Source organism: Phocoena sinus, chromosome 1, assembly GCF_008692025.1.
Source record: "Phocoena sinus isolate mPhoSin1 chromosome 1, mPhoSin1.pri, whole genome shotgun sequence".
In the NCBI taxonomy this organism is placed as follows: domain Eukaryota; kingdom Metazoa; phylum Chordata; class Mammalia; order Artiodactyla; family Phocoenidae; genus Phocoena; species Phocoena sinus.
In genome coordinates, this window is record NC_045763.1 from 97,994,312 (window position 1) to 98,064,043 (window position 69,732).

Sequence of the window (69,732 nt, forward strand, 5' to 3'; positions counted from 1 at the left end):
ATCACTGAATAAAAGAGAAAACTATGAGTCTATACTGATATGAATGAATGAATAGTTTAATGAAGAATGGGATATGTAAGTAATTTCAAAGTACCTCTCCATAAAATATTTTTTAAGTACAATGGGAAAAAGAGGAGTTTTAAAATGGAGAAGCCTGGCAGAGTTCACCTTAAGTGAACAAAATGGGAGATATCTGAGTCTTCCAACACTTGATAGGACGCATTGAGAAGAACACAGCATCCCTTCTGTGATATTTCTGCCAAGGATGCAAAACCTGAATGTAATCATGAGGAAGTATAAGGTAAATCCAAATTGAAAATTGTTATTTTACAAACTAACAGGCCTATAATCTTCAAAAGTGCCAAGGCTACCAAGGTCAAAGAACTGAAGACACATAAATTAACGAACTGAAGTGGATCATTTTGCTCTCAAGAACGTTATTAGAACAGTTGCGAAACGAGTCTGAGGACTATGTGGTAGTAACATCAGTGTTAATTTCCTGATGAAGTATTAGGGGGTGGTGGTTTATCAGGTCAGCGACTCTCAGATGGGTCAGGAGAAGATTATCTGTAATGTACTAACGTTTTTGTAAGTTTGATTATTGCAAAGATTAAAAAAAAAATTTTTAATGATAGTTCCAAAACAAAAAAATCAGACTTTGGCTTTATCGATTTAGAAAATTTTAAAAATCTGCTCCATTTAGGAACGTCTTAGACCAGATAGTAATAATAAAGGTCTTAAGCCTTCTGGGTTAGCAAAGGAAAAGAAAGCAACAGAAAAACAATATTTTACACGCCTGCACAAAACAAAGTATTTCATTTGACAAGCTCAGTGAAAGTAATACGTAGACCTGGATGGTTCAACAGGAAGGTGGGGATAAGGGGTGCGGCCTCACTCCAAAGGGCTCCCTGAACAGAATCTTACCTACCAAATAACTTCTGAATGTGGGAAATTCCAGAGAAGTCTGAATTTTAAAAGAATGTACAATAAGAATTGACATCACTGCTTAACTGGTTGTGAAACCCTGAGTTAGGGCAGGCATCAGCAAACTAGCCCTCCCATTGTTACCAAGTCCAAGCTCTACTCGCCACATGACAGGCCAGTAAATCAAGAGACAAGGTGTAAAGGCAAGGAATAGAGACTTTATTTGGAAATCCAGCAGACCGAGAAGATGGCGGACTAGGGTCCCCAAAAAACCATCTTATCGGGGTCTCAATGCCAGTTTCTTTTGTGAACAGAGGGGGAGGAGGTGAGGAAGTAAAGTAAAAAGACCATTTATCTTGTAAAATAGGAGGGGATGGGGACTTCCTGGTGGTCCAGTGGTAAAGAATCCGCCTTACAATGCAAGGGACTCAGGTTCGATCCCTGCTCAGGGAACTAAGATCCCACATGCTGCAGGGCAACTAAGCCTGTGCGCCACAACTACTGAGCTCACGTGCCTCAACTAGAGAGCCTGTGTGCCACAAACTAGAGCCCACACACTCTGGAGCCTGTGTGCCACAACTAGAGAGAAGCCCACATGCCACAACAAAGAGTCTGCATGCTGCAACTAAGACCTGAGACAACCAAAAATAAATAAATCTTTTTAAAAAATACGAGGGGATGTGTTAATTTCTTTTCTGCAGCCATTCACAGGTGGGCAGGGTCAATGTCTCTGTGAGCTGAACAAAAGCCTTTTAGTTTAACAGGCAGAGGGGCAGGGTTCCCTGTGGCAGGCCATTATGCATGCTTACAGCTATAGACTGTAATTTGATTACAATATCAAAAGCAACAAAAAGCAATGCTTAAAGTAAAAGAAACAGATCCAACATGGAGTCAGAATTGGCTCTTCCCTGTTACACCATGAGCCAAATCTGGCCCACTGCCTGTGTTTGCACATCTCACAAGCTAAGAATAGTTTTTACATTTTAAAATGGTTTTTAAAAATCATGACTAATATTTGTGACTTGTGAAAATTACATGAAATTTAAATTTCAGTGTCCATAAATGAAGTTTTGTACACAAGCCACCCTGATTCATTTATGTAATGTCTATGACTGCTTGCATTCCACAATGGCAGAGTTGAGTAGGTGCAACCAAATGGCCCACAAAGTCCAAACTGGCCCTTAACAGAAAAAGTTTGCTGACCCCGGGCATAAAGGTTGTTAGGTATAAAGGGAAAGGTGTCCAAAGGCATTTGATTTGCATTCTATTAGGTAAGAAAAGAAAGTCTCAGAGAAGAAAGTGAGAATGAAAGCATTGGAAAGTAAAAAATATCAAAGCGTATTCTAGTCTAAGTAGCACATGCTAAATCCACCTGCATCCTGGCTAGGAGTAGGAGTCACTCTGGGATTAGGAAACCTCAGCAAACTGATAAAGCAATTTTTAAATATTTTAAAATTTATGATTCCAATTTAGAGTCTATAATCAATTTAGACTTAGTAATCAATTTTAAGTTACAATCAGTTTTTTGTATATATACTGTATTGGAAGCTCTACGCTATTGGAAATTTTTATGGCATTTTGTTTATTTGTTTTATTCTGGTTTTGTTTGTTCTCCACTGCAACCACCAGATGGCGAGTTTTCTCACAATGGTTGTCACACAGGGTCTCTGGCCAACAAAGGATAATAAAATATAGGTTCACACTCCCTTCTCTGAAACCCCTGTGTTTTGAAATTGAGAATATTTCAGATTTTTAGGAAATACACAAATATACAATTTATTATGTTACACCTGTTCTGGGGCTATGGAGCAGCATTCCATAATCAAACATGTTGATATTTCTTAAGTTTATTAATACAGAATAAGGGATAAATACAGACTAACAATAGCCTCCTGTCAGTTAGATCAGGTTTTGCTGCCAAGTTAATTTGTGCCAAACTTTAGGGGAAGACTTTCTGATTTTTAGTATTCTTTTAATTTTGGAGTTGTAGATAAAGGTTTGTAGCTCTAGAATAACACAGTGTTTGCTGTGTAAGTGGCTTCATTTTAAATGCTTTACGCAATTAGCATACTTGAGATCACCTCACAATAACCCCATGGGATAGGTACGACCTTTATCACCATTTTATGGATAGGGAAATTGAGACAGTGAAGTGAAGTAACTTGCCCAAGAGTATACAACTCCTATATTGGTGGAGCTGAAATTAACCCAGGCAGTCTGGCTCCAGGGTTCATGCTTGACTCTAGGTACTACCAATTCTAGGAAACAGCCCCAAACCAGGATTCTAGTATCAGAGTCATATGCTGGGCTGGTTAAAAATAGAGATTCCTAGATTCTGTCTCAGACCTACTGAAACAAACTCTCAGGGCTATAAGGAAGTCAAATCTCTCTCCAGAGTCACAGCGCAATTGATAGGTAGAGCTAGGATTTGACCCTGGTCTTTCTGGCTTCCTGTGGCCCTTCTCTGGAGTCACCGTGGGACTCCCCAAGGGTACTTTCAGGCAGTAACCCCCTGGTACTCATATCTCAGCAGAAGAAACTTAACATGGGCATGAAGACCCAAACTGCAGGTGCCATGACTTCCCTAATACTTCCTGAATGCAAGCCCCGAACACCTAAGGAACCTGCTGCATCCTAGTGCACCAGCCTCTGCTTCTCGAAGCTAGAGCCAAATTGGGGCAGAGTTACCTACTCTTGGGCCCCAAAGATTCTCTGATGAGCAATTGGGCCCTTGTGCTCTGGTTGTTTTTAAATCACGAAAGTTACCACACATTTCATTACTGATTCCTCTATTTCAGCGCTTAAACACCAAACAAAATGCCCTCCCCTTCAATGATTCTCTTGCCTTTGTATTTCTATCTGGGCAAATTACTTCCCAAGGGCCATTTAGAAGTGTTTTTTAGTCCGTGGAAGTGTAATTCGGAGCTGAAGGTCAACTGAGCGAAGCCTTCTCTGAGGTGCACTAGCTCTCACTGCTTGCTTTTATGCAAATTTGTCAACAGAGGTGATTGGTTTGTGTAAACTTGTTTTCAAGGAAAGACTAATTTATCTCAAGTCCAATGGTAAGATATGAGAAGGAGAAACTCTCACACATACAATGGGGAGCAAACCAGCACTTGCGGCTTTTTCCTGTCTGTGCAATGGGTTTCCTAATGTCCAGCAAACAAGCTCTTTGCTCTTTTCTAATTTTCCTCTCAAAATCAGATGAAACAGGGACTTCCCTGCTGGTCCAGTAGCTAAGATTCCGTGCTCCCAATGCAGGACGTCTGGGTTTGATCCCTGGTCAGGGAACTAGATCCCACATGCCTCAAGTAAGAGTTCACATGCTGCAACTAAAGATTCCACATGCCACAACGAAAAGATCCCACATGCTGCAACTAAGACCTGGCACAGCCAAATAAATTTTAAAAATTAAAAATAATAAAAGCACCTTTAAAAATCAGATGAAAATGTTACTAAATAATATGAAAAGGAAGATGCTGCAACCCCTACCATTTCTTCCCAGAAATATTTATAATATTTATATTCAACTGGTTTTTTAATTGAAGTCTTCCTTTCTCATTGTGGAAAAATACACATAACAAAGTTTACCATCTTAACCATTTTTTTTTTTTTTTTTTTTTTTTTTTTTTTTTTTTTTTGCGGTACGTGGGCCTCTCACTACTGTGGCCTCTCCCGCTGCGGAGCAGAGGCTCCGGACGCGCAGGCCCAGCCGCCATGGCTCACGGGCCCAGCCGCTCCGCGGCACGCGGGATCTTCCCGGACCAGGGCACGAACCCACGTCCCCTGCATCAGCAGGCGGACTCCCAACCACTGCGCCACCAGGGAAGCCCCATCTTAACCATTTTTAAGTGCACAGTTCAGTGGTATATATATTCACATTGTTGTGGAACCATCACCACCATTCATACCCATGACTCTTCATCTTGTGAAACTGAAACTCTGTACCTATTAGACAATAACTCCCCATTCCCGCCTCTCCCCAGCCCCTGGAAACCACCATTATACTTCTGTCTCTAAGAATTCGACTTCTCTAAGTACCTCATATAAGTGTAATAATACGAATTTGCCCTTTTGTGATTGGCTTATTTCACTTATAATGTCTTCAAGGTTCATCCATGTAGTAACATGTATCAGAATTTCCTTCCTTTTTAAAAAATATTTATTTATTTATTTTTGGCTGCATTGGGTCTTCGCTGTTGCGCACGGGCTTTCTCTAGTTGCAGCGAGCAGGAGCTACTCTTCGTTGCAGTGCGCAGGCTTCTCACTGATGTGGCTTCTCTTGTTGCAGAACACAGGCTCTGGCGTGCGGGCTTCCGTAGTCGTGGCACACAGGCTCAGTAGTTGTGGCTCACGGACTCTAGAGCACAAGCTCAGTAGTTGTGGCGCACGGGCTTCTGTAGTTGTGGCACACAGGCTCAGTAGTTGTGGCTCACGGACTCTAGAGCACAAGCTCAGTAGTTGTGGCGCACGGGCTTAGTTGCTCCACGGCAACTAAGATGTGGGATCTTAGTTGTGATCCCACAACTAAGATGTGGGATCTTCCCGGACAAGGGTTCGAACCCATTTCCGCTGCATTGGCAGGTGGATTCTTAACCACTGCACCACCAGGGAAGCCCAGAATTTCCTTCCTTTTTAAGACTGAATACTCTCCCATTGTATGTATGTACCATATTTTGCTCATGCATACACCACAATTTACCTTCCAAGTTTTCCCCTGGAAGTTGTAAGCGTTCAACAGACTCCAGAGTTCCAAAATAATTACAACAGACTATTCTGTCAGTTGTTGCAAATGTTGTCTAGAGCCAGATTCCTGGGGCTTCCTACTCCACTGTATCTTCCCAGAATCCTCTCCTACAATCCCTACCATTTTACCACGTAAATATCATTTGAATATGTTCCACCATCTCCCCACTTCCCAAGTCAAGCCTCCAGAGAAGACCACAGCCTTGGCCAATAGCTTGACTGTAACTTCAGGAGAGGCCTTGACAAAGACTCTCCACTTAACCAAACTCTAGTCAGGCTCTCTGACCCTTCTTCTTGTCTAGTCCTTGGCCTTGGCCCCCATCCTTGCTGGGCCTGCATAGCCCAGTTGTAGCAAGAATCCCATTACCCTTGATATCTCAACATATTCCTCATCCCCTACCCATGATATCTGATCATCCTGGCCTGCCTTCAGCAAGAATCCCATTAAGTCAGCTTAGCAAGAATCCCCCTACCCTTGATGTTTCCTCTTAAGAAATTTTTCATCCACTGACCCCATCATTCCACTTGTTGGCTACAAATTTCCAGCTGTCTTTGTCATATTTGGAGTTGAGCCCAATCTCTCTCACCTTTTGCGATAGCATTGACACCTATCACAATTGTCCTGGATAAAGTCTTCCTTACCATTTTAACAAGTGTCAGAATAATTTTTTCTTTAACAACCTTGAGCTAGAGGCACCCAGCTAAGCCATCCCCAGATTCTTGACCCATAGAAACTATGAGATAATAAATGTTTGGGTTTTTTTTTAAAAAAAAAGTTCCAAGTGTTTTTATCTTTTTATTATTTATTGATTTATTTATTGGCTGCGTTGGGTCTTCATTGCTGCGTGTGGGCTTTCTCTAGTTGTAGAGAGCAGGGGCTATTCTTCATTGTGGTGCGTGGGCTTCTCAGAGCTCAGTCGCAGTAGTTGTGGCGCGTGGGCTTTGCTGCTCCACGACATGTGGGATCCTCCAGGACCAGGGCCCAAACCCGTGTCCCCTGCATTGGCAGGCAGGTTCTTAACCACTGTGCCACCAGGGAAGTCCTAATAAATGTTTGTTTTTTTAATCCTCTAAGTATTAGGGTAATTTGCTCCACAAACTAGAAACAAATGCATGATGTATCCTGGATACTATGATGCACTGCTCAAATTCCCCATCCAGGGCTGGGGCTCTCATTCTTCTACTGCCAGGAAAGCTGGATGCTGGTAGCTCGCAGCTAAGTCCTCCAGTTATTGCCCTTGGTAAAGAAAGCTACCATGTATAAAGATATGCATGCCCCTTCCCTAGGGACAGTTTACCATCCATGGTTCTGTCCGTGCAGATATATAAAGGCCTGGCCCCTTAGCCTCCAGTGCGGGACAACTCTGAGGGATCATCTCAGTTCTAGAGTGCCCTGAAGGACACACTGAGACCTCTGTTGCAGCTGTGTCACAGTTCAACTTCTCCCTCCGCCCAATCCTGTTTCTTTCACCTCCTGGTAGGTGTTATTACCAGGAGCACAGGGACGGTCTCCAAAACATCTCCGAACTGCATATCTCTGACTGAGAGCCTGCTTTCTGGGGACCCTGACCCAAGACACTATGTGACCTGGAGCAAATACTTTAACTCTATGTGCCTTGGTTTCTTCATCTCCAAATGGGAGAAATACCAGTGTCCATCCTATAGGGTTGTTGTAAGAATTCAATGAGTTTAAGTCCTTGGCATGGTTCCTGCCATACAGTAAGCACACATAAATATGTGTGCATGCTATCATTATTACTATCTGTACAAAGATATTCCAGGCTTCTCCTTCCCCTGCCCCTGCTGTCACCCTCAGAAAACCAGCAGGTGCAAAGGTTGTGAGGTAGTAGCAAGCTTGGCATGTTAGGGAGATAGGATGGAGGGCATGAGGCTAAAGGAGAAGAGTGGTAGGAGATGAGGTCAGAGAAGAAGGCCGATCCCTGTTGGCCCCATGTGGGCCTTGCATGTTAGGATAAAGAGTTAGGATTTAAATCTAAGTGAGGTGGGAAACCATGGCAGATTGAGAGCAAGTGAGTGACACGAGTTGGTCCGTGGCTCTAAAAGCTCTGGCTTCAGGGATAATCAGTTATAGGGCAGCAGGAGGGTAAGTGAGGAAGGCTAGCGTGACAATGATCATGAATAGGGAGCTCCAGGATATGTTTTGGTAGGAGAGTCATGAGTGGACTAGATGTGAGAGGTGAAGAAGAGAGGAATTAAGGAGGTCTCCTTGGGGACTTCCCTGGTGGTGCAGTGGATAAGAATCTGCCTGCCAATGCAGAGGACGCGGGTTCGATCCCTGGTTCGGGAAGATCCCACATGCAGCGGAGCAACTAAGCCCATGTGCCACAACTACTGAGCCTGTGTGCCACAACTACTGAGCCCGTGTGCCACAACTACTGAAGCCCACTTGCCTAGAGCCCATGCTCGGCAATAAAAGAAGTCACCGCCCACAACCACAACGTTGTGAGAAGCCCACACACTGCGACGAAGAGTAGCCCCTGCTGGCCGCAGCTAGAGAAAGCCTGCGTGCAACAACGAAGACCCAACGCAGCCAAAAATTTATTAATTAATTAAAAAAAAAAGATGTCTCCTTGGTTTTGGCTTGAGAAAAAAATGGGTGGTTGGTAATACCATTGATTTAGATAAGGAAAAGCAGGAGAACAGCAGGCTTGGGGGAAGAAAGGGAGAATCCAGAGTTCTGTTTGTAGCATGTTAAGTTTGAAATGCTAATGGATATCCAAGTGAGATGTCAAATCAGCCCTTTGATGTATGTTTGGATCCTCTTCTGACCAAGCCATACTGTATGTAGGAGGCTAGGAGATTATAAATTAATCTGACCTGAGACAGAGTTAGGCTAACTGATTCCTTTGGAAGACAGGATTAATGTTATTTGCCTTATTTATTAATTTACTAACTAACTAAAACATTATTAATCTTGTCCTCTTCTCATAGCCATTAATGAAGAGAACTCCACGTGGCACTGCAAACAGAGGTTAAGACCTGGCCCGTAGATGCTCCAGGGGTCATGACTTTAACATTGAGTACTTCAGTGACTAGCAATATCTTGGCCAGAGCTAAGATGGAGATTGCCAGAAATAGGCTCACTTTGCCTCCCATCATGCATTTAGGAGTGGATGGATGTGAAGTATCTTGCCCAGTACCTGACACCCTATAGACACACAGTATATGTCAGTTTCCTTCTACAGAGCCCAGTTGGAAAAACTACCATGTTTTTGTTTTGTTTTTTTCTCCCAACTTGTAACGCATTTATTTATGAATTAGATACATATAATTTTATGTACTCCATGTAACATAAATAAAATTAGGATCTGAAACAATAAGATTAAAAATAAACATTCTAAAATTTTATTTTTACATCTTCAATGGCTTTTCTTGCACAGCCCACTTGAATCCTGCTCTAAGGGAACCTAACAAAACAAGCAAAAAAATGATGAAAAGGGAATTAAAAAACACCACTGATGGGGAAATAAAAGTGGAAAGCGTTGAAAATGTTATTAAAACTACACCTCAAATGGAAATGAACTGAGGTCAACCACAAATAATTCTTAAAGTCACTTCTGGAAAGTTTTTCTCTGAAAATGAATTTTGAGTATTTTCACTGTGATGAAAGAAAAATGAAAATGTTGGTTCTACACATTTCAGGTAACCTATGTTTTTGCTTTTATCTTCAAATTGTCCTCTTTTATGTTAATATTATAAGCCATTAAAAATCTTCTTAAATGTTTGTAAGACATAAATTCTCTCTAAAATTTTAGAGATTTTAGAAAAGCCATGTAAAATGGGTCCTATTTTCCATTTTTCTTACTACAAAATTTGAGTTATTATCACAAAATTAAAGATGTTTGCAGGAGGGGGATAGGTTGCATGCCAAACGCTTTAATGGTGAGAGTACTTAGAAAGTACACTCAGAAGTTCTCAAGTCATTCATTTTCAGTATATTTTCCAAGCATAAAGTTTTTCCTCCAATTTCACATTTTTGGTTCTATTCTGGAAAAGTACTTATGTCACCTTCCTTTTACAATATATTTAAAATACAAAGAGATAATTAGCTATAATTTGTTATTGAAAATTAGTCCATACAACTTATTAAAATGAAAAAGATTTTTATCAAATTAGTATGCTGAAGACAAAAAGTTTGTGTGGAAGAATTAAAAATGCTGAAAACTTTTATTAACAAAAATTCACTCTGATGACTACATCATTAAAGAGATAAGACTTACTGGGATAACAGCTTAGCACTACAGGTAGAACATCATTTTATTAAAAGTAAGTCAAGAGACCTCCCTGGTGGCGCAGTGGTTAGGAATCCGCTTGCCAATGCAGGAGACAACAGGTTCGAGCCCTGGTCCAGGAAAATCCCACAGCCGCGAAGCAGCTAAGCCCGTGCACCACAACTACTGAGCCTGCGCTCTCAAGTCCGTGAGCCACAAATACTGAGCCTACGTGCCACAACTAGTGAAGCCCATGTGTGTAGAGCCCGTGCTCCACAACAAGAGAAGCCACCGCAGTGAGAAGCCCACGCACTGCAATGAAGAGTAGCCCCTGCTCATCACAACTAGAAAAAGCCTGCGCACAGCAAGGAAGACCCAACGCAGCCAAAAATAAATAAATAAAATAAATTAAAAAAAAATAAAATAAGTCAAAAAAGGGGAAGTTTGCCACAAATATGACAAAATTTTCATTATCAATATAAAAATTCAAAAACTGATTTAAAATATACTAAGTTGCCAATAGAAAAATAGGCAATGAATATAGACAAGTCATAGAAGATAGTTAGTAGGTGACTAATAAACATATATTCCAAGTTTAATATCAAGAAAAATCCAAGAAGTGGAAACCAAAAATATTGGCATGGTATGAAAAGGCACTCACGTGCTGCTCATGGAAATGTAAATTGGGGTCACCTTTCTGGAAAAAAACTTGGCAATATGCTTTGATCTAATAATTACATTAGGAAATTATTTCAAAATTCAGCGAAAGATTTGTGTAGGAAAATGACATGACATTATTTTCTTTCTGCACAGAAAAATACTGGATAAAAGTGTTCTTTATGTTAACAGCAGTTGTCTCTGGGTGGTAGATGTTTACTTTCTTCTTTATAACAAGCAAATTAACTTTAGTCCAAAAAAAACTAAAGTTACTTTTTAGAATTCCTTTAAACAAATATCACCCAGCTCTTTTTATAGAAACAAATAATAAGTGTTCGCTATTTCTAGTCCAAATGGACAGGGCTCCTATTTTAATTCTGGATTTTTACCTCCCACTCACCAAAAACCCCCCATAGGAGCAAAACCAGAAAAACCCTCTAGTCAGAGAGAGATCTAAGTTCAAATCCTAGAAACACCATTTATGGCTGTGTTACTTTGGGCAACTTTTCTAAATCTCAGTGCATTCTTAGATAAGACTACACAATTTTAGAGATTAAGATAGCTCCAATACCACAGAGGGCAGCTCAGAAAGTGTATAAAGATGAAGGTGCAATTTTGCAGGGAGGGAATAGGCTGTGACTATAAAATGAAATTATGAGAATACAGTTTGGGAATCATCCCAAAGAGAGTCATGGGGACATATGATCTGACATGACATGCATGAGACTAAAAGAGTAAGTTTTTCTTCATTCTTCTGTACTGAACACTTCCTGTGTGTTGTACACTAGGGACATAGCAGTGAACAGTATAAGCAGCAAACAGTATAAACAAGATCCCTGATTCCTGACCACACATTCTATGGTGTCAGGGATGGAGGGTAAGGTGGGGGTGGAAGCCAGGCAGAAATAGACAAATCCAATTAGTGGTATGTGCCATAAATTAAAAAAGGTAATAAGATAGATGGGGGAGGGGTCCTTTTTAAATCAGGTGGTCAGGGAAGGCTCCCTGCAAAAGGTGAGCTGAGACTTGAAGGAAGAGGAGCCATGGAAGATCTTGGGTCTGAGGGCAGAGCAAGTGCAAAGTCAAAGATGGGAACAAACCTGACAGTGTTCACAGACAGCAAGAAGACCACTGTACAAGGAGATGAGACTAGTTAGGAGGGATCAGATTTTATGGGGCTGTATGATGAAAAGGAGTTTGGATTTTATTTTCATTGTGATAAGAACCCATCGATATTTTCAGCAGAGTAGCATGATCTGCTCGCGTTTTAAAAATTACTTCGGGGAGGTTCCTGATCGTCTAGTGGTTAGGATTCAGTGCTTTCACTGCAGAGGCCCATGTTCAATCCCTGGGCAGAGAACTGAGATCCCGCAAGCTGTGCGGCACAGCCAAAATAAGAAAATAAACATAAAAATTACTTTGACTGGTCTGTGGTGAGAGAATTCTAGTAACACGTTGCTACATACCTTGAACTAGTTAGGGGTGATAGCACTAGAGGTGGCAGAATCAAGCAGAATTCCCACAGAGGTTGATTTCAGCTCTTTCTTTCAAACTAAGCATAAAGGTCTCTTGTAAAACCGTCCGTGGTTCTCCCAGCTCCACTCTGCCACCACTGAACTTCATACACAATCCTAACCAAGTACTGCAATCATGTATTTACATAGCTGTCCTTCCTGATGGACACATTCTAGGAATGGAGGCAGGAAGCATGTCTTATTTATCTTTGATATACCTAGCCAAGTGCCTGGCACATAAAGAGTACTCCTTTAACATCTGCTGATTGCAGTAGCGAACAAATACATTTAAAACATTTGAAGCCATTTGTATTAGTCTCCTAGGGCTGCTGTAACAAAGTACCACCAGCTGGGTGGCTTAAAACAACAGATATTTATTCTCTCTCAGTTCTGGAGACTAGAAGTCCAAAATCAAGGTGTCAGCAGGGCTGTGCTCCTTTGGCTGTATGCGAGCCTCTCACTGTTGCATCCTCTCCCATTGTGGAGCACAGGATCCGGACGCGCAGTCTCAGTGGCCATGGCCCACGGGCCCAGCCGCTCCACGGCATGTGGGATCTTCCCGGACCAGGGCACGAACCCATGTCCCCTGCATCGACAGGCAGACTCTCAACCACTGCGCCACCAGGGGAGCTCTGGCATTTACTTCTTGATAAGTTTGAACAAGTGAGAACAACTGGAAACAACCCACGTGTCTATCAACAGGTAACTGGATAAACAATGGAATACTATTCCTGTACTATTTTTTAAATAAACTTATTTATTTTATTTTTGGCTATGTTGGGTGATAGAACTTGTGGTAGTCAGTCTTAGAACTTGACCAAAGCTTCTAAGCTTTTGGTCAGCCTTAGAACTTCACCAAACTGTGGTCACTGAAACTAGATGTCAGATGTTGGGCTGCGTGGGGTTTGCTGGTATTATCTAAAAAGCCTCTCAGCATTGGTCCTTTTCCTGCAAATTCCTTAGTTTTTCCTATCAGCTTGACCCAGCCCAGCTTGGATGAAATGCTAATTTATAAAGTGTATTATTGGATTTGAGAAGGAACAGGGGCAAAAGATAGGAAGATAGGTAGGAGGAAGTGCCGGCAAAACAGCTTTGGGCTTATTCATTATTTTGCCGCAAAGACTTTTAAAGCACCTACTAGGTGGAACCTTGGCAGAAATCACGCAAAAGTTGCATCACAATGACTTTACAAGAATTGAGCAGGGGGTGTGGAGCAGCCAAAATGTAGTTCTGGAGAGACAAAGATGAATAAAATGCCTTTAAGGATTTCACAACATAGTGACAGGTAATTATTACACATCACCTCTAAGATGTCAAATGGGCATCTCAAACATGACATGTCCAAAACAGACATCTTGATCTTCCCCCTAAACCCATTTTTCTTTCTCCCAGACTTTTCTGTTTTAATAAGCAATGCAACCACCCACCCAGTGCTCAAGCCAAAAATCTAGGACTCATCCTTTATTCCTTTCTATCCTGCTGATAGCATTCCAGTCTTTCAGCAAATCCTGTTGAATCTACCTACACAATATAGAAATACCATATCAACCCAATGATCTGCCCCGGTGTAAACCACCATCATTTCCACCTATACAGTCTCTTAACCTGTCTACCCTCACCTATTCTTGCACCTACTCTCCCAATCCCTTCTCCAAAAGCAGCCAGGTTCGTCTTTTAAACATCAGACCATTACACCTGCCTGGTTAACAACTTTTGCTGGTTCTCCATTTCACTTAGAATAAAATCCAAACTCCGATCCATGCCTTTCAAGCCTCTATATTTAACTGGCCCCTGCATTTACATGGCCCTCATCTCCTACTATTCTTCCCCTGGCTCACTCAGTTTCTGCCACGGCACGTTGGAGCTCCTGCAGTTAGCTGCTCCTTCTGCCTGTGTTGCTTCCATGGATCTTGGTGTGGCCCTCCCTGACTTGAGAATTCATTGAAAATCGCACTCTCAGGCCTGCCTTCCCTGAGCAGCCTATCTAATATAGCCCTGCCGCACCTCCCCCACCCCCATCACTGTCACCTTCCAATCCCTTACACTTCTTTTCATTTCTTCTCAGCACTTGTCTAATTGTGACCGCATTGTCTGTCTCTCCCACTAGGCTCTATGTTATGTACCATTGGTGCAGGAACTTGATTTTGTCCCCTATTCTATCGCACTGCCTGGAGCCTAGGAGGCATTCATTAAATGTTTGTTGAATGAATGATTAATTAATGTTAAAACTGTAATTGTTTCATTGATTTACTCATTTGTTTCCCACATCGCCCCCCGTGAAGACTGGGATCGTGTCCATTTTGTTTACTACAATACCCCCAACCTTTGGACAGGGCTGTAAAAATGACAAGTGCAAAGCGATGTTAAAGGAAGGGGAGGGGCACTAAACTGACTGAAGGGGCTAAGGGAACCTTCACAGATAAAACGACCTCTAAACTGGAAAAGAAACAGGGTAGAAACTAAAAAGACGTAGAAAGACTAGATTGCAAACAGAAGAAATCTCGCGATGTGTTGGGCAGCCAAGATGGCTCTGCCACTTGCCGCCACACTTAATATGGCGACCAGGGAGCGTTCCAGAGGAAATCACGCGAGAGTTGCATCACCGCTACAGTCTGTGAATTGAGCCGGGGGTGTGGAGCAGCCAAGATGGAGCCGGCGGTCGGCAGTCCCGGCCTGCTGATCATGAACAACAAGCAGCCCCAGCCGCCGCCACCTCCGCCGCCCGCCACGGCGCAGCCTCCAACTGGGGCACCGCGGACCGCCGGGAGCCTCGTGCCCGGGGTCAAAGCCCGAGAGTTCAACCGCAACCAGCGCAAAGACTCGGAGGTCAGGAGCTTCGGGGGGCGAGGCTAACACCAGGCAGGCGGCGGCAAGGGTCCGGGCCCGGGGCCACTTTCGGGTCCAGGCTGGGTTTCCCGGAGGGTTCGGCGGGGGAGCTGTCATTTACAGCGAAAGGTGCAGGAAGCAAGGCTGGCACTCCCCGAGGCCGGAGGCGTGAAGGCGGGGTCCCCGCCCAGAGCTTCGCAGACCGGGAGAACCTCCCCGAGCCGGTGTCGGTTCGTTTGCTCCTCTGCGGCCGGGGCTGTGAGCGCGACCTCCGGGTCCCAGCCTCTGGGGAATCCACCCCCTGCCTCAGTTCGGGGTGAAGAGTCAGTGGTCTGCGTGCGCTCCAGAGGGCGGGGCGGCTGTACCCCTAGACCCCCTAGTCATCTCCGGCGTCTGGTCGCGTGGGTTCCGCGGCGGACGGCGTGTGTGGGCAGGGAAGGGACTGGCGAGGGTTGGGAAGGCACCTGGAAGACTGACGGAGCTAATTAGCACTAATAGTATACACTGTGCGCCTCGAGGTTGCGAGCGTAGGAGGGGGAGCAGTCCTGTTCACTCTGACCTTAACCACTGCAGGTTCAGGCCACGGTTTGACAGTGCCCGGTGGTTGGTGTGCCCAGTGCGCCCGATGCTGAACTGTTAAAGATTAGAAATATATATTTAAACATGGGTTAGGGCTCAGCATCCCTCTTCTCTTGCTAGTGGGCTGTTCCTCCCATTCCGGAGACACAGTAGTCTGGAGCTGACTAGTCACCTCACCCCGAGTTAAAGAATTACTCCCACTGCCTCCGTTGTAGAATTCATGAATGAAGACACGCACGTCGTAGCGCTTTAGGGCTTCTTAATCACCTTGTTCCCAGAGCACTTACTGTGAGGTTTTCTTCACCTGAGAGGACACCGAGGCTGAGTAGCGGTCAGGTGCTTATTGATGAGAGGGAATTCCTCATTGTCCCGACATAATGTACCAGGTCATACCAAAGAGTGATGATGCTGTCTTTAGACATGTGAAATCAGTTCCTCTCAAGCTTTTGGGTTTTGTTGGCAAGAGCAAACCTCTGATAAAACATCAAAATTTAGCAAGTTACAATCAGATACATTTTGAGCTTGAAGTGAATTACTTGAAAAAGCAATGAAACTGACGTTTTAGTAGCCCTTGCATGGTGGGCTTATTGCACATCAGTGACGACTTCTTAATAATTTTTCAAGTATGGAGGATTATGAAAGTGGTAGGGGTGAATCCACTTTCATCATGAGAGGAGTCCTAGTTTTAAAATAGTTAAAAAGTTTCCTAAGTGGCCATTAAATGCACTTGCTCTTTCTGCCCTTTAATTTCTATATAGACCCAACACGTGGAAGGTCAGTCAGAGAACACATTTAAGCTGAGAGACCTGCCTAAATCTGTTTTCTTACAGATACTGATGTGGCTCTTTTTTGAGTCATAGCTGAAATCAGTAGGCTGGGAGCATGAGGAATGCCTGCAGGCCAGGGAGGCAGATATTTGGTGAGAGTCCACCGTGTGCTACACAGTTTTGATTAGTCCTTAAAAACCTTCAAGATAGATTTGTGTCATCCTCATTCCATAAATGAAGAAACTGAAGCTCAGGAACTTATGAGAGTGTGCGCTCTGTTGCGTCGAATAAGGCGTAGAGTTCTCCACGTTATTCACTGTTTGTGGTCTTTGTCTTCCCAAGTAGATTGTAATTAAGTTCGAGGACTACCTTTCTCTTCACCTCTTCTCTTTTCCCAGAACAAGGCTTCCAAGATGGTGTGTTCTCAGTACTCACCTATCCCCAGCAGTAAAAAGATTCTCTTTGTCATAGTCTCTCCTGTGTGTGGGAGGGAACCCATTTCTGTTCAGCCGCTGCCTCCTCTGTCAGTTCTCACTGAAATTTGAGAGAAGGGCAGGAAGGCTGAGGGTGTCAATACTCATTTTTTTCTGAGCTATTGATAGCCCACTAGCCAGAAAGAAATGAGGCTTCCAAAATCTTAGCACCATGTGGAATGGTCATTTCACTGCACAGAAAACATGGAAGCTTTAGTGTTCATTCATTCATCCAACAAGTATTTATTTGAGTATAAGCTATTCATTCATTCAGTCAGTCAGTCAGTCATGCCAAGTAGTGTGCTGGGCATTGTGGAATCATTGGTGAGCAAAATGGACAAAACTCCCACTCGTGGGAAACTTGGCAGTCTCATGGAGAGGCAGACACTAAACAGATACACTTGCGCGTATATGATTATGAATTACGATAAGTGCTGTGAAGGAGCAGTGCAAGGTGCTCTGAGAGGGCTTATTAGGGAGACCTGAACTTCCCAGGAGACAAAATACTGTGATACAGCATCAGAAAAGTGGAGGCAAGGACGTCCTGTAACACAACAGTGTCTCTGGAAGCATATGTGTTTGTTCCTTTGGAAAACACAGTGATCTTTTGCATAACTCTCCGTTTCTCAACAGGGCTATTCCGAGTCTCCAGACCTGGAGTTCGAGTATGCTGACACAGACAAGTGGGCTGCAGAGCTCTCAGGTAAAGCACAGGCCTTCGTATTATATGGGGGTGCTTTTTTTCCTTATTGGTCTTTAATAAAATTAGGAGTGAGTGTTATTTTGGAGTTCATTTTTTCCCCCTAGATAGTCCTAGTAGTGATGTGTGTAGGTAAAACATATTAATTATTGGGTTCAAGCCCTTTGTATCTCATAACTTCGGCTTGTCCTTTACTTTTATGAAGCATCTCTGTGTGATCAGCTTACTCGGCTGTGGCCCAATCCCAGTGTGGACATTGATGTTCCTTGGCCATATGCAATCCCCCTGACAGTGGTCTCTCCTAGAACAGGGGTCCTGAGGATTGCCAGCAAGTGTGCCTGCATCTGTGCCCGTCTGTCGCTGCCACTGCTGCTCACGTGTAATATGAAGTCAGCCTGAGCTGATTCTCATGCCTCCATAGCACAGGCCCTATTCTCAAGCCACTTGAGAGACACGCTTTCACAGTGGCGGTCATCCTCTGGCATGGCATGGTGGGGTTGATGCACGTCGGACTGGAAATGCCTGGCTTTATGCCTAACTGGCATCTGGTTATTGGCTGCAAGGGAAGTCAGCATTCTCTCCTTTGTGCACATCAGAGCACTAAGACCCCGTTAGTAATTAGACAGCACAGTCCAGGAGTCACTGTGACTCAGGGACAGAGCTGGGCCTAGAAGCATACCTTTTCTGCTATATGTGACACCTGCTGTAGGACGTGGACATGGAGACGATGACACTTTGTTCTTGACAGAGCTTTACAGCTATACAGAAGGGCCAGAATTCCTGATGAATCGAAAATGCTTTGAGGAGGACTTCCGGATGCACGGTGAGATGATTCCCCCCACTTCGTGGCTCTTTCAGCTTACATCATGAGAGCTCTGCAGGGCTTCTCTTAGTCATCTGAATGACTTAAGTCATCCTGGAGTGGCCTAAGAAACCTGCTGAACCATGATTATTCAAGGCCATATGTGACATTTAGGGTGGGCTTGCAGGTACTCTGGTGGGGCCTTTTCAGAATGTGAGTATTGGGGGGAAAAACCTTTATGCGATTAAAATTGCACACAAAAAAGCAGTGTTTCAGGCTGGAGATTCAGATTCATAGGGCAGCAGTGTGACCTCATCCCTTATATAGAGAGTAATTTATCTTTCTGAGTGTTCTGGTTCTGTGGCAGTCCTGAATTTGATGGGTTAACATGGTGTCCGTCCCACTGTGAGGATTTTTCTGGGCTCCAGTGTAAGTGGTCTCTTGCCCGGCAGTGACAGATAAGAAGTGGACTGAGCTGGACACCAACCAGCACCGCACCCACGCTATGAGGCTCCTGGACGGCTTGGAGGTCACTGCCAGGGAGAAGAGGCTGAAGGTGGCTCGAGCGATCCTCTACATTGCCCAAGGTCTGAGTGGACACCCAGGGACCCCTGGCACCCACTTCAGTGATGCTGCCCAGTCAGATATGGACAGGGGCTCAGTGAGCTGTGCCCTGTGTTTGCAGGCACCTTCGGGGAGTGTAGCTCGGAGGCAGAGGTGCAGTCCTGGATGCGCTACAACATCTTCCTGCTCCTGGAGGTGGGCACGTTCAACGCTTTGGTGGAGCTTCTGAACATGGAAATAGAGTGAGTTCTTCTGAGGGGCTTAAGTAGGGAAAGGGCGGCGGAGGGACAGAGCTTGCAGGACTGGTTTTGAGAGGGTTATATGCGCCACGTGGGGTTCTGTTCTAACCAGCCAGTTTGAATAACGGGAGATGCTCACCCAAACGTTGAACACCAGTGAGGGGCCTCGCGGCCCGCTAACACCAGAGAGCTCGCCAGACACTGCAGCTCCTGCCCAGGCCCACAGTGCCCCTCAGAAAAATAAAAAGCCTTCTTATTTTGAACCTTCAGACTCCATTGTGTTTGCACCACAGGTTTCCCCGCAGCAGGAAGCCAGGCACAAGTCTGACACATGGGCTCAAACAAAGCCTGCTCTAGCCTGTGTCTCCACTAGTCCTTTGCTTGGTGGACAGGTCAGCTGCTGCTCATCTGAGGAAAACACCATCAATAATAAAAGCACTCATTGCGTGTTTATATGTCTCAGGCATTGTTCTAAGGACACTACATGTACTAATTCATGTTAATGAATTAGCTGCTATTACCATCCCCATTTTGCAGATGAGGAAACTATGGCACCGAGAAGTTGAGTGCCCAGGGGCACATAACTAGTAAGTGTTAGAGCCAAGATTCAAACCTTGGCAGTCTGGTCTTGGGCTTGAGTCCTTACCCACTGGGTCCTGTGGGTTCTTCTGCAATCTAAGCGCATAGCATAGGGTTTTATCCCCCTGTTGGGCGGCACTTGTCGGGGGAGCCACTTCTCTTCCTTCCTGGGTGAAGGCACTGACTCTCGCATCTCTCCTGCAGCAACAGTGCTGCCTGCAGCAGTGCGGTGAGGAAGCCGGCCATCTCCCTGGCTGATAGCACGGACCTGAGGTGAGGCGAGCAGCAATCCCGGACTCCCTGAGCTCTAGCTGGAGAACGAGGGCAGGGCAGGGCATGGGCGGGCACCTTTGGGTTTCCTCGCTGTGTGTGCTCACCCTCTAATTTGCAGGCGTGATGGACTCAGTGTGATCGGTAGGCCCTACTGAGGGCTCTCCCTAGGTGGGGCCCTGGGTTGAGACTCCCAACGGAAATCCAGGGTGAAGATGCTTAACAGAGCCACAGTGAAATGTGGCCTCCTGCCCACACTGCTGCTGGGAAACTCGGTGGAGTGGCATTTTGTATTTGGACAAAGCACATGAGGTGGCTCCTTCTGCTTCTGCCTTTCCGTGCACAGCTTGATGCCTGTCTGTGTGGGGTTAGTCCTGACAACTTCATGACGTTTCCTGGCTGTGCCGGAAGTAATAGCAACTGCTAAAGAACAAGAACACCTTCCCATTTTTGTAAGGATTAGAATCTGACTCTTTTTGTGAATTTGGAAGTTTTCAGATAGATACTGGTGGTGTTCCCCACTGTAGTTACGGTCCCTGGCCATCGCCCTGCTTGCTCCTGATTTCCCCTCCATCATGGTAAACACTTCCTTGCTCTCACCTTGATCATCCACTGCTTTGTCTGATCCAACACGGGCTTCCATAGCTCACGCCTGCCTCTGTGTTTTTCTCATTCCGGGAAGCTCAGGGTAGTAAATGCTTTTGGCCATTCTTGTTCATATCCATCCATTCAGCAGCCACTTATTAAGCACCTGCTTTGAGCAAGCACTTTGCTAGAAACGGAAGACAATCTGGTCCCAACCTTAGCACCAGAGACAGAGAAGGAAGCACCCACCACAAGGTGCTCTGTGGGACTCTTTTTAGTTTTTTCTACATTACAGCCCTCCCCCCCAGCCAGCCTTGGTGCGCAGGCCTTTCTCGTGTCGTGTGGGATGTGAGGAAGCCAGGGGGTGCTCCCTTGACCCCCCATCCTGCTTCATTATAGCTGGCTTTTGCCGCCAGGGTCTTGCTAAACATCATGTACCTGATTGTGGAGACCGTTCACCAGGAATGTGAGGGTGATAAGGCCGAATGGAGGACAATGCGACAGACCTTCAGGGCTGAGCTGGGTAGGACTCTGGGGATCCTGGCTCAAGGCCCTGCCTGGGAATTGAGGCTGGAGGGCTTTGGGAGGGTCCTGTTCCTGCCTGTGGCCCTAATACCTTTGTGTACTCCAGGTTCCCCTCTGTACAACAGCGAGCCATTTGCCATCATGCTATTTGGGATGGTGACCAAATTTTGCAGCGGCCATGCCCCTCACTTCCCCATGAAGAAGGTTCTCTTGCTGCTCTGGAAGACAGTATTGGTGAGTGCGTCCTTGAAGGGGAATTCCCGTGCTAGGGGACAGGGCAGGAGGGAGAGTTTTCACTGTATATCCTTTTGAGTATTGAATTATATGAATATATAACTGCTTTGGTTAAAAAAAAAGTTCTGAAAGAAGATTCCTGAAAGGTGATGGCAAAAAAAGTGTCACTTTGGCCTCACTGCAGCCAAAGAGGACTTGGCCTTTGAATCAGAATAGATTGTTGGCTCCCTGGTTCCTGGAAGCTGTTTTCTGCAGTCATAGGACACGTCTCTCCAGGCAAGCTGCTCTTGAACCTGGAGTTTGCAAAGTGATTTGAGGCAAAATTAGAGCTGGTGTAATTGGGGCCCCCTCAGTCAGATGTCACTTGAAAGAAGAAAGAGTGAGCCCTGTGCCTACATTTTCCTCAGGGTATGGTGTGAAAGCTGACACCTTCTCTAGCTAGTGAAGGGGTGGGTCCAGGAGAGTGGGCTGGCTAGCACCCTTGGCTTGGGAGCCACTGTCAGCAGCCAGGCCCAGGCCAAACCAGGAGCCTTTCCCTCCAGGAGGAGCGACCTGGGAAGACAGCAGAGCTGGGGTCTGGACTCCTGCTCTTCCTGGGACTCACCTTCCCCTCTTTCAGAATGGGCCAGCTCTGCGGAGCCAGGGCTCAGTGAGGTTAGGCCTCTTTAGAGTGCTCTACACATTTGACGTTGGCCAGATAAGCCTGTTGATTCCCCACGAAGCCTCACTGAAGCCAGAGAGGAAAGCCGAATTGCTCAGAAACAGTGAAACTGAACAGCCTAAAGTTGCTGAACACTGCTGAGGTTTTGCTTCTAGGGGGATGTTTAGATGAAGGTGGGTTTTTTGTTTGTTTGTTTGTTTTTTAACTTGAACATCCAACAGTGTATTCCCAATGTGACTTTGAAAGACTGGCATGTACAGCTTTTGAAGCATTTGAGTCTCACCTACTTTTCTAGGAACTTGAAGGGTTAAGCTCTTCAGATGGCCTTTGTCTCACTCGAGGAGTCTGTTGTACACACAGAGCTAGGTGTGCCTCTGCACTAGGCTCGGTCAGCCTGCGCATCTCCACTCCTTGCCCCCTGTGCTCCTCTCCCATGCTGATGTCGCTCGTTTCTCCTGGGGGTGTATTCATTCCCTTGTTGGGAGGTTGTGTGGGTCTCTAAAGATATGGGTTACGGTGTCCCAGATGCTTTTGAGCTTGACACAGACAGGGACCCGCTTACGGACATGTCGTCCCGGCTCTACGCCTGTCTGTGACACAGTGCACACTGGGCGGCTTTGAGGAGCTGCAGAGCATGAAGGCCGAGAAGCGTGCCATGCTGGGCCTCCCCCCGCTGCCTGAGGACAGCATCAAAGTCATCCGCAACATGAGGGCCGCCTCTCCCCCAGCATCTGCCTCTGACCTGATTGAGCAGCAGCAGAAACGGGGCCGTCGGGAGCACAAGGTGAGGGCGACAAGGTCCCTACGACTCCTGAGAGTTCTCAAGGGGCACGGGTGCAGTGGCATAGTCACTGGATGAGCCCCAGGTCGTTGGACGGTTGTTGAACTCTCCCCTGATCAGCAAGTCAGAATGAATGCCTTTAGGGCAGGGACACTGTGTCCCCAGCCCAGGGCCCAGTTTATAGTGGGCACTCAGAATGTGGCACTTGTGAGGGACTTGGGCAAGGACTGATTTGTCACTTGGGCCCAACGTTGACTTCCTCTCAGGTTTTTCCACTGCTCCTGGCTCTCTTCCTACCACCTTTCTGTGTGATCACTTCTTTAGCCTCCATGCCCCTTTTTTTTTTTTTTTTTTCATGCCCCTTTTTATCTAGTTCGTCAGTTGGCACTTGTCTGCTCTCCTGTCCCTCTGCTCTCAGGCTCTGATAAAGCAGGACAACTTGGATGCCTTCAACGAGCGGGATCCCTACAAGGCTGATGACTCTCGAGAGGAGGAAGAGGAGAATGATGACGACAGCAGTCTGGAGGGGGAGACATTCCCCCTTGAGCGGGATGAGGTGATGCCTCCCCCACTGCAGCACCCCCAGACTGAAAGGCTTACCTGCCCAAAGGGGCTCCCGTGGGCTCCCAAGGTCAGGTGAGTCTCAGACCTCCGCAACACTCTGTGCTCCTGAAACCAGTGTTGTCACATCCCCACGCCTGGCACCGGGCCTGAGTTGTCACGTGAGGTCCTATGCAGGGCTATGCTGGCCTTGGCTCTGCGATGAGCCTCTCTTAAAGTGCCCAGTGCTGGCCCTGGGGGTGTCAGGGTGCTGGCCTTGCACAGAGAGGCCCTTATATGGCTCTTGAGTCAGTAACGTGGGTTAGCTCTTGGTTGGACATGATACTAGTGAAAGGGAGCGGGAAAAAATTAAAACAAGGACATTTAAGTGAACCCATCTCCACCCACCCTGGGGTTGTATATGATTTTTTTTGCGGTACGCGGGCCTCTCACTGCCGTGGCCTCTCCCGTTGCGGAGCACAGGCTCCGGACGCGCAGGCTCAGCGGCCATGGCTCACAGGCCCAGCCGCTTCGCGGCATGTGGGATCTTCCCGGACCAGGGCACGAACCCGTGTCCCCTGCATCGGCAGGCGGACTCTCAACCACTGCGCCACCAGGGAAGCCCTGTATATGATTTTTGACAGAAAATTATAGATTAAGGAAGAATTTCTTTAGAACCATAATTAAGATGTTTGAGATATATGTGCGTGAATCAGTGGATGTTAAGGTTCCTGGATGTATATAAATGGTATCTGTTTGAAAGGGCACCAACTTAAGAAATAGATGAACATGTGAAAAGATATAGGGGTCATTTTCTTGATCCAGGCTAAAGCCCCAGTTTTCAGTGATCTGTGATGGGAATACAAAACAAGTCATCAGAAAATGCAAGCTAGCCTGATTGTCTGAGACAGGACAGTATGACTCATATGAAAAAATCAGTAGCTTACAGCTCTAATTGTAAAAATTGTGAATATCTGAGAAATTCTGTTGTGACAAACTTGTTATTAATATCTGAATAAAGTGTGCTTTTAAGTTTGATGTATCACCTTAATCTTATGAATAAACTAGTTACACATTTTTAGATTATTGATCCAACAGCATTATGAAGGCCTTAAAATAGTCTGAAGATTTCAGTTCTTTGTTTTTTTATTTTCTTTTTTCCAAAAAGAAAAACAATTGTGGGAGACTTTTTCTTTTGGCTTCACAGTTTCTGGACATTCTGTGTTTTGTTAACCATGATGCCTTGAGATAACATTTAAGAAAGCTGCAGTCTTTTCCTTTGGCAGAGAGAAAGACATCGAGGTGTTCCTCGAGTCCAGCCGCAGCAAGTTCATAGGTTACACTCTGGGCAGGTGAGTGTGATCCGAGTTCCTTTTAAAGAAAGGTAGTGGGGTCACCCTCCCAGCCTTTGGTGTGTGGGGACCCAGGCCTAACACAGGGCCTCTGTTATTCTCCAGTGACACAAACACAGTGGTGGGGCTGCCCAGGCCAATCCACGAAAGCATCAAGACTCTGAAGCAGGTAGGTGGCTTTGGGTGAGCTTTTGGCCTAGGTTGGTCCCAAGTGAGTAAAGTGAGACCAGCCCTTTGGGAGAAGCCTTTTTAGACTTCTGTCTGCCTGAAGGAACTGGGGGTGGAGGAATAGGTGGACAGTGGCGGCATCCTTTAAAACAGTTTTTCATGCGTTTTACTTATTTTAACTGAGCTTTTGTTTTGGGCACTTACTGGGGGTTCATGAAAGATTATATTACCTGACAGTTGGGTTTTAAGGGGCATAGTAAGTAGCCTGCCTTTTCCTTGCCCAAGTTCTAAGGCAGTTGAGTTAGGGGAGTAGGCAGAGGGAGACTGAAATGCCAGCTTTATTGCCCATGGAGTGATTGGAGAATGAGGCATGAGAACACAACAACAGTAGGTGTCCGGATACCTCACTTCCAGAGTTAGGCAGACTCGCCTGCCCAGACCAGGCAGTGCTAGAACCCTGCTGAGCCTGGTCAAGGAGCAGAAGAGTTTACAGGCTTTTCTTTTTTCTGAAGAGAGAAGAGAAAGAGGGGCTGAGACTGTCCTGTTCCTCCTCCCGTACTGGCCAGCCCGGGAGGGGAGGAGTGAGTGTGGGGGGAGGGGCGGGGAGGGGCCAGGAGTGCTCTGTGCACTCGTGTCGCTCCACCTGGGAGGAAGCAGCACGAGTGGGGAAGAGGTGTGGCCCCTAATAGCATGTCTGGAATGTAAATGTTTATATGTTTTTGAAATTTGTGGTACCAAGTGGGCTTCATGCAGGGGCTTTCTGAGCATTTGAGTCCTTGATTCTGAGCACTTGGGTGCTTGATTCTGCTTTTGTTTTCCTCCTGTCGTTGTCACTATCTGCAAAACCCCTTTTCTTCTTTAATTTGCTTTTTTCCTGATCTATTGTGTGCTTTTTTACACGGGTTTTAAGAGGTAGGTGCCCACTTAGAAAAATATTTCAGGTTTGGGATTTTAGTTCGGGATCTGTATGGTGACTTAGCGCTCTTTGAGAAGATGGTGTTTGAGGAAAATTGTGTGGGGTCTTTGCCAGGTGTGGGCATGTGGCCAGAGAATGAGGGGTGTTTTCCCCGGCGCCTCGTTCCCTCTCTCTCCAGCACAAGTACACGTCGATTGCAGAGGTCCAGGCGCAGATGGAGGAGGAGTACCTTCGCTCTCCTCTCTCAGGGGTGAGTTGGAGGCCTTCCTCAGTCCGTAGGATCCCAGCTGTTCCCAGCACTGTGCTGGGCCTAGACCGCAAAATGCCCCAGGCCTGCCCTCAAAAAGCTCCCAGTCTGGCTCCCGCTTCAGGGCTGGCGAGTGGCAGGTCCAGGGCTTAAGAGCACAGACTCTGGGCCAGCCACCTTCCTCTGAATCCATTTAGTGGGTAGCGACCTAGGCAAGGTACTGGCTCTCCTTCCGCTTTCGTTTCCTAGCCTGTTAAATGGGAATGACAATAGTACCTTCTCCATAGAGTTGTAGTAAGGATTAAATGTGTTTTTACAAGTAAAGTGTCTGGCATGTTGTATCATTCAAGGTTTGCTATCATTATCATCATTTACATCCATACTTACAGATTCTCCTCCAGCCAGCCAGCAAGCTGGCTCAGGAGAACATCGTCAGGACCGGGCTTTGTATTTGTACCTATTACCCATTTTGTTGAAAGGGAGAAGAGGAAGTCGAGCAAGTCCCTGCAGAAACCCTCTACCAAGGCTTGCTCCCCAGCCTGCCGCAGTACATGGTGAGTGCACTTCTCCTGAGTGTTCTACCTGCCATGGGGTCCCCTCCCGACAACACTGGCCTTGAGAGCATGCCCGCCAGTGTCCTTTAACCCCTCCTCCTGCTGCCTGAGCACCTCCAGAAGAACCACCTCTCAGGGCCTAGTGATGCCCCTGGCCCCTCTCATCCACACCGTCTGAACAGTCTGCTCCTCCCCAGATTGCGCTGCTGAAGATCCTGCTGGCCGCAGCTCCCACCTCAAAGGCCAAAACGGACTCAATCAACATCCTAGCAGATGTCCTGCCTGAGGAGATGCCGTGAGTATCAAGTCTTGAGTATTGAGTGTGTATGGTTCCTATGAATGGAGCAGGTCAGGGGCAGAAGGGTAGTGGGGAAAGGGGAAGTGTTTGCCTTTTGGTCCCACTGTTTGCTAGGTTGTTTGTTGTTGTCATTCTTTGTTTTTGTTGTTGCTGCCGCTGTTGTTGTTTTGGCCCAGCTTCTCTGCAGATTAAGTTTAGGGTATTCCTGGCTCAGAAGAAAGAAAACGTACTGGGTGAAATATTCAGTTTTACTGCTTGGGGAGGTGCCTGGATTCTAGTGTAGACTCTGCCGCTGAGTGCATATCTGAGTGCATTGGTGAAAGTCACTTCCTCCTCTGTAAAGTGAAGCGGACTGTGTTTGACATTTCCCCAAAGGCTCCTTTGAAAGCTATGTGATTGGGACATCCAGGACGTACAGTTTTAGCTTCTGGACAAAAATCAGCCAACAGCTGGACCTGAGCTGGGTGCAGATTCTTTCCTATTTGCCAGTGAACTGGCATGCAGAATATTTTTGAATGTCTCAGGGTGATAGTAAAATCCTTAGGGGTTCTTCCTCCCTGGGGCACTGACCTCATCTTTTTGATGTGAGAGTACGAACTGAGATCACTTTGTGCTTTGAGAAGGACCTGGGCACTTGATCTCCTGCCTGCCTACCAGTACCACCCAGCTCTGAGGCCAGTTCCCTGGTGGGTGGACCCCTTGCATCTGGTGGTGACGGCCAAGTGAGGGAGGAGGCAGCGTTGGCTAACACCAAAGGGAATGTCATGGAGCACCAGGCCGTCGTGATGGTCCTTGGGAAAAAGCCTCCACAGTCAAATATTGATCTCCTCTTATAAAGATTTATAGTGAGAGCTCCTAAATTTGTAAGAAACTGATTTAAGTAAATGCTTCCTAAATTTATCTGACTCCAAAACCCCCTTTCCCCATAATACGAAACATCTCAGTATACTGGTATTCCACAGAACACTCTGAGGAGCACAGGTTCATATGGTGGCAGAAGCTTAGGGGAGATCTTGAGATGAGAAGTTCACTTTTGGAGGAAAAGCAAAGAAATAGGCTAAGAATGTGTTTGGGGCATCACAAGGAAGAAATCAATTATGCAGAGCTAGATTGCTTGCTAGGTGGGTGGGTGGAGCTGGGCGTAACCTCTGAGACGTCCGTAGGGTGGGGGTGAGGTGGGAGCTTCGCCCAGAGAAAGCTCAGGAATCCCATCTCTCCTGGGACCACCAGAGAGGAGGGTGCTGCACCTGCCGGGGGCCCACCCGGGTGATTGTGCTTCTAGCACCACAGTGTTGCAGAGCATGAAGCTGGGAGTGGATGTGAACCGCCACAAAGAGGTCATTGTTAAGGCCATTTCTGCGGTCCTGCTGCTGCTGCTCAAGCACTTTAAGTTGAACCACGTCTACCAGGTACCTGCAACCCCTTCCTTCTGTCCCCTGGGCCAGGGCCTCAGGCAGTGCTGCTCCTCTAGCCCCAAAGAACAGAGGCCTTGGCCTTCAAACCTCCTTGAGCTCTGCATGGATGTTCTAAGACACAGTCCTCCAGCCAAGGCCTTTTATCACTGGAGGAAGGAGGGTGAGGTCCCACGGGCATGCTTATATTTTTTCCTGTTGCTTGCAGTTTGAGTATATGGCACAGCACCTGGTGTTTGCCAACTGCATCCCTTTGATCCTGAAATTCTTCAATCAAAACATTATGTCTTACATCACTGCCAAGAACAGGTGATAAGGACCAGGGATCAGGAAGGGGTGGGTATGGCCAGATGGCAGGGCTCCCAGCTGGTCTCTCCCACTGAGTCCATTCAGCGCCCACAAGCCAGTGCTCTGCCAGGCGTCAGGACCCAAAGATGAATGAGACATGGTGCCTGCCTAGAGAGAACGCCAGTTTGTCAAACCTGAGTCTAGCTAGTCTAGTGACAGGTGACTCAGTCTGTCTTTGCCTGGATGGCAGGGTTCTCATCCTGGGCTCCAATACCGCCCTCACTGCCCTTCTGTGCCCTTTTTTTTTTTTTTTTCGAGGGGACTGGCTGGGCGCTTGCTCTCAAAGGAGTTTGGCCCCGTGCACTATAGTGTCTTGTCCCCACCCCGTCACCTGGCGCCAGCTGTACTTGACGTTGACGGCTCATCAGCGTGATAACACCACAAGCTGAGCTGCTGGCCAGACACAGTCTCCAGTGGCGGCTTGGCATAAATTAATTGCCTTGAGAAGTCCGCCCCCCGCTCCAGATTTATTGCTGTGAGGGATAATGTGCTCTTTCCACCCCTTACAAGATTACGAGCTTGTCTCTGGCTACAGAGGGATCTTACAAGTTCACTCGTAGCAGGTATTTCCCCGTCTTAGAGCTGGGGAAAGTGGGGTGGTGCGGACAAGGTCGATTACTGCTTCTGCTCCCACAAGTGAGGGAGGGAGGCCAGGAGCCAGCGGCTGCTCCTCCAGACCCCAGCCCTCGCTCAGGGCGGGTGCCTGGGCTCTCTTGCCCTGTGCAGCATCTCTGTCCTAGACTACCCTCAGTGCGTGGTGCACGAGCTGCCGGAGCTGACTGCCGAGAGTCTGGTGAGTAACTAGCCTCTTCCCCGGCGGTCCCTTTGGCGTGAGGGTTGTGGTGGAGAGCCTGCCTCCCCCTCACAGGGGTAGAGGTTCTTCATAGGTGCGGTCACTGTTAAGCGCCTGGCTTTTGAAGCACCGTAATTGCATAGAAGGGCTGAGGGGCGGGCCTTGCAGAGTGGGAAGATTTGGATTTAGGGCTTATTTCCGAAGTGTGGTCTTCAGGTGCTGCCGACCCAGAGCTCACCTGGTCGAGTTGTTTCCCTCTCCCCACACTGGAACTCTCTGGGGCCACAGCCCCCAATATCATGCTCCATGTTTCCTGCAGGAAAATTCTAGGGAGCACCCCTTACCCTCTGCCAGCTTCTGGGATGGACGTCCCCCTGGGCTGAGGGGAGGAGAGGGTTCCCGGTACACGTGTGGAGAGACTGAGCAGTGCTGACGTCACAGATGGGCGGGCCTTGGAAACTGGAGCACCTGCAGCTGTGCAAGAGATGATTGTTCCTGGGTTTTCCCTGTAGGAAGCAGGTGACAATAACCAGTTTTGCTGGAGGAACCTCTTTTCCTGTATTAATCTGCTTCGGATCTTGAACAAGCTGACAAAATGGAAGCATTCGAGGACGATGGTGAGTCAGCGCAGTCAGCAGGCATGAATCTTGGAGCTCAAAGCAGCGTGCCACCTGCTGTCCGGGTCCCTTCACGTTAGAGGGCAGGGGTCCCCACCTAACTTTCCTATAGCCACATCCTTGCACTTTAAGGGCTGATCTCTGGTGCCTTGATGAGTTGAACTGGAAGCTGGAAGAGGCTCAGTCATGTGCTGAAACAAATCTACATGTATAGAAGGAATTTTCTGTATCCTCTTAATCTCTGCTGGTTCTCCACCAAGGTTCTGAGAGTCTCCTTAACCCTGAGTCTGGATACCTTTGGGGTGGGGAGGTCCGTGAATCCTCTGAAATTGTGTATATGTGCACATAGGGATATTTCTGGTGAAGGAATTCATAGCTTTCTTCAGATTCCAGAATGACCCATAATTAGGATGACCAACCATCCAGCTTTGCCTGGGACTTTCCTGGTTTTAGCAGTGGAGGTGTCCCAAGTCCCAGGAAACCCTTCAGTCTGGGGAAAAGTGCAACAGTTGGTCACCCTGCCCCTAACCCCAGAAGGGATAGCAGCGTGGTGGTGGTGCAGGCATTTATTTCTGCCCTCAACACGGGCCTCCCTTTTAACCCTTCCCAGATGCTGGTGGTGTTCAAGTCAGCCCCCATCTTGAAGCGGGCCCTGAAGGTGAAACAGGCCATGCTGCAGCTCTACGTGCTGAAGCTGCTCAAGGCGCAGACCAAGTATCTGGGGCGGCAGTGGCGAAAGAGCAACATGAAGACGATGTCTGCCATCTACCAGAAGGTGCGGCATCGGCTGAACGACGACTGGGCTTACGGCAATGGTGAGGCTCCCCACGAGGCGAGGCGAGGCGGGGCGGGGGTGGAGGGGCGCGGGGAGGTGACAGCTTTCCCTCTAAGCTTCCCTGAGTAACCTGGAAGAGCCCAGCTCCTGCTTCTGTAGCATCAGGATGGGAGCCCTGGGAAGGACTTGGAGAAGCTGCCAGGCTTGGCATCTGTGATCATACCCATTCCTCTCTGTGCCTCCCCTTTCCTTTTCCAGAAATGGTCACAAGACTTTCTCTGTCCTCTCGTCCTCTCTCCCCCCTGCAGCTGCCGTGGTTCTGGTCACTGAAATTCTCACAGCTCCTGATGGATTCCCTGCCTGTTCCTTTCTCGCCATCAGTGCCTCAGACTTTGCTCTAGTGATCTTTTGAAAATACAGATCTAGTGGTGGTACCTCCCTGAGTAAAATCCTTCATTGGCTTCTGATTTCCCTAAGAATTAGTGCCAAACTCTTAACGTATTTAAGGCCCACACTTTGTCCCTCCGTGTCCTCATCTAATCTGTTCCAGCTTCCCCTCAGCCTAGCTTCCATCACACCTGTAGGGCTCTGGGCACAGTCAGTGCACATTGGCCATGCTTTCTCCCAGTTTGTACTCTCTCCCGGCAGCGTACCTCCCTGTACCCCCTAATTGTTCTGTATCTGCGTGTGTTCCTCCCCTCCCCACCTTGGCCTCCCTGGCAGAGTGGGTCTTCCCGGTGTTGCTGAGCATGCTCCCCGCACCCTTACAGTTCCTGGCCGCATGGCTGCATCTGTACTCCCAGCGCCCTGAATCTGTGCAGAGCCAAGGTGGCCACAGCACCTGGTCAGGGAGCCGAGAGAACAAGCAGAGGAGGGGACCTGCAGGCTCCTGCCTCTGATCCCAGAGAGCCAGGGAGAGCGTGACTTCGAGAGAGGCACGTTGTACCCCTGGCTTTCCCTCACTGGGTCCACATAAACTGCAGTGTAGCCTCTTTCTCCGTAGCTCTGGCTTTTCGCCTTCGACCTGACTTACCTGTGTGTCTAGGAAAGAAGTCCTGTCAGTTTTGCCGAGGATGGGGCTCGGAGGTTTCCCGCTCCTGGTTGACAGTCAACATTCCAAGCCCGGGCTGGCGTGGCCCTAAGCTGCAGTGAACCCAGGGGAGCTGCCGCAAGGGCTTGGCTCCTAACCGTGGCTTCCTGCTTTGTCCTAGACCTTGACGCCCGGCCTTGGGACTTCCAGGCAGAGGAATGTGCCCTCCGCGCCAACATCGAGCGCTTCAACGCCCGGCGGTACGACCGGGTCCACAGCAACCCCGACTTCCTGCCTGTGGACAACTGCCTGCAAAGTGTCCTGGGCCAGCGGGTGGACCTCCCTGAGGACTTCCAGATGAACTACGACCTCTGGTTAGAAAGGGAGGTCTTCTCCAAGCCCATTTCCTGGGAGGAGCTGCTGCAGTGAGGCTCCAGGGCAAGAGACTGAAAATGAAAGAAGGGGTGATCTCCAGGTACCCCAGGGGCTGTCCTGGTTCCTTGCTGCAGTGCTCCCATCCCCCTGCAGGTGGCAGCACAGCCCCACTGTGCCCTTCCCAGCCAGTGCTGGGTTGGCTGGGGAGTCTGCATCTGACCTCTCATTGATTCCCAGCGTCCTGCTCGGGAGTGGTCATCTCTCTGCTTGGGATCCTCTCTTCCTTCACTCCTCCGCGCCCTCCTCTCTTGGACATAGTTGGTTGCAGCTCATTTGTCATTCCACCCAAGGCTGGGAAAACCTGGGATGGGCTGGGAACCCGCTGCATCTGAATTTCAGGGGCCATGCTGACTCTTCCTGAGACACACAAATCCTTGGCATGTCAGCTTGCCAAAGAGGAGGGCTTAGGATTAGAGCCAGGCCAGAAAGTCAGAGTCTTGGTTTTGCTTTGGGGGCTTTCTGATGTCATTCCAGCCTCTTGCTGAGTTTCATCTAGAAGCAATTGCAGAGGCTCCTGCAGCGGCCTCAGCAGTGTGGTTTCGGACGGGGTTGGGACAGGAAGAGAAGCTTCCCTTAACCAGAGGTGCCATTTTTTTTTTTCTTGGTGTGCAAGGGTCTGTAAATATATATGAATCTGTGTGTGTTCTCTTGTGTCATATTGGGGTTTTTAATGTGTTTGTGTATTCTGTTTACATTAAAAGGAAGCAAAAACAATGCCCATTGCCTTGTCTGCAGGAAATATGGCCCCTGAATATCTCCTCCAGGTCTAGAAAGAGAGTTTTCTCGCCAGCATTGATAGGTCACCCCCTTGTCCCTGCCAAGCTGCCCACCTTTCTCATCTGAGGGGGAAGGGGAGGGGGAGTTGGCACTTATCCCAAGTGTTCTTTCCACATCAGTCTGGTTTCGCTCCAGGGCTCCCAGCCCCAGGGCTCTGGGTTGTTGGAGCCGTAAGTTGTCTGCACCCCTGGGTTAGAGGTATTACAGTAGGCGCCCCAGGTTTCTCTGGATCACACCCCTGAGCTGGACTCAGCCAAACCAATTTCAGTATTAGGGAGGGAGGGGCCAGGTCAGAGAGGGGGTCGACTGTGCTGGACCCTCACTGGGGTAGATGGGAACTGAGAGGAAGCTTAAGTGCCCAGAGCCCGGGGAAGCAGACCATCAGGAGTCCCGGGAAAGGGAGTGTCGGGAGGCCCAGGAGCCCGCGTGGCTGAGGGAGAAGCAAACACCTTTGTGGTTGGTGTCAGTTTGAGGCTTCTGGAGCCTGCGTCCGGCCTTCAGATCCCTGGACGTGTCTGCCTCCGCCTTGCTCGATCTTGACGCTCTGCTTCTGAGGATCTTACCATTCTGATGCTGAGAAAAGGAGTGTTCCCTTTTAGGAATTGCTTCAAGTTCCCTTATCTTACCTGTAGGCCACCTGTAGGGGGTTTTAAGTCTCCAAGGGGTCTTGACTAACAAAAGAAACGTATTCTGGGGGAAATCTCCCCTTTGTTGGCTCTTCCGTTCAGTACGTGTCCACCGAGCCTCAGTCCAGGCCCTGAGCTGGGCTTCTAGGACAGGCCTTTATGCACCAGTGTGATTATGAGCAGCCGGGTAGGAGCCAGCAGTGTGTCCGTATGTAAGTCACACGGCCTAGGAGATGGGAAGTCCCTGTGATTGGCCTTTGCCGCAAAGTAACTTGCACAGGACAAGGGACTTTGACACAATTTCTGTGTGCACAGTGGATTCTCTGCTGTTTCTTACTAGGGTCAATGGGAAGTACGCATCTTGAGGTGGCGGTTTGAGTAAGTTGGATTTTCACATTCTTGTTTGACCACGCAGCCTGGTTTACTGAAGCCGTCTGGCTGAGGCTTTGACCTCCTTCCCATTTTTTGATTTCCCCAAATCTCTCCTCTGAAGCTTCTCTGAAGCTTCACCTTAACTAGAGGTGCCATTTTCTCTCTTGGTTTGCAAATGTCTGTAAATATCTCTATATAAATCTGTGCAGAAAGAACACACAATATCAAAGCTGCAGGGGCTGTAAAGCTTGGGCAGGTGGATCCTGCATATGTGGGCCCAGGGGCTGGCCCAGGAGGGGAGCTGCCTTACCATCGCCACAGAGTGTGCTCTGGGCAGATGGGCTGTTTGAAGCCTGCTCTTTGTACAGAAGTACCTCTGGAGCATCAGCCCTGCCATCATACCTTGGAGGCCTGTTCTGGCGGTCCCTGTTCTGGGTGCCCTGAGTGTCCAGGTGAATAGGACACCACACTCTTACTTTCCTTGACAAGCTCACAGTTGATGGGGAGCTGGCCGTAAAAGCAAGTAAGAGCAGTAGTATGCTAGGTACTGAGACAGACATCTTCAGGGCGCCACAGGACCCATTGCTCCCAGCTGGTGCCCACCTACTGGAGAAGGGACAAGGCGAGGGGAGGCTGCAGTTGTTGAGGGGAAGGCAAGGGTGCTCCAGGATCAGGAACAAGGGCTCCAAGAGCGGACGCTTTGTGCTCATGCTGGGATGAGCCCGTGGCCAAGGCGGGAGCAGGGGTGAGGTATGTTCTCCCTTTGCCGGATACAGGAAATGCCCGGTTCCTGGGGATACTGGGCTCTGTTCCCGTCTGTGGCTGCAGAGGGTCTGCACTTCGGGGTTGTACTTCAGGTTGATGTGTAAAGGACTGGGGGAGGCCGGGGATGAAGACTGAATGCCTCTGATGAGAAGCATTTCCTGATGCTGGACTGAGGCTAGAAGCTGGGACTGAAGGGCGATCTGGCTAGGGCCCTCCTCTCTGGGCCTGGTGTCCGGGCCCCTGCCAGGACCGAGATTTAGGGCTTCTCTGGGTGGGCCTCACGGGAGCAGAGAGGAACCTTAGCAAAGGGAGACGGAGCCTAGCACCTCTCTTAGGTTGAGATTCCAAGTGGGGCCACTTCCCTTTTCTTTTTCAGAGGGGCCGACCAGAGCCCCAGCCTGGCCTTGGGAAAACATCGGGCCTAGGCTGAGGGCTGAGGTTGCCTCTGGAGTGAGGCCATGGGGGCAGGGGCGTCTGGAGACCTGGGGGCTGTCTTAGGGGTGAGACGCCTAGGGTGTGGAGGAGGAGGGGAAGATGGAAGGACGGCTAATGGGAAGCAGGTGGAAGGGCTGCCTGAGTCCCAGCCAGGGGACAGGCTGGCTGGGATGGCCCAGTCAGTGGGAGAACCCGTCAACTCACAGATAATCCTAGGGAACAGGCTCCGGGATGCCCATTCATATTCATTATGTGTGAAGTGGGCGGTTGTAAAGTTAGCTTTCTCTTCATTTAGCTGTCACTAGACAGAAAAATATGAGCTGTGGGCAGATGCCCCTGGATGGGAGCCAGTAGCTGGTCTCTGGCCTCCCTGTGCCCTCCCCCACCAGGGCCTCCCTCCCGCACAGGGCCCGCTCTGGCCTCTGCCTGCCTCTCCTGCCGTTGCTGCATTGATCTCTGACTCAACTTTAGTTCCTTCTCTTGCCTGTCTTCCCCACTTCTGCTTCCTTTGCTTTCACAGATTCTTTCCTCTTCCCTCTTTCTAAGCTGTGAGAGAGGGAATCATGGTTTTTCTTGACCATCACTCTATCTCTGGCACCCAGCACAAGCGGGCACTCAGTATTTGTAGAACAAACTAATCTTTCTCTCTGCATCTCTCTTAACTTTTGTGAGACAAAAAGTCCAAAATTTTGCTGGCCACTCCTTGGGTGAAGAAACTTCTAGTGCAGTTCTCTTAGCCCTGGAATTAGAAGTGTGGGTTTGTACCCCAGTTCATTATTGCCCAGCTGGGCGAAGGTGGTCCTGTTCAGCAGTAGCTGGGGCTGCCTCTGCTTACTGCCCAGACTCTTCCCTTCCTGATGCACATGGGGCTCGCACCTGGACCTCAGAAGCCAGGCCCTCAAATGAAGGGAAGGGAAGAGAAGGGGGACACTGGTTTCCTCTGGGTGATGCTTGGGCCTTGTCACAGTCACTGTCTTGGCCGGCAAATCCGATCTGATGGATTTGCACTCTCCTTGGGAAGAAGCACGGCCCTGGCCACTGGAATCTCTGTGTGCTTGGGTTTCTCTGGGCCTGGAGGAGGAGGCCTGGGGTCGGGGGAGCTGGGCTGCTAGCTGAGGCTGAGCTGCTCTGAGCAATGTGGTTGTGTTTACTGGGAGGGTGGGAGGGCCAGGCCTGCTTTTTTCCTGCCTTCCAGGAAGATAAGGCAGAAAGCGGGGATGAAGGATAGAATGGGTAATACTCTCAAACCACAAGAAAGAGTCCTGGCTTTCGTCTCTGCCCTACAGCTCAGACATGCTCCTGGGCGTCTGGGAGCAGGGAATGGCCACACCCCCACTACTCTGGGGTCCCAGCCTACGGGAGCTCAGGACCCTCGGTGAGCTCCCCGGACTTCCGTTCCATCTCCCCTCCAGTGTCCGTTCAGCCACAATCTTATTTCAGCTCTCTCACTCCCCTTCCCATGCCACATTTTCCCTTCCAGATGAGCCCAGCAACCCTAGAGCCGGGCTTTTCCCCCTTCCTCCTTGTACCAGCCGAAGCCACAGGGACCCCGAGCAGGTGACAGAGCCAGGCGTGGCACACACTGAGGGCCGGCCGCAGGCGCATCTTCCCCTAGCCTCTAGGATCCCTGCTTGGACCCTGGGCACAGACCAGCCTTAGAGCAACCAAGTGCCAAACCCTGAGGATACACAATCACCTGGTATAAAAAATACTGCCACCTTTATTATTATGCTGGGCAGCACATTTTTTACAAAAGTACCTTTACAAAAGTGGGGTTTGGAATCTCAGGGGTTGAGTCTGTGGAAATCTGTTTTATTCTTACCAACAGCCAGTGAGTAAACCAAGGGAGCCTAAGGTTTCTATGGCATTGCTCTGGCCTGATCTCATGGAAGAGAATCCAAATATTTGGTGATTTCTGGTGGAGTTTCTGCCCCTTGGAGGGGTAAGAGGACTCCATAGCATGTTGCAGGAGGGGGCACATGTTGCAGGACAAGAGTAGAGATGGCTGAGCAGGGGAGAAGGGGTACCTTTTACACTGACCTCCAGTTTACAGGCCCTTGTCAGCGCTAGATGCTGGGTGCACGCCCCCTTGTGGTGGGAGGGGGAAGTGAGGCCGGCCCTAGGCTGTCATACAAGACTGGTTTCCCCTAAGAGGCAGGGAGCGCCGCCCAGTTCAACCTGTTTCGTCCTCCCATTTTCCTGCATTCCCTGAATGAAGTGCCAGTTAAGTTGTTTCAGCTGGAGGGATGACAGTTAAACTCAGACAAAGTCTGAAGGAAGCAGGGCAGTATCTTTTTCCCTCTGGCCCAGGGTTTGGGGGAGGGGACCCAGTGTGTGGTAGGAAGAGTCCTACCTGCTTTGAAGCCCCTTTTCTCCTGGGCAGCCTCACCTTATTCTAACAGAAAAGATTCTGTAGCTTGTTCCCTGCGGAAGCCTGAGGGTCCCAGCTGCTCTGCCGGGGCCTCCAGGAACCATCTGGGCCTTGGAGGCAGAGGTGTGTCCTCTCTGGCATCCAGGCCGGGGTGGGGTGGGAGCAGCTGGAAACAGAAACGGGGTTGGGCAGCTCAGTCTGCATGTCCACGTGACAGATCATGTGGTCCAGTTCAGCAGGCTGGGTGGCTCCTTGGACTTCACCCTGAGTGAGATGAGGCTTGGAGACTTATAGTCGCCATCCGGGGAGGGCTCAAAGCTGGGGCCCCCTAGGGCAGGGGAAAAGCCATGGATGGAGTAGATGCCAGGGTGGGCTCCAGGAGAGGCTGGTACCCCCATGAAGCCAGCCACATTCCCATGAGAGTGGGAGTATGGAGACATGCATGGGGAGGGGATGCCCTCTGGAGACATGAGGCAGGGCCCCCTGGGGCTCCCAGACCCTGGACTGGGCCACAGGGAGTTCTGCAGCTGAAAAGAGAGAAGGAAAAAGAAAACCCATGAATCAGGAGCCTGGGGGGCCCTCCTTACCTAGGGACTCTCTCTTTGCCCTTACGGCTCCGGAAACTTTACAAGAAAACTCCACTTGGTCCAGGTCTAGAATCTGCTCCCTCCTGCCCCCAACACTTGCAGTGGCATCTCAGAAGGCCCCTGCCATTACATCTCAAAATGAGATTTCCTCTGGTGATTCCTTTGTACCAACTGCTCTGCATACACCATTCATGAGACTGGTAAGAGCCCATTTTGCAGAGGAAGAAGTGATTTACCCACCATCACTTGGAGCCCTAATGCTGCTCCAGGTCTCCCTGGGACCACAGTTCACACTCTTGCTGGCTTCCCCATGGAATTGCCAGGCCCCGAGTCTGGGTGGGGAGGGGTCTCACCTGGGGATGGCTGTCGGTTCGGGGCAGCATGGAGATGTCATAGGCAGACGTGAAGGGGTTCCGCCCCTCCTGGATCTTCCCATAACGCTCACGCTTCCGCCACTTGGCTCTGCGGTTCTGAAACCAGACCTGGGGGCAGGTTGGGAGAGGTTGAGGGGGTGATAAAGCAGCCCTGAGGCGTGGAGCCCACTGGGGAGACAGTTGATGGTTGCATTCTCTTGTGGGGTGGTGGGGAGCTGGCTCCAGGCTGGAGGATCTTGAGTTGCAGGAGCTTATAAATTCACATCATCCTCAGGGCCAGCGAGGGAGCTGGGATGGGGCCTAAGAGAGGCCCAAGCCCAGAGCGGGTTTATTGGCCCCATAGGCCCTCCCCCGCTCCCGTGCTGAGTCACTCTCTGGTTCTCCAGCCTGGCTGTGTCTGGTAAGGGTATCGTTGGGGTCCGTGGCCTCAGAGGCCCTGGACCAGTACACATATGCTGGGTGTCTAGCCCCCCTGCCTCATCTCTTTCCCAGTGTTCCCACCTTACTGCATCTGAGAAATCTTAAAGATATTTCTGTTTGGGTCCTGCTTCTGCTTAAACTCTCAGAGGCTCCCTGGAGACCTCGGCCGAGAGCCCAGCTCCTTCACAAGGCCCCTTGGCACTGACCCCTGCCCGTCCCCACAGCCTCATCTCCTGTCAGGCAACAACACTCAGTTCTTCTTAGCTGCCTCTCACCCCAGCTCGCCTTTAAAACACTGCTCTCTTACTCCTCCTGCCTTTGCCCACGTTTTCCCTGCCTGCGCTACCCATCCCCACCACACACATACAACTGAGCTGGATATCCTCCACTGGACTTCCTAAATACGCAAGCTTTGCTCTCATTATACTTACCACATCCCACTACCATTATCTGGTTTGGAATCCGTCTTTCCCATTCATTTGTGAGCTCTTGGCGGGTGGGGTGGCATACCTGTGTGCTGTGCGCATATCTGGGGTGGATTTGTCATCTGGTGTGTGCCCTATGTGTGTTGGTGCACATATTGTGTATTTCTATCATTTAATAAACTTTTATGTGTCAGGCTCTAGGCTAGACATTGGCAATATCAAAACCAAACCAAACCCCCAAAATCCTCCTGCTTTCCAGGGATTTAGCTGGGAGCCACAACAAAAGAAGCTGCGAGTGTGTAAAAGTAACCCTACCTGAGTCCCTCACTCCCCACACCGCCTCTCATGCAGGCAGGATCCCAGAGCAGGCCTGGGGCAAGGCTGAGGAAGGACCCACAACTGCCTCTCCTTTCCCTACTCTCCCTTCCCTGCAGGAGATGAAAGAGCCTGGAGTTGCTGATCACTTTTCTGGGAATTCTTCCCTGTCACCACCCCGCTCTCCCCTCCTCGCTCTGAACCTGCCCCCTGCACTGTCCCGTGTGTGGTCCCCTTATTCCTCCCAACGGGCTGAGGTCCATGCGTGGTGTCACGCGTCTGCCAAGCATCCCTACTCTTGGGCCTCAGTCATCACTGAAGCTTCTAGACTAGGTCTGGGGGGCCTTGTGGCCACGCCTCCACGCTTTTAGGGTTGAAAAGGCCTAGAAGAGCAGTGGGGGAAGTGTGCTTCGCTTCCCCAAAGCAGTTGCACCGGGGCAGCTATTCAGAGTCCCCCCACCCCCACTAAGGCCTGCTGGGGTGTCTGGATAGGTGACATTTGGAATTCTACGGCTTATGTGGTCTGGGGTTACCTTGAATGCTGGGCCTCTTACCCTGATGGCCCCAGGCCCTGAGGAGCCCGGGGGAACAGTTCTGGAAGTCTGGTTTGGGTTCCACCTGGTAGGAACACGGAAGCAGGAAGACCCAGCAGAGAAGGGGAAACAGCCCAACTCCCTCTGATCCTATGTTGAATCCAGCTGTAGGGCCTTCTCTGCTAGGCCGCAGCTGGCCTCTTTATAGACTGACTGCTGGTTCCCATATTCTGCCAGAGCTGGCCCCTGCCCCAGTGCCCTCGGAGCCGCTGGAGGGGCCCCACCCAGATTGTGTCTCCTCTGCCAGGAGAGGGACCGTCCTCTGCTTAGAGGTCACCTCCTCACCTTTCCCAAGAGGCCCAGACCCAAGCCTTCTCCCGGTGCCTCTTGTTTGGCATCAGGGAGCCTGCTGCATATCGAGCAGGTTCAGAGCAAGGCAGCAGTGACCATCTTCCTCTTGGGCCAGACTCTTACTGAAGCCTCCTTTTCCATCCCCACCTCCTGTCCGCCACCTTCATGTTCTTGCTCGCTTCCAGCATGCCTTGGACATGGATTCCCTTCCCTTCGTCCTTTCCCAGCATTCCTCCATCCTCCCACCCCGTCCACACAGGCTGGGCTCCACCCTAGTGAAGCTGGCAACAGCCCCATCCCGCCCCGGGGCCTGATTTCTGTTGGGGAAGAGTTTGTTGTGGGCAGGGGCTCCCAGACAGGCTCTCCCAACCACAGTCTGGGAGTTGGCAGGACTGAGGTCACTGGTTCAGGATGGCTTTAAGCATCACCGATCCTGAGACCACCCCCCCCCCCCAGCAGGGACCCTCCCCACTCTGGGCAGCTACCTTGGGAGAAGCCCGGATTCGTGTTTTAACATTTCACGTCTTCCAAAATGCACACATCTGTGATCCTCAAAGATACTCCTTATGTAGGTAGTACTATCATTCCCTTTTCTTAAATTGGGAAACCAAGACAGAGATTCAGTGACATGCCCCAAGTCACCTGGTCAGCTAGAAGTGGCAGAGTTAGGACTCCCATACAGGTCTTTTGACTCCAGGAGCCCGTCACCCCCATCCCATGCAGGAGCCTCAACTTGGGCCGCAAGCCTGTGGCTGCAACAGAGCAGGGCGTGGAGGGGAGCCCAGGAGGGCCGACGGGGGCAGGCCGACTCTGTGTGGTGCCAGCGTCCACCTCTCCCAGCCCCTCCGTGGCCCGGCTTATGGTCTGGATGGTTGAGGCAGCCAGAGAGTCCTGTGGCCGGGGTGCCCTCACCTGTACCCGGGCCTCGGTGAGGTCCGTGCGCAGAGCCAGCTGCTCCCGGGCATACACATCAGGGTAGTGGGTTTTCTGGAAGACTTTCTCCAGCTCCTCCAGCTGGAACGTGCTGAAGGTCGTGCGGTTACGGCGCTTCTTGCTCTTGTTCTTGGCCAACTCCATGGAGTCAGGGAGTCCCGGGGACAGAGGGACACGCAGGCTGGCCAAGCAGGGGCCTGGGGAGCCTGGCAAGTTAGAGGGCCCGTCTCGGGGGCCCCCTCGGCAGTCCAAGGGCAGCTGGGGGAAGCTGGCAGCTTTGGAGGCCTTCTCCTCAGCTGCAATGGAAAACACAAAAAGGAGGATGGAAACCGAACCGGGGGGTTTTGTGGGTGGAATAGAGGGAGGGGGAAGAACGTTGACGCTTCAGTCCCCGCCTCCCCCTTCCTTTTTCCTCCCGTCCTCCTGGCAGCCACCCTTCAAGGGAGCCTGGCATTCGGAGGCCTGCCTGCTGAGCCTCCAGCTGGGGAGGGGGCCCTGGGGAGCCATGTGCTCTGTGGTCTGGGTGGATCTGCTGGGGACGGAGGGGGGTTCATTTCGGGGAAGTAGTCTGTGGTGGCGCGTCCCACAGGGTGTGGAGGTACCAGGATGGATGCCATGGCAGGGCCTAGCACGGGGGCGGGAAGTGGGGGTGGCCTCCTTGACCCTGACTCTGCAGGCCTTGGCTCCCATGCCCATGCCTCTGCTCCAGGACTGGATAGGGACAGGGATGCTCAGACCACCTTTGGCCGATCTGGCTGGGCCTTATTCTCTGAACCCCAAGTCTCAGGACAATGTCAAATCCCCCTGCCGTGGGGTATGAAAGGCAAGATGGGGCAAAGAAGCTTCAAGAAGGATTGTCAAATTCCTCTGAAAATACTGATGTTTGGGCAAGGACTTAAGCTCCAGCATTAGAGAGCAGGAGACAGAGACAGGCTATGCTCGGAAAAGGAGAGGTAGGGGACAGTGGAAACCGGGCACAGTTCCATAGCCCATCATTCTTGTCATCGTCTGCCCCTCCCCTCCGCAGGAGTTTCTGACGGCTCCCCCATTGCCCACGATTAACAAGCAGCCCCACTCTGACGTGCTAGCCCTCACTCAGGAAACTTGATGGAGCTCTACCATAACTGGGGCATGGTGAAAAATAGGTCACCCTGATCACCCCGCCCTCTCCCTCTGGCAAGGACCCCCAGCAGCGTCGCCATGAAATCTCTTCTTAACAGTCCTCTGGAATGGCAGAAGCAGCGCCACAAAGATGCCCCACTGATTCACACAGCCTCTTCCCTGGCCCCAGGTCCATCCCCAGTGGGGGCCTGGCCCCCAGGAGGCCCAGTGAGCTGGCACCAAGAGGCAGTTTCTTTCCCAGGACTTAGTGTTGGGATCACAGCTTGGGGGGTGGGGGGCGGGGGTGGGGATAGAACTGGAGAGATGGGCTCTGGGGTTCTGGGTCTGACGAGTCCCTGTCTGACTGTGGAGGACAAGTTGGGCAAGGCCCCCCCCCCCCCAGCTGGAAGGTGGTGGGTGACCTCCCAGGACCACCCAGGCCGTGAAATAAGCTACGCTTCATGAGTGTGTCCTGGAGGCCGGGGAGAGTCAGGTAGTGTCTGCTCTCAGGCCAGTGCATAGTGACAGCCCAGACACCAGGCTTCTTTCATAATTCAGGTGGAGCATAGGTGGGGAAAATGCTTCAGTCCCTGACTTCTATTCCTGGGCAACACATTTTGGTTCTGGGGTAGTTCCACCTGGTAGGACCTGAGGAAGGAGAACTCAATGGAAGTTAAACCAAATAATTTTAAATGGTCTGGAAGACCAGGGAGACTGGGAGGGGGCACTGTGCACACAGCAGGCCTGAGAGGGAGGGTTCTCGGTATCTTGGATTCAGAGGGAGGGACAGCTGGACTCCAGGCGGAAAAGGGCAAGGGTGGCTCAGGGACGGGGTCAGAGGAGCACTGATGTCACTGCAGAGGGCTCCCCAAAGCTCTGGGGCTGGCTCATCTGCCTCTTGGGCCCTCAGTGACTATCTCAATAGGATCTGCCCAGATTGGAAGTGATCAGACCTGGAGCTCTGGGACTTGCCCTCTTGACCTTAAGCCACCTAGCTACCAGGGTAAAGGATGAAAATGCAGCAGGCCGTCTCAGAATAGCTATCCAAAAACAGAGCCAAGCCTGCTGGCCTCCTGGGACGTGACCTCCCAGGACTGCCCATTCTGCAGCCCTCTCAGAGGACCACAGAACTTCTTCCCTTTTCATTGCCGTTGTCCTGGAACCTCCATCCGCCTGGAGGACTCCAGTGTAAGGGCAGCAGTCCCGCACTTTGGAGACAGGGGCACGCCTCATAGAACACCAAGCGGCCTCCCGAGGAGCAAGGCCCGGAAGAGGAAAGAGATGGAGGTGGGCTAAGTGAAGGGCAGCGATCAAAGAAAGGCAGAGCTGGAACAGAAGCCCGCAGCTTGAATCTAAGCTCATCAGGGGAAAGGTGCACTGTGAACCCGGTGCATGTTTAAGACGTGCACAGGCTCTGTACAGGAGTCACTTGCACCTGGTGGGGACACTGGCTGATTAAGAGGGTAGTGCTCCCGTTGGAGACAGGAAGCCTTGGAGCTCAGCACTGGGGTGTCCGTGGCCTGCACAACCGCAGAACCACAGCAGCAGTCTGTTGGGCCTGAAAGACAAGAACCAGCAGAGCTCTGTCCCTGACTGGGCTCTCACACCCCGGGCACTCTCCCACGCGGGGGGCTGCCAGAGCCCCTACTAGCGGCTGCCTCGAAGCCTTGGCAGCTCGGGAGCCGCACGGCTCGGGCTGCCTACCGGGAGCCCCACTGGCCCCATGGATGGCGTCCATCGACGCCGCAGGACCAGCCATCCGGCTTTCAGCTTTCGCGGCAGCCTTGCTCCGCGCGCGCCCTTCCCCAAGCGACCCGCAGAGCGCTCTGAAGCCTGGGCTTCCGCTGCTCCGGCTGAATATCCGAAGCTGGTGTGGACCTACACGCCGTTTGTAAACCCCCAGTGGGGCCTTGGTGCTCTCCCTCGAGGTTCCCAGCCTTGCCCTAGAGGCCTCAGCGGGGGCCAACGGCTGAGGACTCTTCTCGAAGTCCGCGGCCGGCCCGGAGACCGCGGTCAGCCTGGTTATCCGGCTCAGGGCCTCAGCGGCGGCGGGCGCGTTCCGAGATCAAGAAGCCAAGCTAGGGGACAGACCCCGGCAGAGCAGGAAGGAACAGCCAGGCACTTCTCCGTCCCTCTGAGCAGCCACGCGCTGAGGGCGCGAAGATGGCTGGCGCCGCCAGGACGCGACCGCGGTGCAGACCAGGGCTGGGCGCTCTCCGCACAGGGCGGCCAAGGGCTGGAGAGGAGCGCCGTGCCAGGCTCTCGAGCGCGCAATTGCCCGGCCTCGCAAGGATCGCGCAGCAGATGGGCGCAGCTGCGCGCTCACTGGTCTGAACTGGAAACGCTCGGAGCTCGTTATTTTAAAAGCCAAGAAATTAAGCGGGTTCCCCCTTTGACCAACATTTCCCACCAAGCAGACCGCGCGGCCCCAGTCCTCGGGGCTGTCCCTCCCTAGCAGCCCAGCTCTGCCACAGGGACGCAGGCCACCCGCCCGCCTGCCGAGTTCAGGCCAGGGCACTGGGGAGGCCAGGGCACCGAGGAATCCAGTGGCGGCCGGGGTCTCTACCCAGACTCGGCTCGCACCCGCCGCACCTCCTTTTCGTTTGGTCTGTCCTCTGCTCAGCTGGAATCGTTCATTTCCTTCTCCCACTTGTTCCCATTTTGCTATTTTCTACTCTTTTAGGATGTCCTCTTTTTCTTTCGTATTGTCTGCTGCTTCTCTCTTCCTCCGTTCCCTCCTTCTCCATTTACCCGCTTCGTTCGATCCTCCCCTTGCTTTCTTTTTTTCATTCGTTCATTTATTCCTTTCCGTTCTGCCCAGTTCGCCGACCGCGTTTTAGCTCTCCTCCGTTCCTCTCTCCTCTGTTGTTTTGTCCAATTTCCTTTTCCCTCTTTTTGGTGGTTGTTTACACTTTTTGGTTTTCTTTCCACGCATTTCGTTGTGAACACCCTCGCCGTCGCTAGATTCCTCCCCGTCCGCTCGTTCTGCTCCAGCGCTCTCCGTAGTTTGCTCGGCGCTGGGGCCGGGGCCGGTTGCGATCCTGGCGGTCCGTGCGGGATCCGTCGCGCCCAGCAGGGACTCGGACCTGCAGGGTGGGTCCTGCCGGACGCGGCGCACCAAGCCAGGCCGGGTACCTGTCCCCGGCGGTGCTCACGGCGCTGCGCGGCCGCCGCCGTCTGTCTGGGATCAGAGGAGCCAGGCCAACTGCTTCTCATTAAGTCCCAACTGTGGTTTTTATCAGGAGAGCCTCTTTCAAAGGGCACAGACACGAAGCTCCGCGGACTCGCTCATTTCCTCCGCTGACCCCCACACACCTCCCAGCCCTCCCCTACACATTCCCACCGCCCCGACTGGGCGAAGGCCCGAGCTGCCTGGCCTCTCCGAGGAGGCCCGCGAGGCGCCAGCGGGGCGGAGGCGGGTTGCAGCCGATCTCGGAGGATCCAGCTCTGGGCCTAAGCTGCGGGATGCGGCAGCAAAGATGAGGCGGGCGCGGGCACCGACATTTCCACAGGTCAGCCGGTGCAGCGGGCGGCGGCGGGGTTGAGAACCCGCCCGCCAGGCCCCGGAGTTCAGGCGTGTTCTTGGGAGACGGAGCGGTCCAACTGGCCTTAGTGAATAGGGCACTGGCCCAGGAGCCGGAGGCACCCAGGGGTTAGGCCCGCTCCCGACGGCCCCGCGGTGACGATCCAGTGCGAGGAAGCCAAGACTGCGAGAAGGGCGGCCATCGCCGTGCATAACGACGGGGAGGCCAGGTTAGTCTGGGAAATAAGAACACAGTTATTCCGTATTGAGAACGGCCCCGGCACTGCGGCACTAGCCGCGGCCACTGCGCCGAGCGCCTAAGGCGCAGGCAGCAGCGCCTTTCCCGGGGAGGCCAGGCCGCAGCCCTCGGCTGAGTCCCGGCTTGGCCACTGTAGGTCGGGGCCAGCCTCAGGGCCCTCAGCGGGCGCCAGACACAAAAGCCGCGCTTCTCTCCCCGAATGCGGGCCAAGAGTTAAGTGTGGCGCCCGGGCCCTGGGCCCGGTCCGGGCTTCTGGGTCGGTGTCAGTTCCGGCCAAGCACGATCTCTCTTTCCCGGTGCCGGCCGCCTTCGGGCCCGAGTGGGCCCCGGGCCGTCGCCACTCCACCCTCTCTCGACCTCCCGCCTCCCATTCCCGCCACCAGAGGCACGCGTGGCTCTGCCTCCCGCACCGCGCGGGCTTTCGCCCGGCCGGGACCAGCACCGGTCCGGCTTCAGAGGGAGCCGTGGCGAAGGGCGAGAGAGGTAAAAAGTTAAGAATAGGCGAGCGGGAGAGGGAAGCGGAGAGGCCCCTGCGGGCCCGGGGATGGAAGACGGAGAGCTGGTAGGGGCTGCGCGCTACGCCCCGCGCCGCGCTTTACCTTCCGCGGGGCCCTCGTAGAAGTGGCCGCCGTTGAGCGCCGGGCTGGGGCCGAGGTCCTGCAGGTACTTGGCGGGCGGCTTGGCCGGCTCCGGGAGGTAGGGCTCCAGGGGCCCGCAGGCCGGAAAGCGGGTCAGCCGTGGGCCGCGGGGTGGCGCAGGGTGCAGGTGAGGCGCGGCGGCCGGGGTCCCCTGGGGGCCCGGAGGCTCATCCCCGGCGGCCGCGTAGGGGCGAGGCCCGGGCCCCACGCCGAAAGGCGCGCAGCTCTCCGGGTCCATGCCGGCTCGGGGCACACAGGCCGCCGGGGGCTCCGGGGCTCGCGCTGCCCGCGCGGCCTGTGAGCGCCCGCCAAGGGGGAGGGACCTGGGCGCGGGGGCGCGGAGCCCCCGGGAGCGGCGCGCGCCGCGGGGGGCGGGGGACAGGGGAGGGGGCCGCACTCTGACTTAATGCTGGAACCATCCACGTCACGTGCGGCCCCGCGCGGGTTAACCCCTCGGAGCCCGGGAGTCCCCTGATTCACTCCAGTCGCGGTATCAGAAGCAGTTGGAGAAGGGGAGGAAACCACCCCCTCTCGAGGGCAGGGTCCTTTTTGTCTGCCCATCTTGGTGAGTCCCTTGTTTAGAGCAGCACCCTTGGCCCTGATATCTGGCCTGGAGGCCCTTGACCCTGGAGGGGTGAGGCAGTTCAGGGGTAGAGACCACCTCCACCCACAACAAATACTTTTAGGCCTGGTCTCCTGACATTAGCCTGGGATAATGGCCAGGCAGCAGGTAGGAGCTGGGCTGGGACTTCATCTAACTCTCCTTACTGGGAGTTGGAAAAACTTGCCTCCAGCAAAAACACCTCCGTTAGAGAGCTCTTGTTTCGGGGAGAGGAGGGGAGAGGAGTCACTGGGAGTGTTGGGTGGCAACAGCTCTTATCTGGCAATGGGGGCTGGGAGCTGGGCACGATCATTACTTAGCTGTGGAGCCTTGAACTAGCCACTTAGTGTCCTCATCTGACTGTGGAGGTTGGACAGAGTCAATCCTCATAGTCTTTCTGTATATTCCCGGTGGGTTTCAGAAGCAGAGGCAGGGCCAGAGCAGACAGGGGGTCTCCCAGAGGCAGCTCAGGACTGAACAGAGTCCAGCAGAGGTTACCTTAGGAGCAGGTGGAGGAATACCTAGAGGGTTTTGTGTTTGAACAACAGGCAGGGAGTGAATGCCTTTTAGTGGGCAAATGATCTGGAAGTGCCTGGGGAACCACTGGAGAGAGGCTGTCTGCAGCTCAGACCTTGGGGCTCTGCTGCCCCAGGCCTGCCACCTTGGAAGGAGGCCAAGGTAGGAGCTCCATCTCCTGAGAGTTGGGTCTCCCTAGCCAAGAGGAAGCAGAGGACTAAAGCAGTAGCTTAGAATTTCCAAAAAGCAAAACAACCTCCACCCTACCTAAGATCTGGGAAGAAATACCCAAGGGCCCTAGGACCCTGCTTACTTCAGTGGATTGAGGAGTCCCTAGGTCTGGTTACACCGATTTTTATTTTCAGTGCCTCCAGAGGCTAGCAAGAGGGGTGGGGAGTCAAACATCATTTGTATTTCATTTGAATTCTCAATTTTTAAAGGAATCCAAGGGCCCTGGTGTGAACACCTCCCTCTTCCGCTGGGGGCTTAGAGGGGGTTTCTTGGCTGTCCTCAGCCAGAGTTGGGCTGTAAATCAAGGCCAAACAGGAACCAGAAGCCTTGCATCTCACGAGTAGTCATTAAGCCATTATTAAACGTACCGTAACTTCTCTGAAGCCTTATTGGTTTAAACACCACATTGGAGGCATTATGGCCATTAGGGCCCCTAATCACAGACTGCAGACTGGGGTAGTGAGATGGGAGCACCTGGGGCTGCTATTTCCAGCCAAGAGGGAGGCTTAGCTTGGAATTAAGCTTCCTCTCTGGCCTCACCAGGGAGATCCATTCTCTAGGATCCAGTGGATCCCAGCTCTGGGCAACCAACTTGTATTGATCACTTTTGCCCATTAATAAGGGTTTTTCAATAGTTACTGGGTTAGTAAGTCAACTATACCTCAATTTAAAAAATAACAGATATTGGGGTAGGGCTGTAGATATTGTTGACTTTTTTAGGAGCACATTAATATCAATTCAGGACACCTCTTCTGTTTAACAAAGTAATCAAGCAGTTTACTGTGGAAGATGGAAGTATGACACAGGAAAAACATCATCAACAGTCTAAACAAGGCAGCTTAGCTTAAATGCCAAGTGTTTTGCCTCCGGTGATAACCGTTCTGAGGCTCAGTTTACTCATCATAAAAATGGGCCACACCCATGGACGAGGGATATTTGAGAAGCACTTATTTTGATGGCTGTGATGAACTGTGTTCGAGAGATTATCATTATCATTAAGAGATCCAGATACTACAGCCCAGATCTCTGGGTTACATCACTGAATTGGTGGAAGGCTCCTGACCCCAGATGGAAGGGGCCAGAGTCTGGGGCTGAACAGAGAGCCCTAGGGACCCGCACCCCTTCCCGAGCCCAGAAGTTCCTCCTGCCATTCTCCCGCTCTTTGAACAGAACCAATTTCCATGCTGAGATGGTGTTGCCAATTGCACTGAGGTGGCAGGAAATTACAGATTACATTTAAGTTGGGTTAGGTAGATGGGGTTGCCCCTCTGGGAGGGTCTTCTTCCAGGACCATGCAAAACAGGGTACTGAGAGGAGCCTTTCCTTCTCTCCTTTTAAACCACTAGTGCAAACTCTTACCTTTATCCGTATATGGTCTGGGCAGGTGCATAGGAAAAACAAAAATGCAACCTCAGAGTTATTAAGTTTTCCCTTCTTAGGAGGGCTGAGGGATCATGAAGTATAGGGCCCCTCATTTTACAGATAAAAACAACAGCTAACACATAGTATGTACAGTGTGCCAGCACTATCTAATGTATTCTCTCTATACTGATTTACTTAACCCTCACAACAACCCCAGGAAGGAGGCACAGTTATTATCCCCATTTTACAGAGAGAGACTGAGGCCGCAGAAGGGAGCCAGCCATCTGTCTAGCGTGGATACAGCCACTTAATGGCAGAACCTAAATTTATGCTCAGATCCATGGTTTCCCACCTGACACCAGCTGTCTCTCAGTCGTTCTTCAGCTAACGTAACAAAGCTGGAATCATTCGATGCACACCCTCCTTCTCCCAGAGGAAGGTCAGAACTCCTTCCTGAGAGGGAATTTGAGGCCAGAGTGGATGGGGACAGTTGGTCCAAGATGGAGCCGTACTGCTGCCTTTCTGATCACCAAGTGACAGTTTATTGATACTCGCCATACCCAGCTGTGGTGGCCAGGACAGTAGGTGGAGAGTGGTTTCTGCTAAGCTGAGACCAAACGAAACAGGGCATCTAACACCTGAGAGGTTTTACGACCCACCAACACAGCCAGATGTGGGGCAGAGTTTTAAGAGAATTTGTGAGTTCACCATTCGTGCTATTTAATAACCAGCTGAATTACAATAGCATTTTATCACTGATGTAGTGTCCAAAGACTCAGTGAGATGAGCTGATAGGATGATCCAGACAATTCTGGGTCCTATCATGTAAAAAAAAATGTCTCCACCTGCTGAGGAAAACCTACTTTTAAAATGGGAATGAAGGACTATCCTGGTGGTGCAGTGGTTAAGAATCGACCTGCCAATGCAGGGGACATGGGTTTGAGCCCCGGCCTGGGAAGATCCCACATGCCGCGGAGCAACTAAGCCCCTGCACAACTACTGAGCCTGTGCTCTAGGGCCCACGAGCCACAACTACTGAGCCTGTGTGCCACAACTACTGAAGCCCGCATGCCTAGAGCCCGTGCTCCACAACAAGAGAAGCCACCGCAGTGAGAAGCCCGCGTACAGCAACAAAGACCCAACGCAGCCAAAAAATAAATTAAAAAAAAAAAGGAAATGATACTTATTGGCTGTTTCTAGGCAACTGTTTTACAGTGACTGATTGTTTCATTCATTCATTCATTTAATAGGAGGATCTATTATATGACAGGCATCTGCTGGCAGTGGGATACAGCAGAGAGCAAGACAGACATGACCCCTGCTTTCGTGGAGAGTAAACTTTGCTGGAATGGAAATGTCTCCTCCACAATGAAAAAAAAAAATCGTCATTTGGATGTGAATGAGAATGGAATCTGGTCTCCAGAGCAGGGTTCCTGGCTTCTAGGCTCCACTGTAAGGTCAGTTCCTGAATTAGGGAAACATCAGTCCCAACTTCAGCTTTCCTTTCCTTTTCGACTTCTCTCAGCCTACACCACACGAAGGCGAATGTGCTCCTTTCTCTCCCAGTGGATGTCCAAACGCGGTCAGAACAACGGGAAAGATGGAACCTCAGATCTGACATTTGTTTGACATATACAAAACTTCCTTCCAGACAGGAAAAACTCAGTTGCTTTTTTTTTTTTTTTTTTCTTTGAAGGCAAGACAGTCAGTATTACCCTTGTCCTGTTTAGACTTTGAAATCCTAAATTGATCCCTATGAAAATTCTGGGTCGGGGAGCCCAAGTAGATTGTTTCTCATTAGTGACATTCTTCCTGGAAGGTCAGGCTAAGGAATGGTAAATAAACCTTCAGATCCGGTACTTCCTCCTCATCCATGATATTTAAAAGAAAGAAAGGAAGGGGGGGGGGGGGAGAAAGCAGCAGCTTTGTGCTGTGGATACCCAGAATCCTTGGCTTTCATTCGGACAATCCAGGCTGAAGTCTGTGCTTCGGAGTAAAATTTCTGGGAAGTTAGGGAGCTATTTTTTCTCTTCCGTTAATTTGATCTCTTTCATTGGAAGAGCCAGTTAACCTGTCTGTACCTCAGTTTCTCCCCTGGAAATTGAGAGGGATGATTCTGTAGTCCAGCTTTTCTGGAATGAATGAAACAGTATTCCTAATGTTTCTTGAGCCTGAGTCCCCCTGAACCTTTATTTGTCTGCTCATTTTCTCCACCCACCTCCCTCGGGTCGGGTTGGAATGGGGGCAGGGGCCAGAGAGGTGGAGCTATGTCTGGGATGTGGCAGTGTCCCAAGGGTCTGGTTTGCCCTGAAGTGTGCCTTACTGCCTTTGAGTGAAGGTGAATGGGTTCTGAGGCAAGTGCCGGCACGGACCAGGGGAAGTCATTTTGTGAGGGTGTTTTTGATAAACTCTTTCTTGGTGTGAAACAGAGGGGGGCAGGTTTAGACTTCTTGGCAATTTTCACACTTTGATCAATCGGTTTTATGTATTCGTTTAGTCATCAAGCATTTGTTGAATGCCTGCCAATGTGCCAGACAGTGGGGCTGTGCGCTCGGGATAGACTCAGAGACACAGACCACTTTTTCTCAGGGCTTTTCCACACCAGCAAGGAGACACACAGAGCGACAGACACGGGCTGGGGGCAGCTGGCCATGGAACACTTCCAGGTTGAACCCTGAAAGTTGAGTGAGGGTCAACCAGGGGAAGGTGTATGGAGACGGCAGGGAGAGGGGGCATTCCAGAGAGAACAGCCCAGAGGTGAGAAAGAGGAAGCCAAGTTTGGGGAACTTGGATTTGTTGAATATTGCTGGGGCCTGGGCGGGCAGAGAGTTTGGGGATGGGAGAGGGGGTGGGAGGAAGACAGACAAAGGCAGAGGAGTCCACAGGAATCAAGGGAAGGTCTGGGGGGAGGGCAGGCTGGCCCCTCAGGTGTCAGTCCCTAGCATCTGCCAAGCCCAGATGCAAGTGCTGGATTCGCTAATGGGAGACGTAGAGGAGGAAGCCCCAGTCCCTAAAGGCCTCCCTAAGCTAAGGCGGGAATGCAGGAGCCACACCCAGAGGGCGCATATTAAGAAAACATGAAAACAACAGAAATGAAAAAGCACACCTGCTCCCCGGAGCCATGAGGTGGAGAGCTGAGTGGAGGGGCAGAGGAGCTGAGGGATGTGGGCGGACAGGTGGTCTGCAAGGCCTTGTGGGGCAGGGCTCTTACCGGGAATGCTGGTCAGGGCACCCCTTGAACTCATTTCAGCAGGAAATCCATTGGTTCCAGAGTGTAGATTCCAGATTTGTTATTTTACAGGGCTAACAAGTATGTAATTATCACATTTGGGGCCCTTCAAAGGAAATGCAAACACACACCACTGAACACCCTTAGAAATGTGAGCAGAACCCACCCCACAGTTCTGGATGGAGCTCACCACCATGTCACACATACATCCACTCCAGCCCAGGGTCTGCTTCTGCGTTGGAGGAAGAGAGAATATGAAGGCCGGGCCTGCACCTTACAAGGGACTGGGAGAAAAGCAAGTGAAGAGGGTGGAAGGGCCTCTGCCCAGCCTCTTCTGGAGTCTCCCGGGAAGGAGAGGGAGCAGGATTGGTAACAATAATAGTATCCACCACTCACAGAGCAGCTACAGTGTGCCAGGCACACGCCATCTCCTGTCCTCTCTAACTGTGTTACAGAGTCGGTATTAATATTCCCATTTTACAGAATGAAGAAGCTGAGATTGGTCTGTGTATTAGTTATCTAATGCTGCATAACAAATCGCTCCAAAACTTAGTGGCTTAAAACAGCAATAGTCAGTGACTGTGGGTCAGGGATTCAGGAGCATCTTGGCTGAGTGGTCTGTCTTGGGGTGCCTCATGACCCCATGTCAGACATTGGCCAGGCTACGGAGGATTTGCTTCCAAGGTGACCCGCTCACATTGTTGGCAGGTTGGTGTTGACTGTTGACGGGAGGCCTCAGTTCCGCCCCACGTGGGCCTTTCCACGTGGCTGCCTCATAACCTGGCATCTGGCTTGCCCCACAGAGAATGAACCAAGAGACCAAGGTAGAAGCTGAGATGCCGTTTATGGCCCAGCCTCGGAACTCACACACCACTACTGCTGCTGTATTCTACTGGCCACACAAATCAGTCCTGATTTTGTGTAGGAGAGGATCCCACACTGTGGCTCCTTGTGTGCCACTGTGTATCCCACCATTGCTGAGTGCTGCTCGGATTCCAACCCAAGTTGCCTGACCCCGAAGGCAAGGCTCTAATGTCAGATGTTGGGTCAGGAGGAGTGGCTGCATTGATGGGTTAAGAAGGGGACTTCAAGGGGCATGATGAGGTGCCTGGGAGGCAAGTGGCAAAGCCCACTGGGCAGTGAGAGCCACGTTGCCTGTCCTGAGGGAGACTGGGGAGATCCCCAAATGGGACCATACACGTTTTGTGTACTCTGGGTGTTCAGCTGTCACAGCAGGCAGACTCCTAGGGGGCTCCCTCAGTACAGTGAGCTGATATCAGGGCTCCACGGGGGGGGGGGGGGCTCTTTGTTCACATGCGTGAAGGAAGGGAGCAGGCTCACCTTTCATCTGAGAAGGGTATTCAGATTCCCTGTTTGCCTTGCTGTCAGCTTAGCAGAGGGAACCCTGGCCTTAGAGCTTGAGTTGAGCGATGGGGAGGGGAAATAGTGTTGAGAGCCCATTGTGAGGTCCGTCTGAACTCGGCACTCTACATTTTAAAATTTCATATCATCTGCTCTGGAGGTAGCTATTATTACTTCTACTTTACAGATGACAATATAGAACTCAGAGAAATGAAGTAAGTGGCCCAAGGTGTCACGTACTTCCTAAATGACAGAACCAGGAGGCCCCCAGGCAGGTGGCCTGGTCAGCATGCACCATCTCCAGCAGGCACACTGCCTGAGTCTTCAAAGGCAGACGAGGGCTGCACCTGCCCCAGCCGTTCAGTGGATCTGAGCATTCGGTGAGGCAGAGACCGTGCTGGGCAGAATTGCGGGCCGGGGCGATGCACCCCGACTCCAAAGCCGGAGTGGGTCCTTCTTCTGAGATTTTTTTCTCCTGGGGAGATGAGATTTGGACACGTGATCAGTAGTCCTCTAAGATAACTGCTAAGGGTGGGACAGGCTGCCCTTGCTGAGGAACAGATGTGAGCAGGGAGGGGCTGCTGCACTCCCAGGTCACTTCCAGGTGCAGAAGGACACCAGTCGGTGGTCACGAGCACATTAGCACTGAGCCCTGGACTCCCAGCTGCACACCCTGAGGACCAAGGCAAAGGATCATTCCCCCTCTCAGGGAATCCTGGGAGGTCTCTGAGCAGCCCAGGAAAATGTGAAGGGCCAGGAAAACGTGGGCCGATGGAGAGGAGGGTAGCTGCTGAGGGTGGGTCAAGCGGGCAGGGCGCGTCTGGGCACAGGGAGCTCGACTGCCTCCTGCAGGGGGTTTTGTGAAGGAGTAGCAGACATGACAACACATAGGCTGGGCAGCACCAGAAGGTGGCACATGCAGAATATGGAGCCTACTTTCTTTTGGGCAGTGGGGAGGGTATTGAGAGGCACTTGGAGCAGGGCCTGGCCCATAAAAAGTGTTAGTATTATTACCGTTGTCATCATTGTTGTTGTTATTTAGCAGGAGAATGAGAGCTGTGCTGTGGGAATATGATTTTGGTAGCTTGAGCAGAATAATAATAGTAACGATGGTACCTGACATTTATTGAACACTTACTGTGAGCCAGGTCTTTTAAGTACATTGTCTTATGTAATTCCTTATGAGGCAGGTACCATCATTTCTCCAGATGAGAAAACTAGGGCACACAGAGCGTAAGTAACTTGCCCAAAGTAGCCGGGGGACATACGAGAAAGGGACATAGTCAGCATATAGGAAAGTGGTCCAGGCATGAGGCGACTAAGGCCTGACTGGGGTGTGGCCGAGGAAATGAAGAGGGACGGCTGAAAGGAAGAGGTAGTTAGTGGGAAGGAGTGACCAGACTTATTGTCACATGGGTGGTGGCGTGTATGGATGACCCGCAGCCCAGAGAACGGGGGCTGCAGAGACACGGCACAGAGACATGGCTTCAGGGGACATTTTGAACCTCTGAGCCAGATTTCCATCCTGAAAGGGGTCCTTCACTCAGTCAGTACACGTTGTCAACTGTAAAGCCAGTGCATCTACAAAGCCCCAGGCTACCCGCTGGACGTTGGGGATCTCCTTGAGGGGCAGAGGGAGGAGGGCACCAAGCGGACTTTCTGGGTTCTGGAACCCTGTGATCAGTGCCATCCTGGTGACAGCACGGGGCATCCCAGGTGCTGAGTGAGAGTGGGCCTGGCTACTGACTCTCTTGCTCTTCTAAGAGCCCTGGCCGCGAGGCTGCAGGGGCTGTCGGAGGTAGGGAGCCCAGCCCTGGGGATGATTCCTGGGAAGCAAGCAGGATGCTTGAGGTGGGGGGAGAGCAGCGGAGGAGACCTTGTTCTGAGTCAAAACCTTGGTCCCTTTAAGTGGGTGGAGAGGGCCTGAGCCCTCAGCTGCGGGAGAGGTGGTTCCCTCCACCAGGCTCCCAAACTTCAGGACTGAGATGACGGTGATGATTTGAGAAGCAGCTCCATCCTTTGGGGCTGGGGGCGCTCTGCCAGGTCTGGGGAGGGGGCACGGGGGCGAGGTGCCGGGTTGTTAGTCCGCTGTGGGCGCCTGGGGCTCTGCTGGTGGAGTGTGCGTGCACGTGTGGAGTACGGGTGGCTGGGTCTCCCTATTCGGGAAGATGCCGCGAAGCCCTGCGTTTGCTCTGGGGGCCCCTTGCAGCATAAGGAGGCAAGCCCTGGATTTCTTGGGGTTCTCAGAGGGGAGGGTATCTATAACCACACACAGACCCCAGGGCATCTGGGGAAAGGCAGCTCTGTAGGCACATTCACACCAGATCCATCGGACAAAGAGACCGGATATTTTGCTGTTTGATAAACTTCGTAAAACAGTGGAGCTGAGTGATTCTGCTGCTGCCTGAATGGAAGTATTCTAAGAACCCATGCCAAGAAGATAAATAAGGCCGTGGCTCCAGGAGAGGAGCTGAAACAAATGTGCGGCGAGAGGTACATCAAAGTAAAACTAGTTCTCCTGACGACCGGGGTTCTCTGTGTGACGGAGTGTGCGCATGTGTGTGTCGGGCCAAGTGTTTGGCAGATACTAGGCTACATCGAGGGGCCTGAAGATGTACCCTGGGCTCTTGCCAACCCCTCTGAAGGCCTGCTTGAGATTTAGCTAGGATTAGGCCCAGCCCTGCTTGGTACAAAGGGAAAGAAGCATTAGAGCCACTATTGGAGATTCAGGCCCTGCAGTCAGCCAGCTGGGGTTAATTCAAACTGGAATATGTGTACTGAGAGGGCAGGGATTCCTCAGTGGGCAGGGTGACCAGTCCCTGTTGGCCAGCGAAAGATTTATCCTGCACTGATGACAGGGGATACAAGCTTGAGTGCGAAAACATCAGCCCTCTCTTATGTGGCTCCAAACACCTCAAGGGATGAGGGGGAGATACAGGGGCATGGAAATAGAACAGAGTGTTAGATCTGGATGGGAGTTTAAACAGCATCTAGCCCAAAGGTTATCAAAGTATGGTCCTCAGGCCAGCAGCAGTAGCATCTAGGAACCTGTGAGAAAGGCAGATTATTGGTGCTCCGTGAGACCTACTAAGTCGGAAACTCTTGGGGTGGAGCCAGCAATTTTTGTTTCAACAATTTTTTCCCGGGTGATACAGATGCAGACTAAGGCTTGAGAATCACTGATCTAGGTTGTCATCTTCATTTAGAAATGAGGGAACTGAGGCCTAAAGAGGGAACTTTTGCCAGGAACAGAGAGCTAATTAGGACACAGCCACTTTCCCCCTCACCCAGATGGTCTCAGCTGTTTATCTTGCAAATAACACGGGGGGATTTTAATAAGTTTTTTCTTAGAGGCAATTGTTATGTGTTTATATCTTTTCCATTTGTTAATAAACCATTTAGATCAGCAGTGTCGCTGGGGCCCAGACCTTGGAGTTATTGGTTGTCAAGTTTAGGCTCGGGGAAATGGACTCTCCTTCCAGTTTGGTCCCAAGTCCAGGCAGCCAGGTCCCATTCCTGCAGCTGCTCCCAAGTCACCAGCACCTTCTTCCCCTGTCTATCCCCAGTTGCTTTCTCTGTAACTGCACCACCAGCCCCATAGGCTCCCTCTATGTGCAGATGTTTTGGTCAATAATCCCTCCCTCAATGTGCAGGGCCAAGCAAGGGTGGACGTGGTGGGATTAGTTTCGCCCACTGGCCTTCTCTGCCTTCCTGAGAAGACCTGCCTCTGCTTCCGGCTCTCACAGTGGGCCCAGCATGTTTCCAATATTGCATCAGTGTTTTCCCCAACAGAGTAACGCTTTAATGGGGCAGATTTGTTCTCTGTACGGGAAACATGTGGGCCCTTGTCAGACGCCGTGGGAGCGAGTTGCCCTCCACCATGGCCATCGGGTCACCTCTTGGGGCTCCCGTACCTGTGCTCAGGAGAAGGGCAATTTCCTAGATCCGGTGGTGTGAGGAGGATGAGGGGCCCTTCAAGACTTTGGGGTGAGTAACTCCTCTAAAAGGGCAGAACCATGATAGATAGCCTGTTTACAGCAGCCCAGATTCCTGGGAAATTCATACAAAAATTCTGTTGTGGTCTAAATTTCCTAGCAAAAGAGGAAGGAACCAGTTTGCTTTGTCCAGTGTAAACTGGACCTTACTGAAGGATTTTAAATGGGAGTGGGGTGGGGTAGGAAGGGAGAAACCCACTCCCTTCCTCCTCCAAAGGCCTAGATGGAGATGGTTTGCAAGAGGGTGAGGGGAGGAAGCCCGAGGGAAGGACAGAGTCCCTGGCCTCTCTTGTTAGAGAGCCCTCCCCGGCCCCAAACATTAATGGGAACTTGACTTTCTTTTCCCGAGCCTGGGATTCTTTCCTGAGCCCTGAAATCTCTGAAGCTGGCATTTCTCACCTTCAGGGAGCTGTGACACCCAGGGATGTTTTATCTGATTCACCAACCTTCTCCTCTGCTTTTCCTGCCAATCAGGGGTCCATAACCTGCAGTTAAATAATTAAAGTTAATTAAAGTTTATTTCATTTTGAGCATTTCACAAAGCCCTGGAGTTTCCCTAGAGTGCTGCAAAACCAGGTTTGGAAATCTCAGATCAAGAGGACATTGGGCAATGGATGATGGAGACAAAGGAGGAGAAAAGAGAGCAAGAGGTGGGGGGGTGGGGCGAGGCAGAACATTTTGTTTCCACTGGGTCTCCTGTGTGGGCTGGAGGGCTCTAGTTAGTTAAACGGTGATTCAGTCCAAAAATGGTTGATTCCGTTCTGATGTACCGGGAACACAGATAGAAAAGACACAGCCAAGGAGCGACGGAAAGAAACAAAGAGAGGGGCTCTCCGGGTCCCCCAACACAGCCACTGGCAGTATCATCCCAGGAAGAGACCTCTATTCTCGACTCCCTCGCGTCCCCCAACCGTAGGGATTTTAGGGAAGCCCCTCTGTATAAATGCAAAGTCTGCTGATTTGAATTAGGCCCCTGAAAACTTGCCTCCTGCCCCGGAAGATTTATTTTATTAAGTGGTCCACACCTGAAAGTAATTGAGTGTCTCGGCATGGGTACAGGGAATGCGGAGGGAGAACGGAGTGGCGGCGGCGGCGGCTCCCAGTTCCTCTCCGGCCCCATGCTCCGCGCCTCTGCGAGCCCGGGTCTCTCCGCCGCGCCTCAACCCTGCTCTGCCTCCCCCGCCGGCGTTGCGGAGAAAGCGGCCTGGCGCGCGAGTGGGAGTAAGGAGGGATACGTGGGGCGATCGGGAGTTGCGTGTGAAGGTGGGTAGGTGGCTGCGCCCAGCGTCGCCCTCGCGCCGACATGCCATCGGGCCCGCTGACCCCGGTGCCCTAGTCCCAACCGCGCGCCCTCGCCAGCCCTTAGACATTGTCGCGCTGGCACAGGAATCCCCGCCCAAAGTAGGAATAGGAGAGAGATTGAAATAGATAAAAGCATTCGAAGTTTAATGTCAGCATCAAATCTCTATAAAACCAGATCAAAGAGAACAGGCGCTTGGTTTCTTCCGGGATCGCCGGGGGCCTTGGGGCTCAGGGGGCCCCAGGGGTTGAGCCCGCGGCCGCCCGGCGCGTTCTTCTCTCCACCCGGGGCCGAGGATTCCAGCACCGCAGCCCGGGGCCTGAGCCCGGCCGGGGCGCACGCGAGCGGAACCGGGGCGGCGCCCGTGAACTCGGGGCCTGGTGAATTAGGGGCGGCACGCAGGTTGTCCGCCGCGCGTCGAGGTTCTCCGAGAGCCGAGCTGGAGGCGGCGGGCAGAGGAAACGCGCGAGCCGGGAGCGTGGCGCGCGGGGCCCGCGACCCGCGACGGGCAGACGGCACGACGGGAGGGTGGCAGACAGGAGGGCGGGTGTCGGCTGCTCCGAACCCGCCGTTGCAGCTCGCGTCCCGCTCTCTTCCGGGCCGCAGGCCGCAGGCCGTGGCGAGCGGCCGGCAGCTAATTGCCACTTTCCGTCGGTTGTGCGCGCCGAGCCGCGCCGGCTCCCGCGTCTTCCCTGGGTTCCTGCGGCGCGGACTGTGCCTTTGCTTTCGTTTCTCCGTTCTGTTCTCCATAAACATACGTGTGTCTCCCTTTGCGTCCCCAAAACGATTCTTCTAAGGTGAATGACCAAATGGAGCTTTCTTCTCGTGCTTAGTCACCGGCAACTTTTGCAGGGTGGAATGAAACTCCCGGTGTTTCCAATGAGACGTGCAAATTGAGCTCTTTTCTAATTATAAACCTGCAATCTCATAGAGGCTTCAAAGTTACGACCACAAGAAATATGAATGAAGATAAACCCTCACATCTTGAGGATAAATATGGAGAACTTTATTAGTAGCAAAATTATAGTCTCTTTCTCTCACTCCACATAAAAAAGAATTGTAAATTACCGACGTTCTCTGCCTGTATCAATTTTATGTGCTGTAGCATTCCACCCCTCCGGACATAAATTTACATGTCCGCAGAGCCTGCCTCATAGGTAAACCACATGTCTATTTTGTGTGCCTGTGTATGCTGGTACAGTAATCTTGCCGCCATGGACAGTTCATGGCGATGGACGTTGGGACAAGAGTCATTCGATGAGTATTTGCATGGAGCACTCTTTGTGTTTGGACACCCGGGAGAAACACGCAGGACTCATAATGGTAAATACACCAGCCAAAGAGGATTTCCTCTCATACATAGCCTGAAATGACAGGAAATCCACAAGCAGAAAAAGGGCAGAAAAATTAAAGAGAGGCTGAAGAAAAGAGGTTGTTGCTGTGAAAAAGAAAAAGGAAGAGAGAGAGAGAGACAGAGACAGAGAAAGAAAGAGAATGAGAGAGAGAGAAAGAAAGAAAAAGAAAGAAAGACAAAATGTAAAGAGACAGATGCAGTGCTGAAAGACAAAAGGGATAGAAATTCACAACAAAGGGAGGGAAATGTCACCAAAAGACAGATTTTGAGAGGGAAAACAGAGGGAAAAGGAGAGAGGTAGAACACTGTTTAGGACAAGAAATATATAAAGCGAGATGGAAGGAGAAGAGGGGCAGATGGAAGGAGAAAGAGTAGGCACAAAAGATGTAGAAGAAAGGCATCAAGAAGGATGGAGAGACAAAGAGCGGAGCCCAGAATGGGGGTGGGGTGGGCTGGAGAGGAGAAGATAGAAGCCTTGGAAGCTGGGAGCCTTCCCAGGGCTAGGCGCCTCCCCAGGGCCTCACTTCTCAGATTTCCTCAATGCAAGGGAAATCCAGGGAAGCCTTTGTGGGCGCCGTTTGTTTGCTCCAGACCCAGCTCTGATGATGCTGTTGATTTGGTTTTTAAACAGTGGGTTTGCAGCCTTCTGGGCTGGGGCAGGGGTCTGCTAGCCATCCTTAAACCTGCAGATTGGATTGAATTTCGACCACTTTGATGGTCCTGTAATCGTCTCCCAGTTTTCCAATTTCCAATCCCCTCCACCCGGCTGGGGGTTGAAAAGGAACTTTAAAGACGCCTTTGATAACGTCTCACGGTTACATATTTCCATAACAATTTTCTTTACCAGATCGTTATGTCTGATGCAGCCCCAGATGTTCTGGGGGAGAAAAAGGGAACCAGTCCCCCTGTCCCAGCCTGTCAGGCACTGGAGACGGGCGTGGGGAGGCGAACTCAAGTGCCTCAGGAACCAGGACACTCCAGCCCTTCTCTCCTCTTGTGGCCCCTTCCTCCAGCTCTTCCTTGGCCACATTTTTCGAATCTCTCTCAGGGCCAGGGACCCATCCTCTGCACACAGCTCAGGCACTAGTGCGGCTCTAGGTGTCTCTTTTCCACCCAAACCTGCCTATTTTGGATCTCCTTCCATGCTCTCTGCTTGGTGACGGTTTGTGAAGTGGAGAAACCACTCCATGCTCGTGTCTCAGTAGGTCAAATTGATTCCAGGTGCCTTTCTTGAGAACTTTAACGGGCCTTTCTGGAGACACAGTGTCCTTAGGAGTATCAGGAGACTTCCTTCTTCCTCAAACAAATGTATTGAATATTACTGTTTGGAGGCACTGAGATGGAAGCAAATGTCAATCAAACGTGTCCTACCCTTAAGGAGTGCAGCATCTGCGCGGCTGGGGAAAGGAGACATGTATGCGAGAAACCTGGGCTGAGGGCTGAGTGAGTGTAAAGAATGCAGGAAAGAGGTGTAATAAAGTGGCCCCAGCGTTCAAAGGCAGCAGGGTGACTCTGGCTGGAGACATCTGGGAAGGCTTCACGGAGGAGGTAGCATCTGCTCTGGGTCCTGGAGGACATGCAGGGTTAGACTGCGTGGTAATGCGGAACAGTAGGCACCGTGGTAGCTGATGGGGGAGACATTTGGAGGCAGAGGCACTTTTTGGTGCCCTCTCTCCAAATCAGACCTGGGCAGTTATTAGAGCAAGCTTCTCTCATTCAATTCATTTCACCCAACATTTGTTGAAACCAGGCACCGAACTGGGCATGTGCTGGGCACTGGGGTATGGGAATGAAGGAGACAGGTTTCTGCCATCCTGGCATAGATCGATCATGTTACTATAGCTCATGTTCCACAGAATTCTAAGGGGCTACTCAGGGCCGTTGGGGCAGTGAAAGGGAGGCCAAGCAGCCAGCAGCCCCCACTGCAGCCAGGGCAGTTCCACTTTTTACATACCGGGGTTCCTGTGAAATTTCCTTTAGAAGAAAAGCAGGTCTCTACTGCTTGAAAAGAAAGAAAATCCCTAGTTCATAGGTACTTATGAATTATGAAAAATAACTAAGTGAATAGTTAACTAAATGAAAGCATGAGTGCATGTTTGCCAAAGACTGTGATAATCCAATTCTGGACACCTAAGTTTTGATTTAAAAGATCCAAGGTCCCTTCTGTGCTTTCACTGTCTGTCTGTGGTCTGTGGATAGAGTATGCATCAGGTCCCAGGCTGCTGTTTTCTCTGAAGTTGTCTTCCCACATCCTGCTCTTTTCTCCCACTCCTCAGCTGGTTGGGAGTGGCTAGGTTCCAGCTATTCCTAGAACACTCAAAGGGTCTTATCCTAATGATATCCCAAGACCCGGCTCCCCAAATGGGGGGTATAGTGGGCTGAACTCAGCCAGTCAGAAATCCTACCCCTTGCTTTATGTTGTATCTCATGAGTTGCAATATGACAAAACGCCACCAGGGGGCAGGACAGAAACGTGGGGTGCTGCTCTCTAAGGGCATTGTCCATGGACAGTGTGGAGAGTCCATAGCCCATCTAAGCACTGCCCTTCAGGGTAGACTAAGATGAGTGCACATAGCCCCTGCCTGCAAGAAACTTACAGTCCCGTGGTGACTTCAGTAATATAGTTCCCTACTCCTTAAGTGTGCAGAGGAGTCAGTCGGAGTTGTAGCTGGAACCCCTAGCCTCTTCCAGCACCGCCCCCTACCCCAGCAGTCCCTGCTGTGCCCCAGAGGCCTAGCCTCCGCTCAGGGTCCCCACTGGTTTCTCCAGCTGCAAGAACCAAGGCCAAGGGAGCCTCGGCTTGCCTCTGCCTTCCCGTGATGACCCCAGACGTACGTGGGGTACATTGACTATTGTGGGCTCCTTGCAGGTGGGACCCCTGAGGGAACAGGATGCTGGAGCCCGAGGCTAAGACCTCGCAGCTAGGGGAAAACAAGCCAGCTCTGGTCCCCCTCATCTAGGGGGCCACCTTCCCCTAACCTAGGCTGGCGTTTGCCTACAGGCCTGCCGTGTGTCCTCTTCCCCCTTCCCAGCTGAGAGGGGTGGGTGCCCTATGTGCTGGGTCAAGAAGAATGTCGCTCAAAGACTAGGTGAGCCCGTGTGCATAGGTGCATGTGCTTGTGGGCTGGTGTGGGTGAGAGGCTGTGGGCGTTCACCGATCGCCGAGGTGTCCCCACTTCCAGCCTGCCCTCGGTGCCTTAGCCCCTCAAGCCAAAGACATGTATTCAGCACCTGTCCCGCTCAGGGCCCAGGGCCAGCTCAGTGGGAGGTGGAGCCATGAACTAGACGCAGTCCCCATGTTCGGGGGCCTGAGCTGTAAGGGAGGCCCAGTCTGCGGGCTTCAATGGCCAGGTCATGCCTGTCCTTTCACTGTTGAGCAAATAATGACATTTCATTATTTGTGGCGTGGATAAAGGGAGGGGGAGAAGTAGGAAGGCATTTCCAACAGGGTGGCATGGTGAGTCCCTAGGCAGGACTGCTCCTCGAGGGACCAACCATACAGGTTTTAAACCTGGAAGTCTTGTCTCTCAGGAAGCCCTTCGGTCGCAGGCAAACCTGGAGGGTTGGCCACCCTAGCTTCTGCCCCCCCAACCCCTCGGGAAAGGGCCAAGCAGCTGGTTCCTCCTTGGCCCTCCTCTAGGCTCCCACCCCTTTCTCCTTTTCCCCCCACCCAGCAGGGTCTCCTCTTAGGTCTCCTGGGTCTTACCCTGCCCCAGCCATGACCCCCCAGCCTGACCTCCAGGGCTACCCACTTCCCTTTCCCTCGGCCATTCCTGATAAGGAGACTAGAAGCAGGTTTGCCCTTTCACCTCTGCATATCTCTCCACGGAGCCCCCGGGTCCCCACATCCTATGTCACATCCTCCAAGTCCTGCAGCTCCCCCAGGCTGCAGGTTTTAGGTGGGAGAGGACTGCGGGGATGAGGGGGCTGCAAAGGCCACAGCCCTTGGGACACGAGCCTCTCCCTATCCTGGCCGAGGACGGTTCAGGCGCCTGCTCCCAGGACACAAGAGCTGCTGGGCAGGATGGCTGAGCTGACCGAGTCCTGCGCTGCATTTTGACTGACATTCTTGGTGGAATTGGCCGGATGTTTCTCCTTCACAAGAGACACAGCCTCGGGCAAGACAGCTGTGCCTCCCTCAGCCCAGCCGTGCAGCTGGGGGTGCTGAGAACCCAGGACCCACAATTCCTACTTTTGGGATAACATCACTGGGCCAAGAGGTCTCCAGGGAAGGGGTGTGGTGGCTTCCTTGGGGCCCTAAGAGGTCAGCACGACTCGCATCTGAATATCTTCTGTTCTTGTTCTTCCTGAGCTCTGTTCTCTACCTGGGTCTATGGACCGCACGTGGACACTGTCATCTGACTTGGGCAGGCAATGCGGTGCAGGGACCACCTGATACACAGAGTTACCTGAGGTCTGGCCTAGGCCAGGCCCTGCTCAAGGCCCTGAGTCATGCCCAAACCCACTCCTTATTTTTGGTAAGTGCATCATTTGGGGACGTTTTCGTCCAGAACTCCAATCCCCATGAATTAGAAGTGTGATCAGATGCAGCTGTTATTTAAAGGGCACATAATAATCTTTGCTGATTCAGAAGGCATTTCGTAAGTTTGCAGCGTTTGGGGAAATAACATTGGTAACATCAAATTCGTGGCCTTGAGATGGTGAGAATTCTGTATGCGGAGAATTTTTGCCTTTGGTGAATCTAGCCACAGCAAATACCAAAAGCAACATGGAAGAGAAAAAGTTATCCACCTGCAGCCTGACAGGGCTATAAAGGGAAAGGAAAATGCTCTCGCCCTTGATCTTGGGTGATTATGAGCTTTGTGTATGAATATGAGGCTCAGGGCTCTTATTTCCATTTCTTTTTTTTTAAAATACACTTATTTTATTTATTTATTTATTGGCTGCATTGGGTCTTTGTTGCTGCACGCGGGCTTTCTCTAGTTGCGGTGAGTGGGGGTTACTCTTCGTTGCGGTGCGCAGGCTTCTCATTGCGGTGGCTTCTCTTGTTGCGGAGCACGGGCTCTAGGCGCGCGGGTTCCAGTAGTTGTGGTGCACGGGCTCAGTAGTTGTGGCTCGTGGGCTCTAGAGCGCAGGCTCAGCAGTTGTGGCACAAGGGCCTAGTTGCTCCGTGGCATGTGGGATCTTCCCGGACCAGGGCTCGAACCCGTGTCCCTTGCATTGGCAGGCGGATTCTTAACCACTACACCATCAGGGATGCCCTCTTATTTTCATTTCTGCATCTTTTATAGCCATGGTTTTTCAGGCTGTAGTCATATGAGTAGCACCTTCGTCATTTTGGCCACATATGAGTGCCACTTGTACTGTTAACATTTTTCTTTAAATTAACTGACTACACATACACACACACACACACACGCATGCATGCACACATACACACAAATATCTTTCAAAAGGACATTGTACATTCTTAACTCCAAATGGGACACCAGTAGCACTTGTCTTAAACAGAGGGTAGCCAGAAAAATAAATAAAACTAAAGCATAGAATGTGATTACATTGTAGCTAGAGTTGCCTTTGGAAGGCTTTGAGTCTAAGATTTGCTTTCTTCCCTTAAACAGGAATGTCAGCAAGTGTTAGAGGCAGTTAAAGTCCCACAGGACACAGTTTTAGTGACCAGATGCAGCTGTTATTCAAAGGTCACATTGTGATCAGGTCCGAGAGAGAATTGGACCGGAATGATTATTTCACTGTCTCTTCAGGGCACCATATAAGATTGTCTCCAGTTCTGCCCAGAGCCCTGAGTGGTTCTGCCCAGGAGGTATTCTTCTCTGGCCACTGGCCCAAAGCATCCCTCTCAGCTGATTTCCTGAGCACACCTTTCCTGGAGCTCTCTGCCATCAGAGGTCTGCCTCACCTGCCCACAGGGAGAGGGACTGATGGAGTTGCCGGAGACAAGGGGTGCCCGTCTCCCCTTCTCTGATGTTGCGTAGCATATTCCAGCCTTAATGAGACAACCCTAGAAAGAATGTTTCCACTTTTCTTAGCAGAGCTACAGGCGGTTTTCCATGACTATGAGAAAACCCCAAGCGTGAGAACAGGCAGGGCATTTGAACTCGACTTCCTGCTGCTGCCGATTCCCAGTAGTATTTTCCACTCTTCCCGCTCCCTTGAGTTCTAGACTGGTATGTCCAGCTGTCCGTATGTCCTCTCCACTTGCAAGCCTAAGAGGCGTCTCCACAAAGCAGAACTCTCCACTGCGCCGCAAACCAGCTTCTCTCGCAGGCGCCCCCCCCCTCAGCTACAGGCACTGCCCCTCCCCGGTTGCTCAGGCCAAAGACCCACGTGACCCCTTTCCTCATACCCCAGATCCAGTCCATCCCTCATCCTGTTGGCTCCACCATCCCAAAGTATGCAGAAGCCAATGACTCTCCCCACCCCCTCTGCCCCGAACCTGGTCTCCCTGCTCCTGCCCGTTCTCCACACACCAAGGCCAAGCGTGATCTTTGGAAGTGAGAGGCCTGATTGTATCACCACTCAGCTCAGACTCCTCCAGTGGCTTCTCCTGGCACTCGGAACCGAACTCAAACTCCTCCCGTGACCGGGGCCCTGGGTCCTTCCTTCTTCACTGCACCCTCCGCCCTGGGTTCGTCATGCTCCGGCAGTGCTGGCTTCATTCTACTTCTCCAACACCCCACCAACCCCGGGAACTTGTCACCTGCTGTCCTCTCTGCCAGGAGCGCTCACTCCTGATCCCCACAGGGCTCCAGCTTTGCTCCTTCCCTTTATTCAGGTCTCCACGGAAATGGCACCTCCTTTGGGAGATGCCCTGACCTCTCTGAGATGGCACCTTCCCTTTATGCTGCTTTCTTTTTCCTCACAGCATTTACCACCATTGACATCGCTTGCCTGAGAAAGTCTATTTCTCTTTCACTTTTCAGAGATAATTTCACGGGATACAGAATTCACTCAGCACGTTAAATATTTCACTCCCCTTTCATCTTGTCTGTATGATGAAGTGTCTGAGGAGAAGTCTGATGTAATTCTTACCTCGTTCCTCTGTGGGAAGCATTCTTTTTCCTTCTGACTTCTTTCAAGATTTGCTATTTGTCTTGATTTTCTGCCATTTCAGTGTGTTGTGGCTTTGTGTAGATTTTTTGGTATTTATCCTGCTTGGTGTCCTCTGCTGTATTATATATTTATTTGATTATTTCTGTCCTGTCTCCCACATGAGAATGTAAATTCATGAGGACAGGGACTTTGTCTAATTCACTGCTTTATTCTGCTGTCTGGAATAGTTTTGGAGGCTAGTGTCATTCACTAAATATTTCTCGAGTAATGAATGAGTCATCAAACATAGAGCCTCTAATAAGTTTGTGTAAGAAAGCGGTATCATGTAATGTAATTCATACTATAAAATGTCACTTTATGTTTTCTTAATTGGAGGTTGTTTAATCTATTTTTATATTTCAGCATGAAGTTGGCAGCTGCACTTTTTTGGAATAATATTCATAACAATGACTAGCACTTACCGAGCGATTACTACATGGCAAACACTTTGATGGGCTTCGCATGTATTAACTCAGTTAACCCTCACAAGAACGCTTTAAAGTAAGTATCATTATTATCCTCATTTAGAGATGAGGAAACTGAGGCACAGAGAGGTTAAGTAATTTGTTCAGAGTCACACAGGTACCAAGAAGTGGAGCTAGAATTTGAACTCATGAAGCGTGGCCCCAAGTCCATGAGCTTCCATGAACCTAATGTCCGACTTCTGTCTCTATTTGCTCTTTTCATTGAGGTATAACTTATGTGGGCCATATGTACTAACCAAGAGTACAGATCAACAAATTTCCATGTACTCCCAGATCTGGAACTAGTACTTGCCTAGTGCCCCCCAGGCCTCCTGGTATCCCTTTGATTCAGTTCCCCACAAAGTAACCCTTAGTCTAACCTCTATCACTAACTGATATTGGAAAAAACTGTCTTTTATCCTCTTTAGTCTTTTTAAAAAGTGTTAAAATACTTTCCTTTTGTCTGTTCTTTAATATCCTTAGTTGATTAAATGAAAAGTAAGAACATTGAATAATAATTTCAAGCAAGTTAGACACCACCCCCTGCCTTCCCCCGCCCGGCACTGCTCTCAGGTGCCTTCCTGAGTCTCCCAGATTGAGGGGGAGGGAGGCCTTTCCGAGAAAATTCTGCGTGTTTGTCTCTGTGTCAGGCCTATGGCAGGTATTTAAAACACCTGCTGATGGGTGGACAGATGGAGTGGTCATCTGCAGAGATGCTCTATCCCTGCCCTTGAGGGGTTCCTGGAGAGAGACCTGTCTTTGTCTGGGGTGAAGGCTCCAAGCTGCCAGCTGGTAAGGTCGGAGGCTGCCAGCCTGGTACCAGGACCTGTCCATCACCTTCTGGGGTCCCCTGGCTGGACTCCCACACTGCCAGCCTATACTCACATGGCTAGAATCCCCCTCAGACCTATAGCTGACTCCCCTGCTCCAGCCCTGTCTAACGCCTGCTCAGAACTCACCGACTTCACAATCCCTAGCCTCCCCGCTCCCGGGGCCCTTCCCTGAGTGTCAGCAGCAATTTCCTGGCAGGCCTGGTGACAGTAGCCTGAGCCAGCCCAGGGGAAACCCAATGCCATGGTGTCAGCAGCGGGTGTCCCTTGGTGTCTGGGGAATGGGGCTGAGACTGTGCAGAGCTGAGCCGCCCGAGGGGGTGGAAGGGCTACGACCACCCTGCCCCCACGGCTCCCTGTTCCTTCCATACTCAGCGCAGGCATCTGTGCCCACTTGCCCTGCACCCAAGGACCCTGGCAAAGACACCTCTTTCCTGCTTCACAACTGGATCAGGGCTAAGAAGTCACC

The 69,732-nt window shown here is 51.1% G+C and overlaps 2 protein-coding genes across 3 annotated transcripts; one reads left to right on the forward strand and one right to left on the reverse strand.

The window, feature by feature from the left end:
* Window positions 1–14,695: 14,695 nt before the first annotated feature.
* STRIP1 (striatin interacting protein 1) lies at window positions 14,696–32,858 on the forward strand. 2 transcript variants are annotated; one of them, XM_032645086.1, is made up of 21 exons: window positions 14,696–14,899; window positions 17,352–17,421; window positions 18,167–18,241; window positions 18,673–18,807; window positions 18,906–19,026; window positions 19,807–19,875; window positions 20,874–20,980; window positions 21,089–21,216; window positions 22,479–22,661; window positions 23,077–23,294; window positions 24,485–24,550; window positions 24,656–24,719; window positions 25,813–25,884; window positions 26,361–26,435; window positions 26,633–26,730; window positions 28,016–28,142; window positions 28,354–28,454; window positions 29,220–29,286; window positions 29,799–29,903; window positions 30,514–30,718; window positions 31,890–32,857. In XM_032645086.1, exons 1-21 carry the CDS (start codon window positions 14,720–14,722, stop codon window positions 32,135–32,137), a joined length of 2,514 nt encoding a protein of 837 aa, XP_032500977.1. In that variant the 5' UTR covers window positions 14,696–14,719; the 3' UTR covers window positions 32,138–32,857. The 2 variants fall into 2 exon arrangements, with proteins under 2 accessions (XP_032500977.1, XP_032500966.1); XM_032645075.1 differs by having other exon boundaries at window positions 14,704–14,899; window positions 18,128–18,241; window positions 31,890–32,858.
* A 4,849-nt stretch (window positions 32,859–37,707) lies between these two features.
* On the reverse strand, window positions 37,708–47,186 carry ALX3 (ALX homeobox 3). The gene is made up of 4 exons (XM_032651153.1): window positions 46,910–47,186; window positions 41,407–41,723; window positions 38,430–38,558; window positions 37,708–38,016 (listed from the first exon to the last, which is right to left on the reverse strand). The coding sequence occupies exons 1-4, from the start codon at window positions 47,184–47,186 to the stop codon at window positions 37,708–37,710; spliced, it is 1,032 nt and encodes a 343-aa protein (XP_032507044.1).
* Window positions 47,187–69,732: the final 22,546 nt, after the last annotated feature.

Coding starts and splice junctions, on each gene's coding strand:
- STRIP1 (XM_032645075.1), top strand. CDS start 14,720: ATGGAGCCGGCGGTCGGCAGTCCCGGCCTGCTGATCATGAACAACAAG. Junction 19,876..20,873: donor GCTGATAGCACGGACCTGAG/GTGAGGCGAGCA, acceptor TTTTGCCGCCAG/GGTCTTGCTAAACATCATGT. Junction 28,143..28,353: donor AGTTGAACCACGTCTACCAG/GTACCTGCAACC, acceptor TGTTGCTTGCAG/TTTGAGTATATGGCACAGCA.
- ALX3 (XM_032651153.1), bottom strand. CDS start 47,186: ATGGACCCGGAGAGCTGCGCGCCTTTCGGCGTGGGGCCCGGGCCTCGC. Junction 38,559..41,406: donor TCACCGAGGCCCGGGTACAG/GTGAGGGCACCC, acceptor ACCTGCCCCCAG/GTCTGGTTTCAGAACCGCAG. Junction 38,017..38,429: donor GAACCGACAGCCATCCCCAG/GTGAGACCCCTC, acceptor CTCTCTTTTCAG/CTGCAGAACTCCCTGTGGCC.